The sequence below is a fragment of the Malania oleifera genome, chromosome 4 (genome assembly GCF_029873635.1).
Source record: "Malania oleifera isolate guangnan ecotype guangnan chromosome 4, ASM2987363v1, whole genome shotgun sequence".
Lineage (NCBI taxonomy): Eukaryota > Viridiplantae > Streptophyta > Magnoliopsida > Santalales > Ximeniaceae > Malania > Malania oleifera.
The window spans coordinates 25,230,454-25,295,432 of record NC_080420.1 but is presented as its reverse complement, the minus strand read 5'-3'; the positions used below and the strand labels follow the sequence as shown (position 1 = coordinate 25,295,432).

General features: G+C 36.6%; 2 protein-coding genes across 2 annotated transcripts; one reads left to right on the top strand and one right to left on the bottom strand.

Annotated features, from left to right (window-relative positions):
• Positions 1–21,916: 21,916 nt before the first annotated feature.
• LOC131153326 (ATP-dependent Clp protease adapter protein CLPS1, chloroplastic) lies at positions 21,917–38,805 on the top strand. The gene is made up of 3 exons (XM_058105552.1): positions 21,917–22,041; positions 30,840–30,990; positions 38,399–38,805. The coding sequence occupies exons 1-3, from the start codon at positions 21,933–21,935 to the stop codon at positions 38,658–38,660; spliced, it is 522 nt and encodes a 173-aa protein (XP_057961535.1). The 5' UTR covers positions 21,917–21,932; the 3' UTR covers positions 38,661–38,805.
• A 12,358-nt stretch (positions 38,806–51,163) lies between these two features.
• LOC131153732 (uncharacterized) lies at positions 51,164–55,454 on the bottom strand. Its single transcript, XM_058106177.1, has 2 exons — positions 55,391–55,454; positions 51,164–51,471 (listed from the first exon to the last, which is right to left on the bottom strand). Exons 1-2 carry the CDS (start codon positions 55,452–55,454, stop codon positions 51,164–51,166), a joined length of 372 nt encoding a protein of 123 aa, XP_057962160.1.
• Between the last annotated feature and the right edge of the window lie 9,525 nt (positions 55,455–64,979).

The window sequence follows — 64,979 nt, the reverse complement described above, 5'->3', positions numbered from 1 at the left end:
AACTTTCCCATATTGTAATTTTTTAAAAACTCTCGAATGGTAGTCGCCTGTCTTACAGGGTCAGGCGCTTGTCTCAATTTAATTTTAAAAGTCAATGTACTGGCAGGGTCCTGTCCAAATGAGGTCAATCACCTCAGTTGACATGGCAAGCGCCTGTCTGGCTATGCTGAGGCGCCTGTCACCATTCTATTTGCCAATCTTAAAAACATAAAAAGGTTAGTTGCCTGTGGGTTTTAGGTCAAGTGCCTGAGCATTTTAAAACACTTTTTTTTTTAAGATTTTTATTTTAAAAACTCTTTTCTCTTGGAACCTTTATAATATATAACTTTAGAAATTATATTTCAAGGTCTTTAAAAAAATGGTTTCTAGGTCTTTGATTATCCCTAAAGAGTTTCAATGCATTTATATTAATTTTTACTTGAAGTACTTACAAAAAACTTCCCTAAGACTCTAAATCCTTTAATTCTTGAAGTCTTCATGTATGTCCTTGATTTGAGTCTATCTTGTCTTGAGCTTCAACATTCTTTGAGGTTCCATGATATTTGTCAAACTTTGAGGTTCCATGATATTTGTCAAACTTTGAGCTTTGTCACCCTTTGATTTGAGTGTTGCTTGAATCACTTGTTTGTATGTTTTAATTGTTCTCTTGTGATTACTTGATCTTGAGCTTTCTAATATTTGATTCCTAAAACATTACAACTTTGAAACATTCTAAATTCTCTTAATTTGTTATCATCAAAATAAAAGTCGTAAGCCTTGTTAGGCCAACACTGAGTATTTTTAGCGACGATTTTGTTTCCATTATTATTACTTAACTTTAATTTTTATTTTTATTTTTTCAAATTCATAGTTAAAATGTATTAGTTGCGATTTTTTAAATCGTCACTAAAAATCTTCCCCAAATATCCCCATCCCCTCCCCACAAAATCCCGTGCATCCTAAATCCCCAATTCCCCCTTGCGCTCCTCCTCCTACTTCTACATGTGATTCGCTAGAGAGCTGCCCACCGCCACCACATGGTCGCTACTAGCCAGCCGATTGCCGCCAACAACAGCCCCAGCCGCTTGCCGCTTGCCGCCCGCCGCCCAACTGCTTGCCCCCTGTCATAACCCAACCACTCGACATTTTTAGTTACTGTTGAGTAAAATGTGGAGATAAATTATTTTCATTTTGGTTTGGCATTTAAGTTTATCCTTGACTAAAGGGGTAAGCTCTTACCTGCTACTAAAATGTGCAAGCTAGGTCAGTGTAGTCACTGAGCTTTTAATTGAGATAATTTAACTAATAATATGACCAAATTAATCCACATTGGGTTATGCCATACATATACCTATTGCTGCCAATGGTGGAGAGTGTGGGCTGTTGCTTCCAATCCAACTCAACCAAAAGTATAATGACCTATATTTATTTTTGCTTAATCTTATGACATTTTAATAAAAGTGGAGTCAAATTTTAAATATGAGGAGATTTTGTAAAGCTAGGTTATGACTATTCAATATCACAGGCAGCTTCTATGTTATGGTTTCTCGACATATTGGTACGCAGTACCTGAGCAAGTATGTTATGATGTGGATCTGTTCCAGCATGACCAAACCAAGCATTAAAAGACTTGAGCTCCCCATCACCAGCAGAACAGTAGAAGGAGTAAAAATTTCCTTTTGCAGCTCTTGTATCTGCAATTTAGATAGAAAAATAGTAATTTAAATGCTGCATTAAAATGTCCTAAGGCTGCATAATCACTTCCAAATGTGTTCTAGCCTACAGCCAAAATAGCCAAAATAGAAAGATTTTTACTTTGTTTGACTTATACATAGAGGGCAAGAAAGCATACGTTCTAGTCAATGAGGCTATTTTGAGGAGCTAAAACCAAATAGATTTGGGATGATTTTATTCAAATAATATGTTTGAGACAATTTTTGAAGAATAAGAACAATTACTCTGCTGAGATAAAGCATGATTTCTACAAATAGCTAGTGATTCTTTTGAATGAGCTATATGTTTTAAATCCTGAATGATTCTTCAAATGAATAATGATTGTTTCTATTGTTATTTTATTTTTTTGGAAATTATAATTATGAAGAAATTGAATATTTTGAACAAAGGAAAAAATGTTAGGGACATTGTACCTTGTTTTTAAATAAGGCTTCTATTTGATAAATGAAAGAATGTTCCTGAATGGTTTGAAATGTAAAAATGGATTTTCTTCTTATATTTGGATAGTGTATGTTCTATTTATAATAAGGTTTTCATCAAAGCATTCATTCATTATATGCATGTGTTCATTGAAACTTAGACTCATTCAAGAATCGTTACTATACATTCATGTCTTACTGTAAATGTCAAACAAATCAAATACTAGATTAATAATCAATTGAACATGTTAATTTTTTTTTTTCATTTACAATTAGTGATATTAGTATTTTAACCATTCTTGAATTGTAGGAATGTATATTTACATTGTTGTCATTGTTCATGCTTTATTCATTCTCATTACATATTTGGATATCATCTCTGCTTATGTTCTTTGGATGCATAGTGGGGTGTCATGACAAATTGTTAGTGAAAAACTAACAACATGTTTACTTTCTCCATCTCATAGTGGAGAACTATGGGGAGATGCTGTTAAAATTTAAAATAGGATCCTTACCATTTAGAGAGAAAAAAAAAAAAAAAGGTGGTTGATTTTAGGATTCACGATGCATGCCTCATAAAAAATATGAAATATAGTCAAAATTATTTATTTGAACATGCTATAGGCTAATGAACATGAATAAGAGTTGGATGAAGGCTTGGGGTAGATTTCTGCCAGAATATGTAAAAGGAGTACATGATTTCATAGAGTTTGCGTGTCCTCATGCTAACAAATCCATTAAAATAATGTGCCCCTGTAAGAAAATCAAAAACATAACATTTCAACACATTGATTTGGTTGGAAAACATTTATTAGACTATGGAATGGACAAAAGCTACACAATATATGGGTGTTTCCCGATGAAGATTATAAAATTCTGAGCAATGATAAAGATGAAGATGAGGGGTTCAATATAGGAGGTGGTGATACATGTTCGGATGGATTAATAAAAATGTTAGGTGACTTGCAAAGGGGAATGCAATGGACACTGAGGACGGCAATGTATCGCAGATTGCTCTTGAATCTAGTTTTTCAATAAGTAGCATACCTTGTGATCCTAATCAATTAAATCAACTTGGTAAACCACTTGCTAATCTTGTAAGAGATGCACAGGTGCCACTTTATCCAAATTGTAAAAATTTCTCAAAATTCGAGCGCTTGATAAAGTTGCTTCATTCAATAATAATACATTGCCAAACTCAGAGTGCATTCAACACGAATTTGAGGCTAATTAAGGCGGAATTGTATAATGGTGAAACACTTCCAAAGTACTTGTGAGGAATGGCATAATCTCAGTAGAAGGTGAATTGGATTTTTAAAACTTTTTGCTAAATAATTTTGTTGATTCGCCACAAATATCCCAATGAAAATTTAAGGTGTGTATGTAAATCAATCACAGCAATATATAAACAAGCATACACATGTGGAAATATAAATGAGTGTAGTGAGAGAGAAAGCAAACATGACAATTTTTAACGAGGTTCAACTATCCCCGCCTACATTCTCGCCTCAAGCAACCCATTTGAGGATTTCCTTTAACCACTCCTTAAACAAGGCGGAGCCATCTTATACACACTCCTTTAATAGGCTGGAGCCCCCCTCTCCAAGTGATACCCCATGCTTGGTCCACTCCTTCTAGGGTGAGCCACCTCTCCAAGTGATGTACCCTCACTTGGTACGGTTCACAATCCAAGCTTCAAAGGCAATGATTTGAAAAATAAATTTGCATATAATTAAAGTGTTTCTCAAAAGCTAATTTGTACAATTGAAAAACTATATGCACTCTCAAATGATTTCAAATATGAAGCTCAGTATAATTAGGGTTTTCCTTTCAAAGATATTTTGCAATAAGAATGAGAGTATGGAAAATGATTTTTCTCAAATGACCTTTTAAATATCAGATAGTGAGAATCCTCTCAAGCAAGTATATATAAATGAATATATGCTCAAAGCTCTCTTGAATGACTGAAATATTCTCTCCAAAGATATTTTTCAAGACAAGAATAGGAGAATGCTAGGGTTTTGCTCTCCAAATGATTTTTGCAAAATTGACCTTTAATATACAAGATTAAGAAGCTTTTCAAGTAAGATATATAAGTTGAATATATGCTCAAAGCTTTCTTATATTACTCAAAATATTTTCTCCAAAAAAGGATTTTCAAAATGAAATGAGGAGAAAATGAATTTGATGCTCAAATGAGTATAAAATAGAAACAATAATCAAAGGATGATCAAATATATTTTCAATATTAATTTCTAACTTTCTCCAAGTTAATTGGCAAGGTATTTATAGGCAAAACCAAGTTATAGTCGTTATATGGTTGTTGGGGAATAAAGAAATAATTTATTTTAAAACATCTAATCATTGGGAGCTTAAAATTAGCCTAAACCCGAGAGGTTTGGTCGACTGACCCAAGGTCCGGTCAATTGGCCGAAGGGCGAAATCCCTTTTAGTGTGGTTCGGTCTACCGGGCCAATGATTCGGTCTGCCGTATCATCTTTCATATGAAGTCCGGTCGATTGGGCTTTAGAGTCCACTCGATTGTGCCCTTTATACTTGGCCTAGTCTTTTTTCCGTTCGACCAGGCTGAACCATCCGGTCAACTGACCCCTATATAAATTTGATTTTTGCTTTTTTTTTTTTTGTTTTCAAAAAAACTTCAAACCTTTTGTGATTGATTAACCTTGAGTATAAAAGGTATTTTTGAAATTCTTGGGTTTCGTAAGGTCAATCTATGGTCGGTGATGAGCTTTAGTTAAAATCAAATTAAATGCATGCACAATTGAAACTTAATTACAATTACAACTGAAAAATAAACAAGTCTTCAAACTTCGCTCTTCTGAAGATCATGGAATACGCCAATTGATGTGTTTGATTGAGTACTTCTTGGCTTCCATTTTGCATCAATCACTTGTGCTAACATAAACCTATTCATACACTTAACACACAAGTGAAATAATGTGCTTTGTCATAATTAAAATGGGATAGGACTCAAAAAGTTAACAACCTCCCCCTTTTTCATGATGAGAAATATAGGAGCAAAATTGGGTTGGCCTGAAAAGGCTCCCCCTTACAATATGCATAATTTCAAAATAATATTCAATATTATTCAAGCATATTCATAATGAAGACTTCAGAATTTTTCAAGTTGAAAATTTAAGTTTAGTTTGGTTCAATGTGCATTTTATATTGAAGCTGCCTTTGAAAAAAAAAATATTCAATTAAACATAACATTACATGATACATGAATGATTTCTTTTTTGCAAAAAGTATTATGTCTATCATTTTCCTATTGTGAATAACAAAAGGGTAGGAGGCAGACAACTGCCGCTGTTGTTACCTGCTCCATCCTTATGATTATTTTCTATTTTGCGAAAAGGACAGGAGGATATCAATTGTTTCTATTTTTGCAAAAGGACAAGAGGATATCAATTGTAAAAGAAAGAATTAAGAATTTTACTCATAAATCTTATCCCCCTTTTGTCATCAGCAAAAGGGCTAAAAATAATTTCTCCTTTGTTAAGAAGATCATTTAAACAACATAACCCTTAAGTTTTAGAAATTTCATGACAGAAATTGAGTTTTAGAAAATTACAAATAGTACATGTCATGAGTGCCTTTAAGTATACAACGTGCAGCAAGAGATAAGATATATCTAATATAAGTTCATTTCTTGTTATTGCATTTTGTAAAATAATTTCCCTTTATAATATCATTGGTAAGTACTAGGGACTAAGCTTGCTATATAATAATTTTAACACTAAGGTCAAGCAAGTTTAAACTTTTTTGGAAAGTATTTAAATATTTATCAAGTCAAAATTCATACTTCAACCAGAAATAGCAACCATATAGATCCTAAAGACATCATAAAATTTAATGCAAGATCATATAGCTAAGCCTAGAACAAATGTGCCCAAGCAACATAGTTCCACCTAAGATTTACTGTGGTCAAGAAAATCATTATGCGTAAACATGCATATCATAGTAAGCTTTTAAAAGAAATCTAAGTCAAAGGATGCGTGAGTGAAAAATATAGAATTTTTAATTTCAAAAGCTCCCTCTTTTGATTTGAATACGAGCTTAGATGCAATTAATCACTTATACTGTTACCATTTTTGAGAATTCATTAAGTGATAAACAGTATAAGCAACAATTTAATTTTATTTAACAATTCTACTAGATATTTGTTAAGTCATTTGTATCCAAACAGTAAAATTATTTTTATAGAACACACATGCACCAGAAATTGCTAACATTAAGTCATGTGCATTGTTCATATACCCCAAGAACAATCCATATCCAAATATAGATTCATAAGAACAAGATATGAAGTTCAAAGTATTATGAAGAGTCTTAGGACTCAAAAACAAAAACAATAATGAAATGATGTTCTTGAGACCATAAGATGATTAAATTAAAGCTTTTTCTCTAAGAATAGAGCTCAGCTTCCTTGTATTCGCATTCACACATAAAAGCATGTTTAGACAAGGATGAAGTTCATTTATCAAATCATGCATCATACATTCATCTTCAAAAATTTTAGCATGTAGTATATTATATACATTTAGCATACATTCACTGCATATTGCATTTCAACTAGCATACGATAGCCAATCAAGGATATTCTCAATAATTATGCAATAATTGTGCAGTTGGGGTTCAACATGAAAAAGACACAACTCAAAAGATTCAATGAGTGAGAAATAAAAACTTCCCCGGTGTCATGTATTTGCATAGTTTGTGGACTTTAATCAAGGCATGTGATATTGATTTTAAAACAGGATGATTAACCATTTAGGTCCAAAATGGTGTTTAGAATATAACGCTTAGACCAAATGGTGTCCATGAACTGGATTTTCCTAGGATCAGAGAATATGCTCTTAATTTAGAGTGTTTAGGAAAATTCAAATAATTTTGACCCTACTATGATTATGCGAGTTTTTAATTTAGCATATAGTGTTTAGAATTAAACATGCACCAATCTATTCAATCATGCATTTTCTATCACAACAATATTTAAAGTCCAACAAGAATGAAATAGATTTCAAGACATCATCATTTAGCTTGTAATAACTATGTCGTAATCTGTATATCATTTACTATGCAGCATGCAAATGATCTATTTAACATGCATCAGCTATAAATATTCAACAGTGACCATGTCCAAGCAACAAACTACATCCAGTATGCAGAAGCTATCTTATACCATTAAATCGGCATGCAATAGGCAGTAGCCATTATGCATTTAGCAATCATCATGCAATAGCAATAATCAATAAAGGCACAATCATGCATGAAATTAATGTGAGCATAAAGCCTATATTGGTTCTACATAAGTCCTGTTAAAATATTAGGATTCCAAGTGAGGCTAATGTATTGTTGACTGTGAAATTCTTAGTTTTCACGTAGGATGAAATTCATTTGAGCATTTAGAACTCAGAATAATACATAATAGCACTTGAATTTATCATGCATTATCCTAGTCAACTTAAGCAGCATGCAATTCACAAAGATCTGCATCAGCCATGTAGATGGTGTAGCATATAATCTAGTATAGCTCAATATCAGATCACGCTATAATCAAGAGGTAAACCATCCATCAAATAATATAAGCATTAAGAAAAAATGTATAGTAGGTGTTCAATGCACAGTATTTAAAAGACAAAATCATAAAACAAGGTTAAGAACTGATTGTTTATGATTATAGACCCAAAGATGGTTCAAATTTCCACTGGTTGGTTGACTGGGGATTCTTTCGATCGACTAGAGTGCAAAAAGAAAGATCTGATCGATTGAGGGGACTAGATAGCCTATGAAGGCCAGAAAGTTCTGGTAGACTGGCCTCTAGTTTGGTCAATTGGACTCTGCATAAGACTGTGCCCTAAGAGGATCCGGTTGACTGGCTTTATGGCCTAGTCGAATGGGCTTCCAAATTTTGATATTTTGCCCCCTTTTCACTCCTTTCTTCGTTTAACTCATTAGCCAAGAGTACCATTGATTTACATTAAGGTCGTCGACCGGGCTTCCAAATTTTGATATTTTGCCCCTTTTTCACTTCTTTCTTCATTTAAATCATTAGCCAAGAGTACCATTGATTTACATTTGGCTTTTTATGCTTAGATTAAATTGTCCAAATTGTTCAATTAACATCCCTTCAATGAAATAATCCTACTTTTTCCTTTTTGCATTATGTGAAGGGCACAATTTAGTTCTAAAACCTAAGATCTAAGGTGGGAACAATGGGGCTTGTTTTGGTACCCATTTTTCTTTGAGCCTTTGCGGGTTAGAACCCGACGTTTCTTTGGCTCTCCAGATTTGTTTGATTTTCACACCTTTCCTTTTGAATGGGCAATAGAATTTAATATGGTCCTTCTTTTTTCATAAGAAGCACGTGGTGTGAGCATAAGCACCGGAGGAGGTACTAGCATAGTATTTTGAGGCTTTTACAAAGTAACCCATGTAGAGATCCTCTTTCTTCTTATTTTCAGTACCATTAAATCCTATGCTTTCCTTGTCCAAGGTTATCTTCTGTGAGCCTATGAGCTTATCAAGAATTTTTTTTGCCCCTAGTAAATGTATAGATGATCTTGGATTGTTCCTCTATTTTATTTTCAAGGCTTAGTATTTTTGAATCTTTTATGCCTATACAATTTGCTTGTAATCTTACTAGCTTTTTGGCCATCTTGTGAATTTCCTTATCAAGCTTAGAAATATGAATATCCTTTTCATTTTTAATAGAAAATTGGGATCTTAGATTTTCCAGCTCTTTTATCATCTTTTCATTCTTGCTTTCTAATTTCTTGATTTTTATGTCTTTTTCTTTTTCAACAATAATTTTACATTTTAATTATTTTATAGATGCCTCATTCTTGTTTTTCAACAAAATATATCGTTTGTTTATTTTAACAAGAATCTTATGAGTCCTAATATATTCTTTTTGTAGTTCCTCATAAGTTGGCATGCTATCATCATCAGATTCATTACATGATTCACAACTAGATTTATCACAGTATATATCACAAGAATCATTGCATGAATTATTATATGAAGTACAAGAGGAGTGTACCTCTTCATCGATTAAAGCTATTAGGCAATGATTTTCTCCTTCTTGAACATTTGAGCTTGAAGCATCTGGAGTGGTGGTCTCCTTTTCCTTGGTCACTCCATATCTCTTATCAAGTTCTTTATATATTTCCTTTGCATTTTGACATGCCATAATTTCTTTAAAGATGTTAAGAGCATCTAAAGCACAATATAACATGTTCATGGCACTAGAGTTGATTTGCATTAAATTTAAATCATGCTCATTCATTTCATTTTCTAGTTTGGGAAACTCTACATTTTGAACAATTTTCATTGGGATATAGTTCCCTTGACCAATTACTTTCCAAGCCCTCCAATCAATAGTTTGAATAAAAATAATCATCCTTCGTTTCCAAGCGGTGTAATCTACACCATAAAACATTGGAGGCCTTGTAAAGGAACGACCCTCACAAAACTAAGATACACAAAAATAAGCCATGTGATCTTTAACAAAAATGTTTAAACTTTTTGTAACGAGACTCTAATACCAAATGTGAGGAATGGTGTAATCCCAAGAGGGGGATGATTTGGATTTTTAAAACTTTTGCTGAATAATTTTTCTGATTCACCACAAATATCCCAATCAAAATTTAAGGCGTGTATGTAAATCAATCACAACAATATATAAACAATCATACACGTGCGGAAATATAAATGAGTATAGAGAGAGAGAGAGAGAGAGAGAGAGAGAGAGAGAGAGAGAGAGCGAGCAAACATGACAATTTTTAACGAGGTTCGACTATCCCCGCCTACGTCCTCGCCTCAAGCAACCCGCTTGAGGATTTCCTTTAACCACTCCTTAGACAAGGCGGAGCCACCTTATACACACTCCTTCAATATGGTGAAGCCCCAATTTACACACTCCTTAAATAGGGTGGAGCCCCCCTCTCCAAGCGATACCCCACGCTTGGTCCACTCCTTCTAGGTAAAGTCGCCTCTCCAAGTGATGTACCCTCACTTGGCACGGTTCACAATCCGAACCACAGAGGTAATGATTTGAAAAATAAGTTTGTGGACAATTAAAGTGCTTCTCAAAAGCTAATTTGTAAAATTGAAAAACTATATACACTCTCAAATGATTTCAATTATGAAGCTCAGAAGAGTTAAGGTTTTCCTCTCAAAGATATTTTGCAAGAAGAATGAGAGTATGGAAAATGATCTTTCTCAAATGACCATTTAAATATCAAATAGTGTGAAGCCTTTCAAGCAAGTATATATAAATGAATATATGCTCAAAGCTCTCTAGAATAACCTAAAGATTTTCTCCAAAAATATTTTTCAAGAAAAGAATAGGAGAATGCTAGGGTTTTGCTCTCCAAATGATTTTTGCAAAATTGACCTTTAATATACAAGATTAAGAAGCTTTTCAAGCAAGATATATGAGTTGAATATATGCTCAAAGCTTTCTTGTATTACTCAAAATATTTTCTCCAAAAAAGGATTTTCAAAATGAAAGGAGGAGAAAATGAATTTGATGCTCAAATGAGTATAAAATATAAATAATAATCAAAGGACAATCAAATATATTTTCAATATGAATTTCTAACTTTCTCCAAGTTAATTGGCAAGATATTTATAGGCAAAACCAAGTTATAGTCGTTATATGGCCGTTGGCGAATAAATAAATAATTTATTTCAAAACATTTGATTGTTGGGAGCTCAAAATTAGCCTGAAACTAAGAGGTCTGAACAACAGACCTAAGGTCCAGTCAACCGGCCAAAGGGTGAAATCCCTTTTAGCGCGGTTCAATCTGCCAGGCCAATGATCCGGTCTGCCGGATCATCTCTCGTATGAAGTTCGGTCAACTAGGCTTGAGAGTCCAGTCGACTGTACCCTATATATTTGGCCTTGTCTTTTGTCCAGTCGACCGGGCTGAACCATCCAATCGACTAACCCCTATATAAATTTGATTTTTGCCTTTATTTTGTTTTCAAAAACACTTCAAACCTTTTGTGATTGATTAAATTTGAGTATAAAAGGTTTTTATGAAATTCTTGGGTTTCCTAAGGTCAATCTATGGTCGGTGATGAGCTTCAATTTAAATCAAATGAAGTACATGCAGAATAGAAACTTAATTACAATTACAACTAAAAAACAAACAATTCTTCAAGCTTCGCTCTTCTGAAGATCATGGAATACGTTAATTGATGTGTTCGATTGAGTACTTCTTGGCTTCCATTTTACATCGATCACTTGTGCTAACATAAACTTGTTCATACACTTAGCACACAAGTGCGATGTTGTGCTTTGTCATAATCAAAATGGGATAGGACTCAAAAAGTCAACATTATTTTTGTAAGGCAAAGACATACATGGGTGATTTAGGTCTCGGTTATACTACAATACATGCCTGTAGGTATGATTGTGTACTTTTTTATGGCGAATTTGAAAATACAAACGAGTTTCTAGAATGTGGTGAATTAAGGTATAAAACTAGTCAAAAGAAGGGTAAAAAGATCTCCCAAAAAATTTTACAGTATTTTCCATTGATATGGAGGCTTCAAAGATTATACATGTCCACAAAGATAGTTGCATATATGAGATGACATAAAGAGAAACGTCTTCAAGAGGAAAACTTGGGCCAAGTTTGGCAAAATGCATTTGTGGTTTTCAAGTGAACCTCCCAACATCAGACTTGTTCTTGCTTCAGATGGTTTCAATCCTTTTAGTAACATAAACAACCCGAATAGCGTGTGGCCAGTTATAATGATGTCATACAATTTTCCACCTTGGTGATGTATGAAAGAACCCTTCATTTACATGTCTTTGCTTATTCCTAGACCAAAAGCACCTGGTAATGAGATTGATGTTTACCTGAGGCCGTTAATTGATGAGTTGAAAGAACTATAGGAAAATGGAGTGAAAACATTTGATGTGGAAACTAGGAAAACATTTCAGTTGCATTCTACATTTTTTTGGACAATTAATAATTTCCCTACTTATGGCAATCTATCAGGGGTGGAGCAAAAAATGATACTTTGCATGCCCAATGTGTAATAAAGATGGTGTGTTCTCATCTCGAACTCTTGATTTAATTGACCTTTCAGTTTGTTGACTTCTTCCCTGTTCTTTGAAGCTATTACAAGAGTAAATATATAAAAGATCCATTTTGTAGTCTAGGAAAATATACACAATGATCATGTTTATTTCTAATGTACTTGTGACCAACTATAAACTAATGAAATTGTTTGTACCACTGTCTTGAAGACTCTTTTAAACCATACAATGATTTTACTAGTTTGCATACCCAATTTTATTTTCCAGCAACCTTAAATCCATATGTCTAAGTCATATAGATTTCCTCTTTCAAATCACCATGTAAATATACTGTTTTTGCATCGAGCTGAACTAGTTCAGGATTAAATTGTGCTACCAAAGCCAAAAAAATTCAAATGGAAGAATGTTTAACAACTAGAGAAAAATACTTCACTATAATCAATACCTTCCTTCTATGTGTAGCTGTTAGCTACCAATCTAACTTTGAAGCGAACATTATTTGCATCTATGAATCCTTATTTCTTTGCATAAATCCATTTGCAACCAATTGCTTTCTTACCTTTGGGTAGCTGGGATAGCTCCCAAGTATGATTCTGATAAAGAGATTGCATTTCTTCATTCATCGCTCTTTTCCATTTGTCTAGTTCAGAGTTTCTCACTGCTTCCTTGAAAGTGCAAGGAACATCATCATTTACAACTGGAAGTGCATGGGCCACTATGTCAGCATACCGAGTAGGTTTTCAAACTTCTCTTCTTGGCCTTTAAGAAGCAATCGATTCTTGTTGCTTTGGAGATTCTTGGATTGAAATCTCCTCTTCTTATACACTGTTCTCCACTATAACTATAGAGTTACATCGTTTGGCTTCGTTTCTCACTAGGTCTCCCAAAATTGTCTCAACCTCCACCTGTTGTTAAGTATCACTAGTATTTTCTTCAACTAGTAACTCCTTACGTATTGTTTTCTTTATCATCGCAAGTTCATAAAAAGTCACATCCCTATTTAGAATCATTCTTTTCGTCTCTAGACACCAAAGATGGTATCCTTTGACTCCTGCACTAATCTCCAAGAATATTACTTTCTTGACTCTTATATCCAACTTAGATTCTTTAACATGATAATAAGCAACAGTACCAAATACATGTAAAGAATCATAATCATTAGTAGGTTTTCCAAATCATACCTTATAAGGTGTTTTTCCCCCAATCACAGATGATGGTAGATGGTTGATGAGATGACATGCATATCTAACAGCCTCAGCCCGAACCTTTTGTCCAACCTAACATTAGACAACATATTTCAAACTTTCTCCAACAAATTGTGATTCATGCGCTCTACCACCCCATTCTATTGTGGTGTATTTCTAACTCTAAAGTGTCGAATACCTTCATCTTGGCATACCTTCATAAACAGATCACTCATGTATTCACCATCATTATCTGATCTAAGTTGTTTGATATTTCTGCCAGTTTGAGTTTCAACCAATTTTTTTCACTTAAGGAAAAATATCACATACTTTGCTTTTATTTTTCATAACATACTCTCAAACTCTTCTAGAAAAATCATCAACAAAACTGACAAAATAATGCATACCAACCAATAAAGTAGTTTTGGTAGACCCCCCATACATATATGTGAATGTAGTCTAAAATACCTTCAGTCTGGTGGGATGCAGTGCCAAATTTCACTCTTGTTTGTTTTCCCTTAGTACAATGTTTACAAAATTTAAGCTTACATACCTTTGCACCCTTCAACAAGCCTTGTTAACCAATATTGCAAATATTTTTCATCCTCATGTGGCAATCGCACATGTCATAACCTGGTTGTATTTGAACTTGCATCTTTGTCAAAAACAGCAGCTGCTAAGCCAATAACTATACTACCTTAAAAATAATACAAATTATTTTCCTAATACCTTTCATCACCACAAGAGCACCTAATTTAACCTTTAAGGTTCCATCTTTCAGGGTAATAGTGAACCCTTTAGATTTTAAGGTACCCAATGAAATCAAATTTTTCTTTAGGCTTGGAACATATCTAACATCAATCAAGGTATTGACAGTTCCATCTTCACATTTCAACAGTATTGAACTTATTCCAGTTTTTTTACAAGTATTATCATTTCCCATAAAAACAAGCCCACCATATAATTTTTCAAAATTGGAAAACCATTCCCTATTGGGACATGTGATAGTAACAACCAGAATCCAAAATCCACTCACCACGATAATGTGTCAAAGATGTTTCAATAAGATAAAAATATGACTCATTTATATGCATTAGAAGGTGCTTTGCCCTTATTCTTTTACTACAATTTAGGGCAACATTTCTTCCAATTTCCTTTCTCATGACAAAAGGTGCATTCATCTTTAGCATGTCTCCTTCAAGATTTACTCCTCCCTCCAAGTTTTCTACTTTGAGGACGTCCCCTTATTCTCAGTGTTTTTGCTACTATTTCCTTATGGACCCTCTGATCATTCTTTCTGCATTCAGTATTAATCAATGCAGTACAAACAACATCAAAAGTAACTTTATCCTTCCCATACAAAGTGGTGGTGAGATGTTCATAATCATCAGGGAGAGAATTTAGTCACAACAAGGTATTATCCTCATCTTTGACCTTTACATCCAAATTCAACAAATAAGTCAAAATTTTATTGAAAGCATTTATGTGTTCATTTATAGAAATACCTTATTGATATTGGAAGCGAAACAATTTCTTTTTCAAATAAAGCTGATTTTCCAGATTTTTGGTCATAAATGTACCTTCCAATGTCTTCCACAATTTCTTTACAGATGTCCCCCTCATAACACAACATTTCTGATTTTTAGCGAGATTGAAACAAATGTACCACATGTTTGACGGTTGATCTTTTCCCAATCTTTGTTGCCTATATCCTCTGGTTTATCACCAAGAGCAACATCTAATTCCTGCTGGTACAGGATGTCCATCACCTCACATGGCCACATACCAAAATTATTGGCACCATCAAATTTCTCCACCTCAAACCAAGCATTAGATATCATCTTTGAAGAGACAACGAAGCTTTTGGGGTTGGAGTTCGTGTGGAAAGAGTTTCTTCTATTACTGCAAGCATAATTTTTGTCATCTTTGAAAATTATATATCCAATAGCAAACCAATATAACAGAAGGCCTATAATGAATAATACTACACTAATCCTAACCATGTCTACTCTGTATATCCTATGAAATTTCACTTTGATCAAGCCGACCTCCAAGGAGTGACTGAGCCACAATGGTCTCTGAGCACTCACTTAGAAAGGTCTTTCTAGGCATCAAAAATTGGAATCAAGGATCCTAATAGATAAACACCTTTGTATCGGCACTATTCAACCTGGCTCTAATACCAATTGTTGTGTCGAGCACCCCACTTGTGCCAAACACCAATACTACAACTATTGTTTTTGAATATATAACCAAACTAAAGCAATGCAAAAACTAATAATCAAAAATAGTATTAAAAAACAACACAAGAATTTACAAGGTTCGGTAAAAAAATTACCTACATTTTCAAGCACCGATGATCAATCCACTATTTCTAGAAATTTACAACTTGGGCAAATTTTAAATTACCAATAGTAATTAGAAATTTCCTAGAGTACAAATACTATTTGTAATTCTACAAAATGGGAGGTGTATTTACAAATGGTGTGGGAAGCTCCTTATATACCTTCAAACTAAATGCTTAAAAAAACTTTCCCACTGATGTGGGACTAAAAAACCAACAGATATTAAAATGAGAGATTACTCAAAAATAAAAAGAGTAAAATGAAACTTATCATTTTTGTTAAATTTGAGATAATTTAAGATTAATTAGATTACATTTGTAAAACAAGTGTACTGGGGATGCTAATACCTTCGAGCAACCATACTTTCTAACTCAGCTCTAATTGTACAATTGAAATATAGCCACCTCTTTCATAGATCTAGGCTTAGCTTGGTTTTCATTTTTGAAATGTTAGTGATTAGTTAATCTAACCACACTTAGGGAAAACAAAAAGTTAGTGGTAACACTATTGAACCTTAAAAACCAAAAGACTCGCATCATTCCTAGTGTAAATACCCTCCCCCCCCCCCCCCTCCCCGACCCTTTTTAGTGAAGTCATTTTTCTTTATTCTTGTTCATCAGAGCTTTTCTCTCCTTTGATGGGAGTTGTATCGTTTGAGTGGGGCATTAATTGTGATGTTTAATTAAGTTTGTTAGCTTAATAATAACTACCCAAGAGGGGTGTAAATTGGCTTGAAGATAAATTTTAGTTTAGATATTAATTTCAATAAACCCACACCTATTCAAATAGGAACACATTTAATACAAACAAATTTGGAAATTAAAGAGGAAGGGTAAGAGAAATGCAATTGTTTTATACTTGCACATCTAAGGGGTTCAAGGTAAAGGATTGTATCTACTCCTCAAGGAACCCCTTGAGTTTTCCACTGAACTTTATTTTATTCACAAGAAAGATCAAGTCACTTGCAATTCCTTGTTCATGAATCATAGAGGAGTCACTTCCTCATACAAGACTCCTAATCTTGAACTGCTTGAGAACTACCTATCCTCACATGTTTCTTTTACTAAAGAACAAATCCACCCATCCACATAGAAATTCCTTTTGACACACAAAGTCCAAGTTACATATGACTTAAAACATCAAAAGGTCAATATGCAAGATTAAATAAAATGAGCTTACTTAGAATAGTAGGCAAGAAAGGCTTGGCGAGCACCACTGATCCTTGCTCTTCAACGTAATTTAAAGGATTTACAAGAAACTCGTTGTTCGAGCTCCAATGTTCAATTCTAAGGCAAAAGACAAATTTCATAATTTTAGGCATCTTGCAAATATTTGATAATTTCGTAGTTCTAGTGTAACTAACTTACTATCCTTACTAGAAGGTACACTAAATATATGTCATTATGTTATATTTGTGTGTGGCTCTTATACTTAGTGGGATCACAAACAAAGGAAAACATGTGAGAGGAGTCTTCATGTGCTGGCAGCAGAAGACTCGTCGACGAGTGTCCTGTGCTCGTCGACGAGTAGATACCGAGAGACAGAAAGTCTCAGAGTTAAAAACTTGTCAGCGAGAGGATAGATTCATTGATGAGTGAGCTTCTTTGTCTCATCGACAAATCCCCTGTACTCGTCGACGAGTGTGCCTGGGCTGCAACAAGTTATTTGAATTTTGAATTTAAACAATGTGACGGTTGGGGATTCGGAGGGAAACCTCTGAGGGCTTGTTATATATGTTCTTCTGGGCATATTTTAACATGTAAGAGAGTAAGAGAGGGGTGAGAGAAGGACAGAAGATCATTGAGTGTATATCTTTGATTTTCATAGTGAAATCTCTTGACGATTGCTCCTATGGATGTAAGCTTTGCCGAACCACATAATTCCCGATGTCGTTACTCTTATCTTTACTCTCTTTACATTGCTATGGTTTTGGAATAATTTTGTATTCACCATTTACTTTGTTGCAAATATGTATGTGTGATTCTTTATACAATGTTTATTCTGCTGTGCATTGTTGGAAGAGGCTCTTATTTTCACAACAATTGGTATCAGAGAGTGTTGTATGGTCTCTAAATTGAAGGATCTCTTAGTGCAACAAGGTTTAGTGAAAGGTTTATGTATAATTTCAACTGAATAGCATGGATGCAATGACTTAGAATGAATTGGGAGCAATCATTCGTCTTTATTTGGCTAATGATGTGTTGTATCATGTCATGGATGAGAATTCTACGGCATTAGTTTGGTGAAAACTGAAATTCTGATATATGTCTAAGGGTTCGTCAAAATCTGCAAGTGTAGTGGAAGAAGACTCGGAATGTAGTGATAGAGATATGCTACATGTTTCATCGGGTTCAGAGTGCCTCACGGGTAATTCTTGGATCTTAGATACCAGATGCTTTTATCCTAGAAAATGGTTTGACATCTACAGGTCAGTTTATACTAGTTACATTTTGATGGAAGAATGATATTTCATGCAAAATGTTTGTTATTGGAAATGTCAAAATCAAAATGTATAATGGTGTTGTAAGAATCATATGTGATGTAAAGCATGAATCAGGTCTAAGGAAGAATGGTATTTCATTGGGAACTTTAGACTGTAATGGATATTGTTATGAGTCTGAATGTGGAGAAATGAAAGTGTGTGAAGGTAACTTGATAGTGATGAAAAAGGAAAAAGTAGCGAGAAATATCTATGCACTGTAGGGTGTTGCGGTTGTTGGTGGAGTTGCAACTCTTAAATTTGAGTCAGGTATCTTGTGGCATATATGGTTAAAGCATATGGGTGACTACATGTATTCAGATATTTGGGATCAAATGATGATAGCTTCAGGGGATAGACATATGTATTTCATGTGTTTATCACAAAGGGTCTTGGTGTACTTCATGTAGTGGCTGAGGTGGAGAACCAGATCGAGAGAGAGATTCTCAAGTCAAACATTCGATATGAGTACGCTAGTTTCGGTCAAGAAGTTTGTGAGCAGGGCAAGTTATATGCAGGGCTTACAGGGTACTTCTTAGTGAAGTCAATGAGTATGGCGCGTTTCTCGTGTGACCGATCGTCAAAAGTATCACTAGATGGGAAAGTTACAAGTGAATTGAGGACAGGTTTTGTGGTAGACTACTCGGTTATAAGTGGATGTCTACTGGTGCACTATTCTAATGATGGAGGATCTAAGTTTGGTGTTATGTCTAGACAATACATCTTTCTGAGTTATAAGAAAGGTGGGTGCAAGTTAGGTGATCCTATGGCAAACAAAAGGGTGATTGAGGACATGACTTTTGGTACTAAAGTCATAGGGTAGCGTGCTTAGGTAAAGGAAGAGAAACAAATGCTAGAAAACTGCAGTAGTAGCAATCATGTTATTCAAGTGAAGTTAGGGACTCAGGGTAGAAATGTAGGGAGTTCTATCTCGGGTCAACAATATCACGATATAAATGGGTATGTGATGTAGGTAAAGCAACAGACTCGGGGCAAAGTTGACATTGGTCATATTGCAAGGAGTTTCATCTTGGGAGACCAGCAAAATCACGGCAAGCCCATGTGTACTATCATACCACTACTCAGGTGAGTTGGTGAGGCTTCCATTTTAGGAGAGGGTGATAGGATGTTGTGGAGTAATGTATCTGTTGTATGTGAATAACATGTTCTTAGCTAGAAATGCTTTAACTGAGGCTAATCAGTTGGTAACTTTGTTGAAAGTTTTTGACATATATGTGTTGGGTACAGCTAAGATGGGTCTTGGTTTGCTGATTCCCATAGACAGAGATGTAAGGAGATTGATGTTATCTCAGGATGACTTTGTGGACGAAACCGCATGGAGGCTTTGTTTGCCGTCTCAGGGAGGTTCTTTGGAGAATCATTGTGAAATGTCTATCATTTGGTACCTAAGGATGAGGTGTGATGTCTGGGATATGTCAAAGGTCCTCCATGACTGTGTAATGGAGTGTTTCAGTAGGCAACAGAGTGGACTGTCACTTATTAGTTTTGTTGAGGACTATGTAGGGAGCTTTGGTGATATAAGGCTTACAGCAACTTTTTTGTTTCCTGTTGTGGGAAGGTCTTATTGGAAGCCTAGGATGAAGTCTTTAGGTATTGCATCTACAACTATATTGGGGTTGATGGTAGAAACTGAAGTTGCCATCGGCAAGTTCAAGCGGCATTGCTTGGACTTGGTGCATGTCTCTAAGTGCTAGAAGGGAGACAATCCATATCAAGTGTTTCAAGTTCAAGGTGGAGAAATTAGTCATGTTTTCGGGTTCTCCTAAGGGGCGTATAATCACCAAGGTGGAGATTGTTATATTTTTTTGTGGCTCTTATACTTAGTGGGATCACAAGCAAAGGAAGGAAAACAGGTGAGAGAAGTCTTCTTGTGCTGGCAGCAGAAGACTCGTCGATGAGTAGATATCGAGAGCCTAAAAATCTCAAAGTTAAAGACTCGTCGACAAGAGGGTAGATTCGTCGATGAGTGGGCTTCTTTGTCTCATCGACGAATCCCCTATACTCGTCGACGAGTGCACCTGAGCTGCGAGAAATTATTTGAATTTTGAATTTGAATGGTGTGACAGTTGGGGATTCAGAGGGAAACCTCTGAGAGCTTGTTATATATGTTCTTCTGGGCATATTTTAACATGTAAGAGAGTAAGAGAGGGGGTAAGAGAAGGAGATAAGATCATTGAGTGTATATCTTTGATTTTCATAGTGAAATCTCTTGTCGATTGCTCTTGTGGATGTAGGTTTTACCGAATCACGTAATTCCTAGTGTCGTTACTCTTATCTTGACTCTCTTTACATTGCTATGGTTGTGGAATAATTTTGTATTCACCATTTACTTTGTTCTAAGTATGTATGTGTAATTCTTTATAATTAAGGTACTTCACTATTGATATAGGAATGCTACAAATTCTCCTATGCTAAAAGCACCCTTGTTACAACTTAATCCACGTAGTTCATCCTATGATGCAAAGCTTAATACTTAGAGAGTGGATCTTGCTTTTCTTGCAAACATTGTGGATCCATATCCGCTAAATCACAAGAATGATATGTGCATTGGACGTATTTCTCTACCTGCACCACCTTACTTATCCCATACTTCCCGTTAGTATTGGCTTTGTTAGCATGCGTAAAGATCGGAGCCCTAGGAGTTAAATAAGCATGTAATACCTCCCAATGCTTAAACAACTTAGCAAAAACCATGACTCAACTATTACGATGTTTATTAAATGGATTCACTTATATATAGTTACCTATTAGTGGAACATATTTCAAGTGCTTCACTATTCAGTCGGTTGAAATGCTACATTATTGGTTCAAGGATGCTCCAACACAGCCCTACAAAGACCTACATGCATTCCTTTAAATGAGTCTATTCTAATTACAATATTACATCTGAGAAAATATTATAACAATTCAAATTTATTTGTATAAACATATCCTTATAAACATATACTAAGTACCTTTTGTTTATACAATCCAAAAAACTATTAATTCATGCCAATGAATTTAATGAATTTTTTCGTCAATAATAGCCTTCTAGTCATTACTAGGCTATATTTATATAAGATTATTATATAATGACTCAAATTTGACTTCAATTGATTTATTTCATCTCATGTCAATAAAAGACTCCTGACTTATTAAATGAGTATTGAAAAATTGCTAATTTATTTTCAAAAATATGTTGACTGTATTATATAATTATATATAACTTTATAAAGAAGATAATTAATTTTATGGCAAGATTCTTGTATTATTTAATATTTCTATAAAATATCCTCAAATATTGGTATTTTATAATCATATACATGATAACATATTCTTATTGCTTTTAAAAATATGTGAACTATACTAAAAATGATCTAATATAATTTTTATTTCGTACTATTTGAGAATTGTTTTGAAACAACTTATACAAAAGTATTTTTTTGAAAAAATATTTTAAAATTTGTTTAATTAAAAAATAGCTTCAATTTACTCACTATAAGTAATTTTATTTTTTATTTCCATAAAAATATTTTTCAAAAACAATATTGTTTCCATAAATAAAATTACTTAAAATGTGAATTTTTTTTAAATAAGTGGGTTTATTTATTCATATAATGAAAAATTAAATAATATTACAAAATTTAATTAATTATTTAATAATTTAAAATTTAAAAATTTTATTTCGCACTATTTAAGATACTTATTTATATGAACAAGAAGAGCCTGCTCTGTGCAGCAATTAGCCACAGAAACATGGAGACTGCGATATGCGGGAGATTTGCTCTCTCACCAAATCATGTCTTCAACCCTAAATCAGGTCCTTCTATCTCTATAATTTATAGCTCTTTTTTCGTATAAGTTTGCTCAATTACTCGCACTGATTGTTGCCTTTCTACGTAATAACTTCTCGAGAAGTTTTCTGAGTTGCCAATTTTTGCATCCAAATTTTGTCCGTTTCAAAGCTCAATTATTCATCCGCAACTTATTTGTGAGGGTTTTCTGTGTGCTCCGTTGAACTTGATTTGCCTTGATATTTCACTTTATCTTTTTTTGCTAGATTAAGGTGGTTTTGCTGCAAATTATTCGCTGGGAAACTTTCTTTTAGAAGGAGAAATTGTATTTCAGCACGATGTATTGTTTCCCTCAAGCTGAGGAATAATAATAGACTTTCCAAATTCATGGAAAAATGTCCATTAGATAAACGAAGTTTCTTAGAAAAATTTTATTGAAATAATATGTAGACATTGTTTTTCCGCAACAAACATTATCAAATTGATAATCATCACAAAACAAAAACTGTGCAACTCGCCTTTTTGCATGTTGGTAGCTCTCTAAGAGAGAGAGAGAGGGAGAGGGCAGTGCTGTATTGAAGAAGAAAGAAGTCCGAGAGAGTCACAGAACAAGTGTGTTTGGAAGAAAATAAGTAATTAGGAAAATAAGTGGCCTCCAATTTGAGTATTGATAACTCAGAACTGTGACAATTTTGGAAGATTCCTATGTCTCTTTAAGGCGGTCATCTGAAAAATTGGGAAAGCAGATCATTTAGAAACTAGAGTGTTTCACATGTTTGAATTTATACATGTAAATATACTTATTGTAACACTAATTTTGTTGTAGCCTGGTTTTTATGTTGTATTCTGGCTTTGATCTTAGATATCTACAGCCTAAAACTAGATTTTCTATTATCATTTTGGTAAATAGTTGGTTGTTGGCTTTAACTTGATCTGCCACCTTGCACTAGGGAAGTTGAGATTGATATGTAACTATCCAAGCATATTCAACTGTTCAAGTGGGCAATAAGGTCCTTAATAATGATGTGAGGTTTTCATATATACACCAAAAAAAAAAAAGGACTCCTAATGATTCTTGCAAGCACAAATATATAGTCACATTCTTGAATTTCTAGGGAAATTCTACGGTGCGCTTTAGAAAAGAAGGAAGTATGTAGTAGGTATATTGATGTCATTGAGGATATGTATGATAGAGTAATTACTAGTGCTAGGATTACAAAGAGCCTGGTGAATTTCCAATGATAAGTATAAATCTTGGGTTTACTTTGAGCCCTTATCTTCTTGCATTAGTTGAGAACCAAATATGAGGCTCCATGGTGTATGTTGTTGGCAAGTGATATTTCTTGTTTGATGAAACTAGAACAGGAGTAAAATCTATGTCAAAATTTTGAAGAGAAGTTTTAGATAGAATGCATAAAATGTAGTTTTACTCATGGTAGGGGGAATATTGAAAGAAATTGATAGCACCAGTAGATTTTAGTACCTTGGATCTATGATGCATGTTGAGGAGAAGTTGAAGAAGCAAGCTGCGTAAAATGGAGAAATGCTCCAAGTGTGTTGTGTGATCATAGGATATCCTTAAAATTAAGAAGAAAGTTCTAAAGAATGACTATAAAATCAACTTTTCTATATAGGTTAGAATGATGGGGAACTAAGATGCAACATATTTGAAAAGAAAGGTTGTTGAAAGGAGAATGATAAGATGCATAAGTGGTATAAATACAAAACATAAATTAAGAAATGAACATGTAGGTGAAGGGGGAAAGGAAAACTTATGGTTAACTCCTGTTCATTCCAAATTATCAACATGATTAATATTCATGCAACATGCTAATATATAGGATTTGAAATTAAGAAAAATACAAACACACCCCTAGAACACTCATATTTACAAGTAAATTTCTACATAATATAATGCAAATTAATTTACTGAACCACATACTTGTGTTTAGGACCCATCCTTGGCCCTAAGCCACAGTGCAAATTAATCCATGAAATGGCCAGCCTCTGCCTCCCATCCTACGTGAATTCCCCATGCTAGAAAGAACTTGACTCTTTTGAGTTGGCCACCTTCGAGTTGGGACAAGTGTCAAGGAGACAATCACCACAAGAGAAAACATCGCACTTCATAAGAAAGGAGTCAGTGTTCAACTTATAAGTGGAAGATATTGAGATGATCAGCTTGTTCTAAGTTTGTTAATACAGTTGATACATGATAGGCTTATTGGGTCAATAATGTGTTTGTTGTTTTGGATGTGAAGGTGAGAGGCTACTGGTGGTTTACATCAGTTTGTGGATCTAATTGTACAAGGTTTGGGAGTTAATTCTAGTTGAACTAGTTGATGTTTATGGTCTTTGATCCCTTTATTGGTGTCTAGGGGGATTTGAATGTGATTAGAACCTCCCGCAAGAAATTGAGAGGGCAGAATCTATAATTGTTTCTAGCATGGGAGGGTTTGGTCGTTTTATTAAAGAGTGTGATTTGTGTGATATCCTTTTTTAATGCACAATTTACTTAGTTCATCACTAGACTTTATATTTGTTGCCACACGGATTAATGGGTTCCTATTTACCACACGAAGATACTTTTCCTCATTTATCCCAAGACGTTTCCCACATTTATGTTGGATTATTGTCCTTCAAACATTGATTCTAATCCACTTAGATTGGTCCTACACCTTTTAGGTACGAAAGTGGTTGACTCATTCTTCTTTCTGGCTTTAGTTACAAACATGTAGGATGAGTGTGAGGTGCCATTTGTGTTGGGAGGGGTGCCATTTTTTGAGAAAATTGAAAATTGTTTGAAGTATGGAAAGCTAAGGTGTTTGGTGATATCATGTCGTATGAGTTAGGGAAAAGGGATATTTTACAGCAAGTAGATACCCTAGATAATATGGTGGAGGAGTCTCTATCTAAAGACGTAGCTAGGATGTTGTTGAATAAGTTTGGAGAGGTTCTTTGAGCAGCTAGTTGTTTTTAAAGGTCTGTCTTTGTTTGATCTTCAGCACGATTGGATTGCAGTTTTGTTTTAATGTTTTCTCTCTTTCTTCTTTTGGTTCTCATCTCATGAGGAGGATTTCTTATGTTCCTTTCTGTATATTCGCTCTTCCGCACTAAAATTTCTTCCTTTTTCTATTAAAAAAATGGATTGAGGGGAGACCGTAACACTTGGCTTTTTGATTTGGTGGCTAGTGGTAGGAAATGCAAGAATTTAATCAAAAGGCTGTAGAGTGGTGGGGCTGGAAGGGGTTGTGATTATATAGGTGGTGAGGGAGTTCTGATTATTATTGAGTCGAGCTTGAGTTCATAATTTTAAGGTTAAATCAAATTGGAATCGAATTTTCTAATTAAGTTCAAGTATCCACAATGTTGGTCCAACTTGACTCAAATACAACCCTAGTAAGAGTTATGAAATTTTAGAATTATTAGTTTGGTGACGTTTGTTGAAATTCTAACGAAGGTTCTCAAAACACCCCTTATAAGGTGGCCCAACAGTCGAGGTGAGACCTCAACTCAAACATCCGGAGTTTTATTCCTTGCAAGGTCAAACTTATATTTAAGTGGACACTTGCGATGGTAGTTGGCTATGATTGGTGTCCCAGAGGCAGTAGGTCAATTTACTGTCATAATTCTTTGCTAATATATATAAAGACTTTGTGAAAGATGCAAGAAGAAGAGGTAGGACAGGTTTTTTTGTTGAAATTAGATTTTGAGAAGGCAATTGTGTGGGTTTGAGTTTTTTTTTGGGATGAGGTTGTTATTGGTAAGTGGTTACTATGTATTATGTTGCTTATTATATACTGTGTTAGCGAGTGTATTATTGTTACTCTGATGTACATAAGATATTTTGGAGACTAAGTCTATAAGTGCAAAGAAATTTGGCCACAGTGCAAGGTAGTTGGATGTAGAGGATTTGTCCATCTTGCATTTACAGTTTGCAGATGCCACCATGTTTTTCAATTGATGGCATAGGTAGTTTCCTTAGTGTCAATTGTTCTAAAAAAACAAAAAAAAAAAAAAAGGTTGATGTGTCAACTATTTTGCAGATTTGTAGAAGGTTTTGGGGCTTAAGATTGATGCAAATTAAGGTAGATTCTATAGCTCTTTCTTCTTATGCTAGGGGTGGCTGATTGTGGTATTTTGAGTTGGCCTGTTAGTAACTTAGGTGTTAGGGGTTAACTGTAAAACACTTTTTCGGATCCAGTGAGAACGTGTCTAAAAGGTCGAATGGTGGTAGAGTTCTGGTGGGAGGGGCTCTCTTTATCTTAGTGGGTTAGATTACTTTCATTGAAGCTCGTCTCTCTTCTATTCCTTTGTTATATTTATCTTTGTGTAGAATACCCATGCAATTGACTCATAAGCTTGAAATGTTAACAAAGGATTTCTTATGGTCTGTGGTAGGGCATAGGAGTGCACAACATCTTGTTAGTTGGGATATGTTTTGTAAGTCTATGAGAGAGGGAGGTTTGATCATGGGTAAGCTTGATTCCCTTTAGCATACGTATTCTTTAATAAGTGTGAGCTATGGAAAAATGGGTTGGATACTTTAGTTAGAGGAAGTGCCATCCATGCAAGCCCTTGGAAATTTGTTTCTTATCTCTTATTTCTTTTTTTCCTTGCATTATAGAATTGGGAATGGGGAGAGAATTGGTTTCTGGCTTTCCCTCGTCCACTTTTCTTAATGCTTCAATTTCCAAATTTCTTTCTTATAAAGGGAGTGTGGAGCTACGAAACTTCCACTGCGGTAGGAATTTGAATGAGAGGGAGATCATTCTCTTTATCAATGTTTTAAAAGGTTCAATGGAGGCTCAACCGACTCAGTCTAAGATACCAAATCACAAAAAGGCCAATAAATCACATACAGAGGCTTATGCATTTCTACAAAAAGGCACACCTTTTGTGTCCTTTGGGTTCAGGTTTACACATTTTTGGGGTGTGAATCTCTTGTTAGATTTGGCTGGAAAATTTTAATTATGTGTTTATATAAAAGGAATGCCATAATATGAGATGATTTTTAGAACTCTTGGATCTCAACCTTTCCAAAATAATTGAGAGTTGCATCTTAGATTTTGAAAATAATTTGAACTTTGTAATGTTATAGCTATCTCTTGGCATGATTTACTTAATAAATTCAATTTAGCAAATTTTTGAATGGCCAACAAGTAATTTACAATTTTTTTAACATTTTAGTTGTAATTTTATTAATTTTTTTATTTATTTTTTAAAAAATACATAATTTAATTACGTATTTTTATCTAAAAATAAAATTCTCAAAGGCTTACATATCAACACAGTAAGGCTTGTGCCTCGCCTCTTAAAGGTTAAAATCCCTTGGTTTACACCTTCACCTTTAAAAACTGCACTCTTTTTTGAGTGTGCTAGGCTCTTCCCGATGTTCTTTAGGAGGGATGGAAGGACTTGGGCATTGGATTTGCTGCAAGTATTTATTTATTTATTTATTTGGCTTATGCTCTTCATACCGGCCCTTTTCTTTTACATTCTTTTATTTGGAAAACTGAGGGTCTCTCCAAGAGGCCTCTCACATTGACTGAGGTTCTCTATAGTATTGATACTATTGACTTGCTTTGGAGAAGGAGAACCAATAAAGCACTTTCACAGTTTTACCTAATATGAGTGCTCTATCTTATCGGAGTAGGGAGACGTGTTCTGGATGCAGCTTTGCTGGCTAATGAAGTAATGGATGATGTGAGGATAGGTAAAAATGTAATTGTATTAATTGTAGGTTTCTTGATAGTGCTTTGGATAGTAAGGGTTTTCAGTGCATGTGAAGGAAGTGGATTAGGGGTTGCCTGTGTTCCACTGTGTTTTCCATCATAGTTCATGAGGAAATAAGTCCTGATTTTCTCAATCAGGTATGTGACAGGAGATCCTTTGTCACCTTTTATTTGACTCTGGCAGTGGATGTTTTGAGTAAAATGATGAGTAGGGGGTGGAGAGGCATGTTGTTCATGGAATGAGGGTAGGCTCTGATTTGCTCCTATTTAATTTGCATTTTGCAGATTATGCCCCCTCCCCCTATATATATATATCTGAAGGTCTTAAAAGCTTTTCTGATGTTGTAACAAATTTGCAGATTTTTTAGGTCTTTGGTCTGAGGATTAATTTTTTTAAGAGTTGTGGATATTAATGTTGACTGTATTATTCTTTCTCAGTTTGCGTCTGTGGTGGCAGTGGTATTTTGATTGGTCTCTTACTTCGTTAGGAGTTCCTTGGGCAATAATCCTCCTTCCATTTCTTTTTGAGATGCAGTGGCTGGAGGGGTTCTTATTTTACTCTTTGGAGTCAAGTTACTCTGATTCGAATTTGTCTTTCATTGACTCCTCTGAATTATTTATCCTGTTTACGACTGCAGCGCATCCTGCCTATTAGTTAGAAAAGATGACGAGGGATTGTTATGTTTAGGTGTGGGTTTTAGTGAGAGGGATTGATGGCAAATATGGGCTTCAATTGAACAGCTAATGTTAAGAGACAGAGTCAACAGCAGCTATGGTAATCCTTGGAAATTATTTCATAGTTTTCACATTTGTTCTATCCTCAATGCAGGACACTGTTGGTTCTGGAGAGAGGGTCAAGTTTTGGAAGATTGTTGTGTTGGGAATGCTCCTTTTGTTTATTTTTATTTATTTATTTATTTTTATTTTATTTTTTGAGTTTTTACTGTCTTGATCAGCCTTCTAGTCTTTATGATGCTCCCTATTGTTGGTTTTTTTCCCTTTCATCAAAGGAATGTGCTTTCTTGAAACTTCTATATATATTTTTCTTTCGTAGTTTTTAAATGAGACATAGACAAGTGATATTGGTCTTTTGCAAGAAGAATGTGACTCTTTGCTGTTATCAGCAGTGATTGATCAAAGATCTTCAGTTTTGATCTTTTATGGGAATTTTTCTTGCTAATCGTTCTTTACTCCTCTCACACATGTTTCTTGTATTGTTCCTTTTCAGGTAGATTCCTATATTTGAAAATCTAAGATTCCTTTGCTTTATTATCCGAGTGGTGAGACAATCTCTCATTTGTTCTTGCATTGCTACCAATTGTGGGAGATCGGAATAGGCTTTTTTGGTGTGTTTGTTCAGCAGTGGGTTCATCTTCTGACTTTGGAGAGCCTGCTGCTTTCTGTCTTTGAGGGCTTCATTAATGGTGAGGAGAGGAAGGCTTTGTAGAGAAGTGTTATTTTTGTGTGTTGCATTTGGAGGGTGGTACTTTAAATAAAAATAGAAGTTAGAAATTACAAAATAAATATATATCATTGCGGGGGACTGGTGGGGCCATGCTCCCCTAGGCCAACACGTAGCTTTGTTCCTATTCCAAATGTTCTTTTTTATTATTATTTTTTAATTATATAGAAGGGGAGCCTAGGTGCAATGGTAAAGTTGTCGCCATATGACTGGAGGTCACGGGTTTGAGGCGTGCAAACAGCCTCTTGCAAAAATGGAAGGTAAGATTACATGTTTTAAACCCATCATAGTCCTCCCTTTCCCCAGACCCGGCATATGCAGGAGCTTTGTGCTCTGGGCTGCCTTTTATTTTTTAATTATATAAAAGGAAAGATTGTGGATTGTTTAAATTTTAAGGAAGAAGATTTGCAATCGAGCAAGGACCTGCACTGTTGGCACATGTGAATGCCGCTGTTCGCAGTGACAGTAACTAATGAGCTGTTGAACAATTGTCATATTTCTGTTTCTGTTTCTTCTTTGCAGAATTGTCTCGAGTGTGGGGGAGGGGAGGGAGGAGACAAGGAGTTCGTGAGAGAGATGGGGGGAGAAAATATTTTAACTGGATCAGTGGCTCTAATGCCCAATGATGTAGAATGAAGAAGAGAATGAGCGAGAGGAGAAGAAGGATGCAGGGAGGTCATGAGAGATGGGGGAGAAAATACATGGTTAACTCCCTTCAATTTAAAATGACCAACCTGATAAACAACCATACAGCATGCTAATATATGAGATTGCTAAAACAAATGAAAATTACAGATTCCAACAAACATTGTTAAAAAAAACCCCGCTCAGAATGCAACTCTAACTGATTAATTAAACAAACACATTTAAGCTTAGGATTCAACTCATCTTCGAACCTATTCTTTTGGAACTATTTTCTGAAGAAGGTTATCAATCCACCCCAATGGCTGGCTTCCTGTTCTACATCGTTGCCTTGTTCAAGATTTTAACTCTTTAACCATATCTTTTTTCCATTTTGACACTAGTCCATGATTAGGATAACCTGGTTTCCCGATACTCCCAACAACTGTTTTGAAACAATGCTGATCCTTAATCTAGGCAGAATTGTACTATGGATTGGAGAGAGACATTTTCTCCTGTGCAAAGGATCTATGACCATCCTTTTTCCCTCTTGCCTCTTTTTTCCTTGGGATTATGCTGGATTACGCCCTGACACACTCAATACAATTTCTTGCATTCCAATTACTCATTTTAGAAAACTCATGGACTCATGAGAATGAAAAAATTTGTTTAAAGATCTTAAGCAACAAACTGTACATGAATCTTGTAGTTTTTTCTTGGAATTGTATTTATTATCCCTTTGTGGAGGATTTTTTATCCTCGTTCCATTGTAATTGTTTCTTCTCAATATTCTCATTAATAGATTTGTTTTGTTATCAAAAGTGCAAAGCATATCAACACAATGGCAATGGCCTCCATCTCAAGTTTATTCTATATTTCTGTTGCCTACTATCATTTTTCTCTTTGTGTGGGTGGAGCACTAGTCAAATTGTTTTTTGCATAACCATAAATGGAAATTCTAAAGTGATTCTCGTTGATGATGATAGATTAATAATATGTACAACAGGGGATAAAAACTCTCTTTGTAAAGGACAATGCACAAATCGTGGCATCCTTATGGCTATATCAGCTACAGGGCCGGGTAAAGGAGGAGGGTTGTTGGAAAAGCCAATCATAGAGAAAACTGCACCTGGCCGTGAATCTGAGTTTGATCTAAGGTATAGAATTTTGGGTTGTTATATATAATAAAAATATTGAAGTTAACATTTTTATATGTTGGACGAGTGCATTTTTGTCATACCTTACTGATACTGCTTTATACTTTCAAGGCCTATCCAAAAACACCCATTTCACAGGAATCTAGCTTGGTAAAATTCTTATTCAATTTTTAATTGAATTGGATGTATATATCAAGAGACCTTATTCCCATCCACAGAACCAAGGGCAGACAAGGATTTTTCTTATTTTTATTTTATTTGGGAGGTGGAGCAGTGGAGGGTAAAGTTTGGGGAGGGTTGCAACCAACATTTCATGAATAGCGAGTGATGTGCTAATTTAATGGTTTTAAAGTCTCAAATTGTAATTTTATCGATGAAATTAGCTCAGTTAGCCTGAAGGTTTGATGTCCTAGTTATTCAATCTTGGAGGCTTTCAAACTTTTAAAGTTTCCAAAGCATGGAAAAAATCACTTTTCTGCTATCTGCATCATTTAAAAAATATTTGATTAGTCACTCTAATTTTTTTTACCTATTATCACAGATATTGCAAGAATTTGTTAATAACTTTTGAAGCTAGATATTTTAATGTTTACCAAGTCACATACTGCCAATATTGTTGTAACAAAAGAATTGGAACCTGTTATTTGATGTTTTCATTCCATTTGTCAAGGGTAGAAGAAGGTAATAATCAAGGATGTCATGGAAATGCATGATAGAAGATGTTCTGGCCCTTTGATTTGATTTGTGTACTTTTATGAATATTTCATTGAGTGAAAACAAATTACTGGGGAATGACAGATATGAAAGCAAAAAATTGTGTTTTGATTTATATAGCCTAATATAACTGCTTGTATTTTTCATCTCCAGCATTTGGTTAAACCAGTTCAACCATGTTTGGGTGTACCAAGTTTAACTGTGAGTTTGTAGTTTTTGTTTTGGTTTTGGTTTGGTTTATGGTTATACTGAGTCTTGGCTAAACCCCCAGTATGATGGATCCTGTCACTGAGTGAGAAACTAGTAACTGCATGCAATTGGACTGCTTTTCATTAAGAAGCTTTGAAAAGTCGCAGTTGAGAAGATTAGATTGTTAGATGAAGAAGCTGTTGGCTGAATCAATCACTCAGCTGTGTATATGCATGTGCGATAAACTTAATCTACTCTTTATAAAATGTGTGTACGCAAGTGTTATATACATAAGAATAATTATATAGTGATAAGATGCATACAATGTTCTTTTCAAATGCTACTCTAAAGACAACCAACCTCCAACTTGGGTTCCTCTCCCAATTCACCAAAGATCATTTTAACATTCACAGACAATGACAACATGTCCTCACTGGGCTCCTTACTGATCTACAAACATCAAATGTTCAGTCAAATTACAACTGTAAGAACTCTCACAAGGACACAAGCCCTTTTACAGAGAACAAACCTCTCACAAGGCTAGGTATACAAATGAAGATCAAACAATAAAAATGAGATGCAGATGAAGGTTGCTACTTGAAGTTTATGTGTTAAGTTCTCTCTCTTCTTCACCTACGGCTTGGGTTGTATCTGTGTTTCCTTCTTCATGCACAACTCATGAAAGAATTCAAACTCAAAAACCATCCATTTTGAGATTCAAGTGTTCATATTCTAAGTAAGTTGTAGTCCTTTTAAATATTCATGCTTTGACTTCAAATCTCTGAGATTAATTTTAATTTTTAGCAAAGGTAAGTAGTCAAGAATCTTCAAAATATTTACTTATAGCTGCCAATCTCTTCAAAATTCAAATATTCAAATTTGTTTATTTTGCAAGATAATTTCTTCAGGTGAAGGAAAACAAGTCCTCTCGGTAAAACAGAGAGCTAACAAAGAAACGCAATTATATTAAAGCTGCCTTCCAATCTCTTTGGACGTTAGACAGTGAGAAACCCTCAAAAATCCCCCAAAAAAAAATGTGCCCTAAAAAAAGAGGTGTACAAAATGGCTTTTCTCCCAAAGTAAACAAGAGGTCTTCTTTTCTGTGAAAATTCTGGCATTCCTCTCAATCCACATCGCCCACAGCACTGAAAAACTGCACATACCCAAAAATCCCTCCCTGCTTTATTCGTCCCAAAGCCCCAAAACTTTACCTTTAAAAGTCAAAAGATAAATTCTGGTGCCACTTACTCTTCTCCAAAAAACAAAAACTGATTGTTCCACATGTCTCTCACCACCTTACAAATTTTCAATGACCTCAAATTTAAATTCTTAGTGCATTTTTTACTTCAATAAGTCGCAGAGAGAGGAGATTTCTTAGCTCGATTGTTGTTTTTTTCTTGGACTGTAGATAATTATCTGAAAGGATTTATTAAGGCTCATGCAGGTAGTTCAAGTGTTCACTCTGAGGTGCCTAGAAATCTTTTTTGGTAGCTGGTGCTTGCTTGTGCTGTTGTGGGAATTTATGGATCAGGATTTGAGAATGTTGGTGAAGAGTTGTGCGCACAAGATGTTAAGGGATTGATTACAGATGCGGAGCAGAGAACAGGGACTGTTAGTGAGAAATAATGGTGGATATATTTCCCTAGATTGTCGAAAGGAATATGACAAGGCCAACTATACTAAGATTCATGCTGACTGGGCAAACATTGCAGACAGGGTTTGAAATGAGAAACTCTCTTTGGGATAATAGATAACTCTGATGCATGAGTAAATTTTTAAAAAGAAATACCGGTGGTAGTTTTTATATTGAGGAAATTCTGGGTTTGCTTGTCGTGGCAGTTTGTTACTGAGTGATGTTTGTGAACAATATGGATATGTTTCAGACCCTCTTATTAGTTTTGAGGAGATCGAATGAGTAAAGAGCAGCAGGTGAAATATCGGGTTTGGGATTTTGCAAGACCCCTGCTTCTCCTGCTGTGGAGGACCTGGAAGGTAATGGTAAGGAATTAGAAGTTCATGGGCTTGTGGCTGTTAGATCCTGATGGACAATAAGTTTGTTTGGATGATGGTAACGGTGAGTTACAAAAGGCCAGCATGAGTTAGAAAAATTGCAGTGTTCAATTAATTGCCATGAAAAGGGATTCTTTGTTTAGCTTTTGTTAGGTTTTCTTTAGCCTAAAATGCATAAAACCCCCTTATACTAAAAGCTAGTTGCACAATACCCCTCTTAAACTAAAACAATCACTATATAACCACCTTCAAATATTTATAATACTCAATATCTCCTTTCATCTAATTAATGGTTAGAATTTTTAATCAAGTAAGCCTTCAATTCCAAAAATACCCTATGCTTATATAGACAAACAAAGTTCTTAATGGGAAGATCATTAAAAAAATGACAAGTACTGAGGGGACAAAAAGGTTTCCCAATTACATGATCCGGCAGAGTTGATGACACTGACAAGCAGATCCTTTTCCGTAGTTGCCTACCTGCATAATGGTCTGGTCACAATTGGGGCTGTCATGACTGCATCTTCAATGCCGCTGACCACAGTTGTTATGCCATTGGCGACAACGAGGGGTCTCTTATTTTCTTTGTTTTCAACAACCTCGTCTACACCTCTCCCACCACTCTCCAAAATCACCTTCATCAACGACCTATATTTCTACAACTTTATCCTAGTCAACGGCTACAAACTATCCATTTCCATGAAGTTGTGTGAGGGTACCAAAAAATATAGCTACGTAGGGTGCAATACAACTTGAACTTGACTGATCTAGCATCTCTGGGATCTCAAGTCCCAATCCCATACTTCAAGATGAGTGCATGGTTCTGGAGAATAGGACTTTAATTAATTTTTATTAATTAATTTAATTAATGTTGTTTTGATTGGTCCTCCTTCAAACTTCGGAGGTTGTAATAGTCTTTTAGCGACTGTTATTAGCGGTGTAACCCCTTTGAATAGTTGAAGGTGTTTATGGTGATTGTTTTAGTTTAGGGAAGTATTGTGCTATTGGCTTTTGCATTTTAGTTTTTCCTTTATTTTCTTTTTGTCAGTTTTCTCTTTTGACGATATCTCTCTTAGTTTGTAATTTCTTTATCTTCTCCTAAATTCTTAACACATTTCTTTTTTTATCAAAAAATAACTAAATAAATGTTAAAATTTCAATATGTATACTAGATTCAATAGAGAAAGAAATCATATGAACTTGCAAACTCATAAATAAATAGAAGCTATCAGTGCTATATGTGCAAGCCCTTGGAAGTCTGTGCTACACGTGCAAGTGCTTGGAAGTTCTTTTCTTTAACTCTCTTTTTCTCTTTCTCTTTCTCTTTCTTTTTCTTTTTCTGTCTTCTTTTTCTTCTTCTTCTTTTGTGCCTTGCTTCTTAAAAATTAGGGGTGGTTTCCCCATTTATTTTTGGGAGGATACTTGGATTGAGATTACTCCCATTTTCTGTTTTTTTCTCTCTCAACATTGTAGAGTATCGTAACTTCATAATGTTCCTATATCTTTATCCCATTCTTTGGACGGGGGTTCTCTTTTTTATGATTTTTGGTTTTTTAGAAATCTTGATGATAGGGAACTAGAGGTGTTTGCTCATCTAGTTCAGATCTATTTCTTGAAGCATTTGTTGAAAGCCCTCTCCTCTCTGTCCTCTCTAGATTGAATTGTTTGACAAGAGAAAGTTCCTTCAAAAGCAAAGCTTTTCGCCCAGAGATTGATTCTGAACAGAATGAAAACTAATGATCTGCTCTGCAGGTTGGAAGGGCTTGCAAGGCTTTTGGCCCCAGATATGTGTATGATGTTAAGTCTTCATAGGCGGATAAAGCCCGCATCTTTCTTCATTGTGTGGTTACTAGGCTGTTGGACCATAACTTCTTTGTTTTTATTGGTGAGGTTTAGGCATTGCTAATGTAAAAGCTCTTATATGTTTTTGTGGGTTTGGGAGAAGTGGAGGTGTGCATGGTTCGCCCAAGAACCATTCTTGGGCACTTGGGCTTCAAGAAATGAGAGGATTTTCTTGGATCAGTTCACTCTTAATTTTGGATAGGGTTGTGTTACCGTCACTTTGAGCCATTCTCTATGTTTTTGGTATTCCTCATTTCCTTGGGTGATTTGCAGCATGTCTCAAGGACTTCTTTGATGTAATTATGGTTTTATATTTTGGAGGGTGGTTATTCTCCCTTCTGTTTTTTTTTTTTTTCCTCTTCTTTTAATATCATTTTTTCTATAAAAAATTTATTTTGATGTGTCCACGTGATCCTCAACTTTCTATTATTCAATTTTTACATCTAAAAAAAAGATATTATATTTAAAAAATTGATTGAATCACTTTTTTATTTTAATTAAGTCACCCTTAAAACACCTTCATAATTGATTAAGATTTTTATTTCTTTACATAAGGATATTTGGATTTATTTATTTATTTATTTATTTTCATTGGCCTTCCAGTATACAATATGATTAATCACCATTTGGCAGATTAAGATGGTGATAAATCATGTGTTGCTCTAGCATGTCCACTTATGTGTGTGTGTGTGTGTGTGTGTGTGTGTGTGTACATATGTGCTTGGTTTCGCCAGGTTAAACCTTTGACCCTCTACCCTCTTTCTTCTCTGCCTTCAGTGACTATGACCTCTTGTGATCCTTAACAGGAAAAGTGATTGCATCTATCATGTTTAAGGGAGCCTTATACAAGCATGGTCTAGTTGTAAGAAATCAGTATGTTCCATAAAAATAATTACCTAATCTTAGTCAAATTCTCTGAATAGATGTAAATCACTTGGAGAATCTTCTGTGAAGAATATACAGATCCAATTTATTAAATTAATTAAATTGATTGTGAATAAGGATATTCAATCAAATTAACAAGATCAATTTCAAAGATTTATCAATCCCCATGTTTAGTGTTAATATGATGAGGATGTAAGCCAAATTGATCATAAATTCATAATTCCAGGAGCAGGATTGAATGGAGAAGATTATGCCTCCAACAAAAAAAAGTTTTCAAATTTCTTCTTCTTTTTCTTCTTTCTTGTTGGAACAGAAAGAGCCCCTGTCCAAAAAAATAATTGACTAGTTAATTTCTTGCTATGAACAATATCCATTCTTTTAGAATAATTTAGTTGAAGAATCTAATCTTATATTTAAGAAATTAGGGAAAACCCGTATCTAGTAACCAGTACAAATTCTAAATTTTTAGATGGATAATCACTTGCATATGTGCATAGAATATTGTATTTTGAAAGTTAAATTTGGATGACAAGCAATAAAAAGCAAGAGCATAAATGTAAGGGTTAATCTAGAGATGAAGTAAATCAGTATTCATTCATCTGTTCTGCAACTTTCTATAGCATGCTCACATCAAATATAACATCGAACATAATTTTTATTCTCAGGGAGATGACTATGTAACTTAAATGTTTATATTATGCAGAATTTTATATTCATTTTTTTATCATTTATATTTAGCTTAATATCTGTCTTACGCATCATGCAGAATATCGTTCATGACTTTATTATACACAGTTGATGTTTAACATGCATCCTGCAATCGTGCATGTTATTTGAATCATTTCAGTAATGAAAGTCATTTAGATGCTAATAATACTTCATCATCCCAGTGTTCGAAATTTGTAGTGAAAATTGACAAAAATTAAATGCATTTGGGCAAGTTAAATATTACCTTATGTGGAATTAATATCTATTTGATAGAGGAGGTAGTTAAAATTGAAATATAGTTACAGATCTATAATTTGAGGGGGAGATTGAAAACAACCCTGTTATTTCATTGAGTCAATGTGGCAGAAGCGGAAGAGTGCTTTCAGGCTGTTCTTTTTAATTTACAAATGCCTATCAGTTCAGTATGAAGTTTTCTGTAACTGCCGTGAATATCAAATAAATTAGTGACATGCTCATTAAATAGGTCGTCAAAATGAAAATGTTAGAATGTTTTATGAGTTGAAAGTAGAAAAACATGAAAATAATGCTAGGCTCGAGAGAATGAAATTAGAAAGACCATCAGTTGAGGACAAGATGAGTGGAAATGCTGTTTGGATGATTTAGTCATACAAAATTCAAGACAACTGGTGGCATAATGGGTTCCTGAGGAAGGTGAAGATACTATGAGGATAATTGGAAGCCGAAAAAATGTTGGTTGCGGTTGAAGGAAGAGTCATGGTAACCAATGACTTAATTGTAGGTATAGCTCTAGATGTAGCACGGTTCAGACTGTTGACTTATGTAGTTTAAAATATCGAGATATTTGTTGTACATTTGATGCATGCCTTCTGCCATGTCAAGATAATTCAAAATAAGTCATTCAAGCATCCATTCTCCCTTGATTTTCATGATGCTGAATACCTCTCAAATAATCGTACATCTTCTTCTTAGAATGCTTGCATTTGTATATTTTTTAATAGTATCGAAGACACATTTTTAGCAAAAGAATAGACAAAACGAAATGCAGCTGTTAAATTATTGGCCTGGTTGAATTTTTCAGGAAATCAAGAAAAACCAGTCCCCCTTATCGTGTAATTCTGCACAATGACAACTACAATAAGCGGGAGTATGTTGTCCAAGTACTGATGAAGGTTATTCCTGGAATGACTCTTGACAACGCAGTCAATATTATGCAAGAGGCGCACCACAATGGCTTGGCAGTGGTGATTATTTGCGCTCAAGCTGATGCTGAAGAACACTGCATGCAGCTGAGGGGCAATGGGCTACTTAGTTCGATTGAGCCTGCTAGCAGTGCGTGCTGAAGCTGGGTCATAAATGTCACCAGTTGAAATACTAGATGTGTATATAAATTGGTAACACCCATGTTTGTATGAATATTTGTCATCCTACGGTCAAATTAAGTAGGGGGATCGTAGTTAATTTCTAATAAAAGTCGGTTAATTTAAATTGTGTATTAGCCTGCTTGCAGTGGCTTAATTTACAGTTGTTTATGGTTCAACCATGGTCGTTTCATGAAATTGTCAAAGTTTTTGTTGAAATTTTCAGTTTCCTTCATCCTCGAAATTGAAATGGCAGCCAATTTTCACTTGCATAATTTCCATTGAAATCTCAACAAATCGTTCAAAATTTATCAAAATTTCAATTTTAGCGAAACTTATCAAAATTTTAATTATGCAAGGAAATTTTCTCGAATTTCAACTAAGATTTAGGAGTGAAGTAAGAAATTTCTCTCTATTTATTTTATTTATTTTTATCAAAACAAAATTATTACAAGTGCTTTTGGAATAATATGAAAAAATAAAATTGCAACAACTTTTTATTTTCACCCTATACACAATACACATGTATTTAACTTGTAATATATTAATCCTAAAACTTACGTTATTATGTCTATTAATCATTTTTAAAGTTTTACAAAGAATTTCATGTTTTACTAATTGATTTTCATTATTTTTTTCAAATCAAAATTAAAATTGACATTGAAATTGAAATTTTTGTTGAAATTTCTGTGCTTTTAGAATTTCGAAATTTAAATCGAAATCGAAATTTACGGCCTTGGGTTCAACTACTATTGAACCATATGCATGCTATTATTTTGCAAATGGCTTGCAAGAATGAAGGAGAAAGTAATATGCCTTTTATTATTATTATTATTATTATTATTATTATTATTATTATTTACATATTTCCTATCCTTTACCAAGTGCCTTTAAGGCTTTTCCACTCAAAGCCTATAACCATGTCAAGAGAGAGGCACAGGTATATATTGCCCTTTTATTAGTGTTCTATGTTGGAAATAACTTTAATCCATAAAATCAAATAACCCAAAATCATCATGTTATTTAATTAAAAAAACTAAACACGAAATAAATACCTAAATTCATATTAAACGTGGAATAAATAGCTGGATCCATAGATGTGTCTGATTTGATTATCTAATAGCCTTTAGCGGAGAGTTTTGATCTTCCACAGTCAAATCCTTAAACGTTTCAGTTGTGTTCTTATCTTTAGATGGGGAAAGTAAGAACGTGAAAACTATTTCTGATTTGACTTAAGGACCATAACCTTATTATCTTTTCTTTATATACTAGGTTAATTTTAGAAGTCCATCAATCCTAAATTAACTTAGTATTGGGCTTCTACACATTACAAAGTTCATACCCAATAGATATTAAAATAGTCCAATAACATAATTGTTTTTAAATAAGTGAGCCCACAATAGGAAATTAAAATTTCTTTGCAATCTCCCACTTAGGCAACACATAAATATTGAAAACAATTATATTACCCAAACCTTAAGTGTGCACAATATGGCTATTATCCTTATAACATCTTCTTAATTCAATTTTGTTCGTCTTATATGCTAACATGGGATCAAAGCAATGGCATAGATTAAGTATGGATGTGTATCGTGGTAATTTGCATGCTCCTTAACCTTAACATGCATATCCCAACTGGTCCTACCTTATTCCTTATTAGATCAATCTTAGTTCCTTAGTCCTTAACTCTTCCAAAAGGAAGATAACATTCAGAGTCAAAAATACGTAAAAAAAAAAAATGCATTCCTTTATTACTTTATTTCTACAGAAAATAATCCGAAACAAGTGTCTACAAGAAGGAACATAAAAATAAATACAAACTCCCACTAAACCGCAACATCGTCAAACAAGACGACACCCATACGAGCAGTGTGCTCATGAAACACCTTGGGCGGTAAACCCTTGGTGAGTGGATTTGCAGCCATGGAGTTTATCCCAATATGTTCTATCGACACTTGATCACTCTGAACCCTTTCCTGAACCACTAGAAACTTGACGTCAATATGCTTTGACTTGGTAGAGCTTCTGCTGTTGTTTGAATACAACATTGTAGACTTATTGTCACAATAGATCTTGAGTGTTTTTTAAACCCCGTCCAAGATATGCAGCCCCGTGACAAAATTTAGCAACCAAATTCCTTGATTAAATGCCTCGTAGTATGCTATAAATTTTTCTACCATAGTCGAAAGAGCTATGAGAGTTTGCTTAACACTCTTCCAGAAAATAGCACCACCAGCCAGCAGATAGATATAGCCTAAAGTGGATCTCTTGCTATTTTGGCATCTAGTAAAATCAGAATCAGAATACCCAATGATCTCAAGTTGATCTGATTTCCTGTTGGTGTGCATATAGTCTTTTGTTCTCTAAAGATACCTCATAACCCTCTTGGATGCCTTTCAATAATCCAATCCTGAGTTACTCAAATATCTGCCTAAAATTCCAACTATGTATGCCAAATCCGGATGTGTACGTACCTGAGCATACATAAGACTCCCTACAGCTGACACATAAGGAATCTTCAACATTTCCTTCTTTTCAACCTCAGTCTTGGGGCCTTGACTGAGACTGAACCTTTCTCCCTTAGCGGTGGGTGTATCTCCTGGGTGACAGTATTTCATGCCAAATCTAGCAAGTACCCTTTCGATATAACTCTTTTGTGATAACCTAAGTATACCTCAAGAGCGATCTCGATGTATCTGAATTCCTACTACAAAAGCGGCGTCCCCAAGATCTTTCATCTCAAAATTTTTTGTTAGAAATCTCTTCGTTTCGTGCAATAAGCCTATATCACTACTTGCTAGTAATATATCATCGACATACAAAACCAAGAATATAACCTTACTCCCACTGACCTTATGGTATACACAATCATAAACCGAATTTACCTTAAAATCATACAAGATGATTACTTGATGAAACTTGTGATACCATTGACGGGAAGCCCGCTTGAGCTCATAGATGGATTTCTTTAATTTGCAAACTATATTTTCTGGATTTCCAAAAATAAAATTTTCAGGTTGCACCATATAAATCGTTTCATCAATGTCACCATTGAGAAACGTTGTCTTTACATCCATTTGATGAAGCTCTAAGTCCAAATGAGCCACTAATGCCATTATAATCTTGAAAGAGTCTTTCGATAAAACCGAAGACTTAGTCTTATTATTATCAATGCCTTCCTTTTGAGTGCATCCCTTAGCAACTAGATGTGCCTTATATCTCTCAATATTACCCCTCGAATCCCTCTTGGTCTTAAATATCCATTTACAACCAATGGGCTTCACACCTTCAGGTAATTTGACGAGATCCCAAACGTCATTTGCTTTCATGGGATTCATCTCATAATTCATGGCATCAATCCACTTATGAGAATTATAACTTTGTTTGATTTGATGGAAGTTGATTGGATCATCTTCCACCACACCTATGTCAAACTCATGTTCTTGGAGAAAGACAATATAATCATCTGAAATTGCACTTCTCCTTTCTCTAGTAGATCTCCTTAATGGCATCACTTATTAAGGTTGTTGAGTTTGCTCTTTTAGAGCAATATCCTCATTTTGTGTAGGGAGTACAATGATATTGTCTTGTATTGTTTCTTGAACAAGTTCAATAGCAATACTTGGAAGAGAAATAAATTCCTCCTTAAAGACAATATCCCTAACCTTATCTCCCCCCCCCCCCCCAACAAACTCAACTTCCTCAAGAAACCTGGCGTTTCCCGTCTCAAAGAAGGTCCTTGTCGAGGAATCATAAAATTTATAACCCCTTGACCTTTCAGCATACCCAAAAAAGTAGCAAATAATTGTCTTTAGGTCTAGTTTCTTTTCATTAGGCCTATAAGGCCTAGCCTCAGCCGGACAACCCCAAATGTGTAAAGGCCTAATACTTGGCTTTTTTCTAGTCCAAATTTCATAAGGAGTTTTAGCTACTACCTTGCTTTGCACCCTATTTAGTATATATGCTGCAATCTTTATTGCTTCTCCCTAGAGAGATTCTGGTAAAGAAGAATGACTATTCATACTTCTTACCATGTCCTTAAGCGTCCGGTTTCGTCTCTCAACAACACCATTCATACTAGGTTTCCCTGGCATGGTGTACTATGGGACGATACCGCATTCCTCTAGGAATTTAGCAAAGGGTCGTGGACGTTGTTCTCCTGATCCGTCATATCTACCATAGTATTCATCACCAAGATTAGATTTGACGGCCTTAATTTTCTTGCCTAGTTGGTTCTCAACTTCGGCTTTGAAAGCCTTGAACACATCCAGAGATTGTGACTTCTCGTGTATCAAATAAAGGTACCCATAGCGCAAGTAATCGTCTAAGAATGTGATAAAATACTGTTGTACATTCCAAGAAGTTGTAGGGAATGGACCACATATATCAGTATGAATCAGTTCTAAGGCACCTGAGGCTCTATTGGCACCTAAATTTATTTTGTTTGACAGTTTACTCTTAATACATTCCACACAAACTTTAAAGCCCGTCAAGTTAAGGGATCCCAAGATTCCGTCTGACACAAGCCTATCCATTCTCTGTTTAGAGATATGTCCTAACCGCTTGTGCCATAAGGTGGCGGAATCCTCCTCAGTTAATTTGCGTTTAGTACCTCGTGAACTAACATGCAAGGACTCGTTATTAAAGGAAATAGTATCCAACATATATAAATTGTCAACCAAAGATCCGGCTGCAACCATATTTGAATTTTGAAAAAGACTAAATTTATTATTTTCGAAAGAACAAGAATAACCAAATTTGTCCAATATAGAAATTGAAACCAAATTCCATCTAAAATACGGTACCACATATGTCTCTTCCAAATCCAAAAAACAACCGGATTTAAATAACAATCTAAATGTCCCAATTGCCTCAACCTTAACTTTATTGTCGTCGCCTACGTAGATGAATTTTTTAGCATCAATCGATTTTCAACTTCTTAGGCAGCCCTGCATTGACACACTTATGTGAGTAGTAGCACTTGAATCTACCCACAAAGTATGTAAAGGTACTATAGCCAAATTAACTTCAGAACAAACTAAAGTTAGAAGTGTACCTTTCTTTTCCCGCCAAGCGGCGTAATTGGGACAGCCCCTCTTGAGGTGTCCTCCCTTGTTGCAGAAGAAGCAACCAAATTCTTGGTCTGATTTCTTTTGCAGTTTTCCTTGGGATGTCCCAACTACAGCATCCTTATCCTTCTTCCTTTTGTTATTCTTAAAGGAAGTTGCTACGTGAGCACTTTTTGTCTTCTCTCGCTTAATCATTTCCTCTTCTTGCACACAATAAGCAATAAACTCATTCAAAGTCCACTTATCCTTCTGAATGTTATGACTCACAGTGAACTGACTGTATTGTGTAGGAAGGGAAATCAAAACTAAGTGCATAAGCAAGTCATCAGACAGCTCTAACTTAAGTGCCTTTAGCTTTAAAGTGATGTTAGACATTTCCATAATATATTTTGTGATATGACATGTCACGCCCCGAACCCGCAGATGGGTCTCAAGTGTGATTATAGTAACCTAACATGTCTCTGTATCCAACAAAACATCTGAAGATACAGTACAAGGATGAGGGTCCGACCCATGGGCTTCCCAGGCACCCTATACACATCCAAACAAAATAGAATATACGCAGCGAAAAAAGGTTATTATATACACACATGCTACCATACCATAGTCTATACAAGAGCAGAAACAAGGCTCTATCATACAACGTACAACTAGGTGCCCAACATATCTCAAAATGGCAACCCACAAAATACAAGTCTTAACACTTACCCAAGCACTAACCGTAGTACACCGGCCACTACGCTCCCGACACAAGGATGCTAGTTATCATGATGCAACATACACGCAATTAAATGCAATTCCAGTACTAATTTCACAACAGTGCATACACGCACACACATATGATCAGCAATCCCGGTGTCGTCACACCCTTCAGCCTGAACCGGCCCGCGACATACAGCGTTGGCCCGTACCCAACCCGTGAACATGGCGTTGGCTGGTAGCCAACCCGTGAACATGGCGCCACCGGCACATGGCTAGTCCCAGACTCCCATGACATCGTACCAGCACTAAACTGGTGGATCCACACCCTTCAGCGATTAGCCAGAATAGGCTCACGCCCTCGAATATAGAGTCGGACACTCTGCCAACCTATGACCAGCGATTTCATACGCCCTCAGATATAAAGCCGAACACTCTCAATACCTGGAACAAATTCGGAACCATGTTTCTACTAGCATTTCAACTAATCACACACACATGCATGCTCATATAACCAAACAAACCAAACCCATTGGGTAATTTAAAATCATGGTTTTCCAAACACATATAGTTTAAACAAGTCAAAGCACGGTCATCCCTATAACACAGTATAAATCAACATATACACTCGGTTTTCAACAAAACCAGGGATATAGCTCGTCGCCCCCTTTTTCCCAAAACTATAATCATAAAAAACTCATAGTTTTTCCCGTTAGATCCCCCCCCCCCCCAAATGAGTAGTCAAGACACACACAGGACCGTGAACCACAGTTCCACTAAGTCTGATTTCAAAAATAACTGATACAAGCACAATTCCCTTTAACTTTTCCCCAAATGACAAATCCCGAACTCCAAAGCCCCTAAATAGTGAACCGAGTTCCAAAACCTACAAATCCCAGTACAGAAGATACACACAAAATTGTTCCCTACAAAACTACCAGATCAGAAAAGAAAACTGAGCCTTACCTTAATTTTACACCAAAACTCGAAAATGGCTGAACTAAAAATCCGATCTGTAAAACTTGTAGAGAATCCTTCCACGATCCTCGTGGTAACTTCGAATTAACGATTCTCGCAACAAACGACAAAGAAATCTAGAGAGATGGAGAGTAGGAAGAGTTTCTAGAGAGATAGAGAAAGAAAGTGAGATTTCTTAGCTAAGAAGTAATGCAAAAGATATTTATAACTCCTTCAACCCGGCCGCCCTTGTCGACGAATGGCATCCTCGTCAACGAGGCCATATAGTCAGCTTGTCAAGAGACGATGGATTCATCGATGAATTCTGATATTACCAGTTTCCCGAAATCTCTCAACTTCTCCTCATCGATGAGCCTCTGAATTTCGTCGACGACATACATGGACTTCGTCGACGAACTCTGGCTTTGTCGATGAAGCCTGCTAAATTCTCAATTTGCCCCTCTCTTATTTTAATTAAACCCACCTATCACGGTTCGGGTTCTTACAGTCTCCCCTTCTTACAAAAATTTCGCCCTTGAAATTCGTCATCTTTCATTCATGAACTCATACATACAACTGAACACATACATATGTACATACATACATACCCTCACTTATGGCGGAGGAATATCGTGGTTACAAACACAACCATCTCAGGAGTTCACAATATACACACTCCCAACGACTAACCACCTATACCAACCCAAAGTAGGGTGGCATACACATACTCAAAACAACTGCAGATACTTCCGGCGTATTTTCATTTCTAGTTCCCAAGAAGCTTCCTCAACCTCGTGGTTTCGCCACAATACCTTCACTAATGGTATATCTTTAGTACGAAACTTCTGAACTTTACAGTTCAGAACCTGAACAGGTATCTCCTCATACGCTAAAGTATCCTCAATTTCCAACTCATCATAACTGATAATATTTGATGGATCCATCACGTATCTCCTCAACATGGACACGTAAAACACATCGTTGACCCTCGAGAGTGCTGGGGTAGTGCAATCTTGTAGGCTATCGGACCCACTCTCTCAAGAACCTTGAATGGTCCGATATACCTCGGGCTCAGCTTGCCCTTCTTCCCAAATCTCATCACCCCTTTCATCGGAGCAATTCTCAGAAATACCTTACCCCCTACCTCAAACTCTAACTCACAACGGCGAATATCTACGTAACTCTTCTGCCAATTCTAAGCTAATTTAATCCTCTCCTGGATCAAACCCACCTTCTCATACGCCTACTGCACAAGTTTAGGTCCTAACACCTGACGTTCACCAACCTTATCCCAACACAAAAGAGATCGACACCTCTGACCAGAATCTGTAATACTAGCCTTAAATGACTCTCATGTTCTTCCGAACTCCTCGTGTATACCATAATATCGTCAATGAATACCACTACGAATCGATCCAGGTACTCATCTAATACCCTGTTCATCATATCCATGATCATTGCCGGAGCATTCGTCAACCCAAAAGGCATGACTAAGAATTCGTAGTGGTCGTATCTGGTTCAGAAAGCAGTCTTTGCTACATCCTCAGATCTAACCCTCACCTGATGATACCCTGACCATAGGTCGATCTTCGAAAAGACCCACGTCCCCTAAAACTGGTCTAAGAGATCATCGATACAAGGTAAAGGATAGCGATTCTTCACAGTCAGCTTATTAATCTCACGGTAATCAATACACATCTGCATCGACCCATCCTTCATTTTCACAAACAATATTGGAGCTCCCTAGGGTGAAATACTAGGTTGAAAGAATCCCCTGTCCAGTAATTCCTACAACTGCTCCTTCAACTCTCAAAGTTCTTTTGGAGCAATCTGGTACGGAGTTTTAGAGATCGGAGCCTTACCAAGCAACAACTCTATCACGAACTCCACCTCACGATCCGGAGGTAAACCAGGTAACTCATCTGGAAACACATCCGGGAACTCGCTGACTACCTGAATATCCTCAAGTCTCAACCCATCCCGCAGCGGTTCCTTCACACAAGCTAGGTACCCCTGACATCCGTCCAAGAGTAGCCTCCTCACCTGCAATGCTGATAGAACCTATGGCGTCGAACGCACGCACGATCCCACGAACTCATAGTCCTACTCCCCACGAGGTCCGAACACTACTACCTTCCTGCGACAGTCGATCACCGCATAACTAGAGACCAACCAGTCCATCCCCAATATAACATCGAACCCCAACATGTCATATACCACAAGATTCGCTAGTAGCAGCTTCCCTTGGATTACCACTAGGCAGTCTTCCAACATTCTCCTACAGAATGATACTCTCCCAGATGGTGTAGTAACAGATAACACCTCGTTCATGACTCAGGTCTCAGCCCCACACCGTCCAACAAAATTCATAGATATAAAAGAATGGGTTGCACTCGAATAAAAAAAAACAGAAGCCTTATTTGAAAGCAATAATAAGGTACCTGTCACTACATTCCCAGCATGCTCAGCGTCCGCTGGAGTAAGAGAAAATACTCTGGCCAGAGCTGTATTCGCCTGAATGGTTCCCGAGATATCTGATTGCTCCCCTGATTTACACTGGATGCAGGCACATCTCGTTTCGGTGCACGACAATCACAAAATATGTGACCTAACTCACCATAGTTGTAGCAATTACCCCCAAATGACCGGCACTCGCCCTCGTGCCATCTGTGGCATCTCGTACAACGCCCACTAGTCTGCCTCCCTTGAGAACCCTGGCGCTCGGTATTCTAACTTTAACTCAAGCCCTTGTTCCTCTTCTTCCATGATCCCTGAGGAGATCCTAACTGAGAACCAGAAGGTGCTAGTCTTTTCTTCAGCTCCTGATCCACCTCGTCCTCTCGGATACCAGTCTCAATCACCGTGGCTTTATCCACCAACACCGAGAGCTCACGGATCTGAAGCATACCCACTAGTCTATGGATGTCCTTCCTTAGGCCTTTCTCAAATCTCTGAGTCTTCTCATACTTGGTCAAGATCAAACATGGCGCAAAACGGGATAGCTCTATGTACCGAGTCACATACCACTACACTGACATACTCCCCTAAGTCAGAGCACAAAACTCATCTACCTTCGCATCACGTACAGAACCAGGAAGTATCTGTCAAAGAAGACCTTGAAACGGCTCTATGACATCTCCTCAAGACCACACCTCTGCTTCTCCAACAGATTCACCGCAGTCCACCATTGACCCGCCTCTCCAGATAACTGGAAGGTAGCATAGAGGACTCACTACCTATCCGTGCAGTGCAGGGCCTCCAAGATCCTCTCAGTCTTCCCCACCCAGTACTCCGCTATTGTTGGGTCAGATCTTCTAGAGAACGTCGGAGGATGCATGCGTGTGAATCTCTCAATGGTGCACCCCGTAGCCCTAGCAGAGCGTTTGCGTCTCCTCACACTCCACCAGATCTCCCGCAAGACCTACCTCGTCAATCCTCGAGGCACAGAAGGAGACTCATCACTCGCAGTCTCCTCAGAGCCACTTCCCAGGTCATTATCCTTGGGCTCCATTTTGAAACATAATAGGAGTCTATCAGTATCCCTACAACACGTACATACGTACAGTTAACACAATTATCTATCCCCAATCATGGTAACTACTCCCTACCAGGTCGAGGTCTGTTCTATCACACCGACACAAAAGTCATCAATGGTCTACCCTGCTTTTACTAGAATCGTCATCCTAGGAAAAACACGAAATACCATCGACAAGTCCCGATCTAGCAACGGAACAACCCTCAACCAACTCTGCCCACATCCAACATCCTATACTTTGGTATGTAATCACAGCTAAGCCTAACCAAGTCTACAAGACCTAACAACCTGGTTAGCTCTAATACCAAGTTGTCATGCCCCGAACCCGCAGATGGGTCCCAGGTGTGATTATAGTAACCTAACATGTCTCTGTATCCAATAAAAAAATTCGAAGATACAGTACAAGGATAAGGGTCTAACCCCGTGGGGTTCCCAGGCACCCTATACACATCCAAACACAACAGAATATACACAGCGAAAAAAGGTTATTCTATACAAACATGGTACCATACCAGAGTCTATACAATAGCAAAAACAAGGCTTTATCATACAACATACAATTGGGTGCCCAACATATCTTAAAATGGCAACCCACAAAACACAAGTCCTAGCACTTACCCAAGCGCTAACTGCAGTACATCGACCACTACGCTCCCGACACAAGGACGCTAGTTCCGGTTACTCGAAGAACCTAAAAAATATGTACATATAGTAGAGGTGAGACACCTCTCAGTAAGTAAGAATACAGGTTATATCGGTGTGTGGCATTTGAGCGTTATCATGATGCAACATACAAGCAATTAAATGAAGTTTCAGTGCTAATTTCACAACAGTGCATACATGCACATATACATGATCAGCAATCCTGGTGTCGTCACGCCCTTCGGCTCGAAGCCGACCAGTGACATACGGTATTGGCCTGTAGCCAACCCATGAACACCGCACCATTGGCACATGGCTAGTCCCAGACTCCCATGGCATCGTACCGGCACTAAACTAGTGGATCCACACCCTTCGGTGATCAGCCAGAGTAGGCTCACCCCCTCGGATATAGAGTCGGACACTCTGCCAACCTATGGCCAGAAATTTCATACACCCTCAAATATAAAGTCGGACACTCTCAGTACTTGGAACAAATTCTGAACCACGTTCCTACTAGCATTTCAACCAATCACACACACATGCATGCTCATATAACCAACCAAACCACACCCATTGGGTAATATAAAATCATGGTTTTCCAAAAACATATAGTTTAAACAAGTCAAAGCACGACCATCCCTATAACACAGTATAAATCAACATATACATTTGGTTTCCACAAAACCAGGGATACAGCTCGTTGCCCCCTTTTTCCCAAAACTGTAATCACGAAAACCCCATAGTTTTTCCCATTAGATCCCCCCAAATGAGTAGCCAAGATACACACAGGACCATGAACCACAGTTCCACCAAGTCTGATTTCAAAAATAACTGATATAAACACAATTCCCCTTACCTTTTCCCCAAATGACAAATCCTGAACTCCAAGGCCCCTAAACAGCGAACCAAGTTCCAAAACCTAAAAATCCCAGTATAGAAGATACTCACAAGACTATTCCCTACAAAACTACTAGATAAAAAAATAAAATTGAGTCTTACCTCAATTTTAACCCAAAACCTGAAAATGGTCGAACCGAAAATATGATCCGTAGAACTTGTAGAGAATCCTTCCATGATCCTCGTGGTAACTTCGGATTAACGATTCTCATAATGAACGGCAAAGAAATCTAGAGAGATGGAGAGTACAAAAAGTTTCTAGAGAGATAGAGAGAGAAAGTGAGATTTCTTAGCTGAGAAGTAATGAAAAAGATATTTATAACTCCTTCAACCCAGCCGCCCTCATCGACGAATGGCATCCTCATCGACGAGGCCATATAGTCAGTTCGTCGACAAGATGATGGATTCGTCAAAGAATCCTGATATTACTGATTTCCTAAAATCTCGCAGCTTCTCCTCATCGACGAGCCTCTGAATTTCATCGACGAGCCGTACATGGACTTCGTCGACGAACTCTGGCTTCATCGACGAAGCCTGCTAAATTCCCAATTTGCCCCTCTCTTATTTTAATTAAACCCACCTATCATGGTTCGGGTTCTTACATGACATTTTCCTTTATACCTCATTGAAACAAGACTATCCAAAAGGTTGCTTGTTTCAGCCTTTTCATTTTTTGCAAAACATTTCTATAGTTCCTCAAGGAATACCTTAGCATTATCCTCATCGAACATTGCGCCCCTGAATGCTTCTGGAACAAAGTGTTTCATGATCATTAGGCTCGTACGATTAGAATGCTCCCACCTCTCTAAGTCCCTCTTCATTTCAGAGGTACTTGTATCTGTAAGGGCGGGAGACCATTCTGTCCGTAGCGCAAGATCCAGATCCATATAGCCTAGAACATTCATGACGTTCTCCTTCCAATTCTTAAAGTTGGAGTCGTTAAGCACCAGAATGGAATTTATGTTGGCAGAAATTGTAGTAGCATATGTAGTAACTGAATACAGAACAAAAAATCAAACAACATGCTCAGTCATAATATACAAGTCATATTAAATTTCTAAATCAATTCCATATATACATGATAAGTATATTAACAAATAAAAATTGGCCCCATTTGAAGATGCCTAGTACAACATTAATAATCTATCTTTGGACAGAAATATTAACTTGTTAGTGGTATACTTCATGCAGTGATTAAATATTTACAAGAAGTCCTGTCAAATAACAAGCATTTCTTTGGACCGACTTGTTATTCACATGGATAACATAACAATTGTAATGTATTTATTACCACAAGTATGCAAGTTATTTGACGTAGCAATGACCTTCCTTTGGGCCGATCATTACTCATACAAATAACACACATACATCCCTAATGTTTCAATATAAATGCAACTACATAATAGAGGTTACTTTGGCAACTTATTACTTCCATACACTTATACTAAAATAGTAGTGTAGAAACCCAAACGCAAAAAATAAAATAAAATAAATATAAAGAGAGAAATAAAGGAAAATAAAATAAGAAAAAAAGGAAATTCGTTTGGCAGGACCTAAACTGTTGACGGTTTTATAGAGCTTGGGAAAATCATCACTGGTTTCAGTCAACAAGAGCGGGTCAACAACCAAATTGTCAACAGTTTTGTGAGGGCAGGGAAAACCGTCAATGGTTTTCCTGCGAGTTTGTTTACTTAAGGGCTAAGCAACACATTTTCAAACATAACTCAAAAATTTCCTCTCTCTCTCTCTCTCTCTCTCTCTCTCTCTCTCTCTCTTAGGGTTTTTGGAATCTCTCTCTACTCCCACTCTCTCGTGACCCTCTCTCTCCCGTAGGCTCACCCAGAGCTCATGCTCGATCTCTAATCATCTTTCCCTTTTCTCTTGGCTTGCCGGTTCACTTTCGGCAGTAGCATCGAAAAGCTAGGATTTTCCATTTTCGAATGGAATCAATTTCTTTTTCAGGAACAAGTAAGGGGATAAAGTTAAGTCAAGTTTTTAACGAATTTGAACTGATTAAAAGGTGTTATATGTATGTTTACCTATAGTTTCAAAGTTATTTTGATAATCGACCATTCAAAAAGGGGGTTTATAAACTACGATCATATCTTATGGTATTTTGAATAAAATGAATGGTGGAAAGCTTGGTTTTATCATACAAACTAAATATATTATTTTTATTTTTATTTTTTTGCTTGTTTATTGGACTATATTCAAATATTGATATTGTGTGATAGGTGAATAATCAGTATTGGTTGTTGTATAACAAAATTTGGGTATGGTTTTGAAAATACTGAATTGTTTGTGAAATACTGGAACTACCGTTGCAAAATACTGGGATTTTATTTGACGGCCGGGGGCCAGGTTTTATTTAAAGGCTGTGAGCCGGGTTTTATTAAATGGCGGGTTCTATATGAAATGAGATTTATACTATAGTTTTTATTACCGAAATTGCATGATATGGTTTAAGAACCCTAAGGACTAGTTGTATTGTGAGCACGGTACCATTACTAAGGAATTATTATTTGACCATGCGCACCCACACTGTACTGAGAGGTATAGGGTGGTCTCGACCGATTAGCCTACATAAGGATGAAGTACCTTTCCTTGGAGACTGGACCAGGAAGTGATAAGGCAATCGAACCTGCAACTGGGTTATGGATGCCTACAGACGCACTTGCAAATGGTTACTTTGACTGTGTCTGTTTTGATCCCCTAGGGTATAAGTCCAACTTTCGGACTGCACAACCCATACCATGAGGGAAGTAAATGGTTTGTTAGTCCCAGGGAGTGTCTTTTATGCATATATGTTAATTTATGTAAATAGTATTATTATTTATTGAACTGGTTTAAACTGAGGAAGCAAATGCATATTTTTTTAATTGTAAAGGTGTGAGTACTTGTATGTGAATTAAAATGCATGAATTTTTATGGTGAAGTAAACTCTCTACCCGAGGGCTTGCTGAGAAAGGCTAGTACCCTGATAAGTATCAGTTGTAGTCGTACCTGGTTGCATAACATATTAGAGCAGAGGGGAGCTACATGTATGGGCATGTAATCTCCCCTATCCTTGGGAACTTTCACTTATAAATAATTGTGTGTGTGTCTGTGTGTGTGTGTGTGTGTGTGCGTGCGTGTGTGTGAGCATGGTCTGAGAATGATTTTATAACTGTGGTTAATTAACAACTAATTATATTTTGCATACACTAAAACTTATGTTGGTCATACACTGATATTAACTTAATCTTCCTTACTGAAAAGTGTCTCATCCCAATATACAAATCATTTTTCAAAACCATCTCAAGATCGAGCTTAGCAAGCTTCGAGGCGGGGTGATAGCTAGTTTCAATTTTTGTGAGTGTCTATAAGAACTCTAATGTATTTAAGTTATGTTTGAAGCCCCTGGATGTGTATTATGGTTGTATGGACTAGGTTGGTTTTTATATTGTATTATGGTCTGTAATATGGATATTTGGAGACCTTTGTGTATAAAAGTAGTTTAGAACTCTGGTAATATATTTTGGAGAATGTATCAGTTATTTTAGCTGCATTTATATAATGAATATGGTATTAGGAACTCAGACGTCACTAAAGTAGCACCCCAGACCCCACGTGGCTAGTCGAGGAATTACAGGTGGTATCAGAGCTAGGTTTTCTAGGTTCTAAAGACTTCGATGGTTAATAATTACTAGAGTATGGGTTGAGATAAGTTAACGATAGGAATGGGTTGATTAGGCGAGTCTTGGTATGGAAGCTTAGAGATGGTGATCCTGAATCTGACTCAGAGATACTTGACCGTACAGCAGTACGAGGCCAAGTTTTGAAGCTATCCAGCTTCACTCCATACATGATCTCGGACGAGCTGAAGAAGGCCCGGAGGTTTGAGAAGGGTTTAAGGCAGGAAATACATGCATAGGTGGTGGCGTTGTTGACTCTGAATTTTTATGAGTTGGTAGACAAGGCCATGGCAATTGAGGCCAGTATCTAGGAAGGTGAGAGAACAGTGAACCAAAAGAATAGGCCCTTGCCTTAGGGATTTTAGATTAGCACCAGCCAAGGTTCATGGAATAGGCCTCGTAATTTCACGAGCCAGCGGCAAAAGATGGGATATCGAGCCCATCAAAGGAATCCACCGTGTCCTTTATATCCTATATGTCATCAAAGGCATTGGGACGAGTGCAAGCGTGGACCAGTTCGCTGCTACCGGTGTGGTGGAGCTGGACATTCGGAGCAGGACTGCGGCACAATGTTGACTCACACTCCTCCACAACATCAGTATCAGGGAGGTAATCAGGCACCCCAAGGTGGTCACCAGAGGGGCACCGCTCAGGTGCGGGTGTACTCACTTACGCCAGGAGATGCAGAGAATGTCGGCGATATGGTGACAAGTACTATTCTCATTTTGTCAAATAGTACTGTTGTATTATTTGATTCAGGTACGATGCACTCTTTTGTATCTTAGGGATTGGTTAAATTGTCTGAGGTAGAGACTTAGTTGTTAGATGCCAAGTTAGGTGTGGTCACACTACCAAGGTCAGTTGTGGTGTGTAGTAAGGTGATCAAAGACTACCCAGTGGAAATTTAGGGGAGAATGCTGCCTACTAGCTTAATTGTTTTTGACATGCATGGGTTTGATGTCATTTTTGGGATGTCGTAGCTAGCATCCAGCTATGCGAGTATCAATTGCCATAGGAAGAAGGTAGTGTTCAGAGCTCCTAGGGAGGAAGAGTTTAAATTCATCGAGTCGTGTGTGCGCTCTACACTACAGATCCTTTCAGCAATTCAGGAAAAGAGGTTACTTCTAGAGGGTAGCCAGGGGTACTTTGCATTTTTAAAAGAAGCACCAAAGGAGGGACTAAAGCTGGAGGATATCCCAGTGATAAGGGAGTTCTCAGATGTTTTTCCTAGGGACTTACCGGGATTGTCTCCTGATTGCGAGGTCGGGTTCTCCAATGAATTAAATCCAGGGACAACACCCATTTCTAAGGCTCCATATAGAATGGTTCCAGCTGAATTAAAGGAGCTAAAGGAGCAGTTTCAAGAACTACTTGACAAGAGGTTTATCAGACCGGGTGTATCACCCTGGGGAGCACCGGTGTTGTTTGTAAAGAAGAAGGATTGGTCGATGAGGATGTGCATTGACTACCCAGAAATTAATAAGATGACAGTGAAGAACAAGTACCTATTACCCTGTATTGATGATCTATTTGACCAGCTAAAGGGCACACAGGTTTTCTCCAAGAACGATCTGCGATCCGAGTATCATTGGGTGAAGGTTAAATCAGAGGATGTACCAAATACGGCTTTCCATCTAGGTATGGCCATTACAAATTTTTGGTTATGTCATTCGGTTTTACTAATGCTCCTGTGGCATTCATGGACCTAATAAACAGGGTGTTCCACGAGTACTTATATCAGCTCGTGGTGGTATTCATCGACGACATCCTAGTTTATTCGAGGAACCCTACAAAGCATGAAGCTCATTTGAGACTAGTACTTCAAGTACTTAGGGAAAAGAAGTTATTTTATAAATTTAAGAAATGCGAGTTTTGGCTGGAACAAGTTGCATTTTTGGGACATGTAGTGTCCTGGGAGGGAATTTTAGTAGACCCAAGCAAAGTAAAGGCAGTAGTTGATTGGGCGAGATCAAAGAACGTGCACGAGGTTAGAAGTTTCTTTGGTCTTGTAGGATACTATCGCCGGTTTGTTGAAGGATTTTCGAGGCTATCAGGTCCTCTAATGCAGCTTACGAGAAAAAACATGAAGTTTGAGCGGATTGGTGAGTGCAAACAGAGTTTTTAGGAATTGAAGCAATGACTAGTCACTGTCCCAGTACCGACCATTCCGTTAGGGGAGGGTGGATTCGTGATCTATAGTGACGCATCTTAGAAAGGACTCGGGTGGGTCTTAATGCAGAAAGGAAAAGTAATTGCGTACGCTTCTCTCCAACTCAAGGAGTACGAGAAGAACTATCCGACGCATGACATGGAATTGGCAGCAGTAGTTTATGCATTAAAGATCTGGAGGCACTACCTATACGGTGAAAAGTGCGAGATCTTTACTGATCATAAGAGCCTAAATACATTTTCACCCAGAAGGAATTGAACATGAGGCTACGGAGATAGCTTGAGTTGATTAAGGACTACGACTGTACCATTAGTTACCACCTAGGAAAGGCTAATGTGGTAGCTGATGCTTTGAGTCAGAAGTTGGTGGGTGTGTCAGTTTTAGCGGTTGTTGTACAGCATCATATCAGGATGAACTTGGAAAGGTTGGGTGCATATTTGGTGGAAGGGAACTCACAAGCGTTCATTGCTAGTTTGATCATTCAACCAACCTTACAGGAGAAAATTAAAGCCGCTCATATGAGAGATGCAGAGCTGATGGAATTGGAGAAAGTATAAAGTGAGAGCAGCAACTGGACTTCAATGTTTTTTAGGATGGATTTCTCATATTTCACCCCAGATTATGGGTGCCTATCGACGCATGGATTAAAAATACAATTCTGGAGGAGACTCATCGCTCTCTCTATACTGTTCATCCAGGAAGTACGAAGATGTATAGAGATCTGCGAGAATCCTTCTGGTGGAGTAACATGAAAAGGGAGATTGTCAGATTCGTGGGACAGTGTCTGACATGTCAGCGGGTAAAAGCAGAGCACCGGAGGCCAGCGGGACCACTTCAACCACTTGATATCCCTAAGTAGAAGTGGGAGTATATCTCAATGGACTTCGTATCATGGTTGCCTTCAATGGTAAATGGACAGAATTCCATCTGGGTAATAGTGGATAGGCTGAGGAAGACTACGCACTTCGTTCCAATCAGAGTCACTTATTCTATGAATAGGCTAGTAGAGCTTTATATGCAAGAGATTGTACGAGTTCATGGCGCACTGGTTCCCATTGTTTCAAATTGAAATCCACGGTTCACCTCTCGGTTTTGGAAGAGTTTGCAGGACGCCTTGGGATCTCAACTCACTTTCAGTACCACGTTTCACTCACAGATGGATGGATAATCTGAGAGGACCATTCAGATTCTAGAGGATATGTTGTGGGCGTGTGTGCTGGATTGTGGGGATAGTTGGATTCGCTATCTACCGCTCGTTCAGTCTGTGTATAATAACAATTATCAAGCCAGTATCGAGATGGCACCATATGAGGCTTTGTGTGGTCACCAGTGCCGTTCTTCGTTGTGCTGGGATGAGGTAAGGAAGCAGCAGATTTTGGGGCCGAAACTAGTTCAGTAGACCTCTGCAAAGGTCGAGCTTATCAGGGATAGGATTAAAATAGCACAAATTTGGCAGAAGAGTTATGCAGATACTCGCCGACGTGAGTTAGAGTTTGAGATTGGTGATATGATATTTTTTAGGATTGACACGACGAAAGGAGTAATGAGGTTTGGGAAGAAAGGCAAGTTGAGTCCTAGGTATATTGGGTCATTTGAGATCTTGGAAAGGATTGGTCCAATTGTCTATTGCCAGCATTGTCTAGAGTTTATGAAGTTTTCCATGTATCAGTGCTAAGGAAGTAATAAGCCTTTAGAGATCGGGGATGCTTTGGCATACGAGGAGGTACCAGTTCAAATTCTGGATCGAAAAATACAAGAACTGCATACTAAGGAAATACCATCAGTGAAGGTGTTGTGGCATAATCATGCAATTGAGGAGGCTTCTTGGGAGTTAGAGACAGAAATATGTCAGAAGCACCCACAGCTTTTTAGAAAGGTTTGGCACTAGACAGGTAGGTGTCTAGTTTTGTATCCAGGTTGTGTAAGGTAGGTTTGTTTAGTATTATTAGTTGTTTACGGTTTTAGTAAATGAATGGTCTTTAGGAGAGTTTTTCATCATATTATAATCTCTCAAGACATTGTTTCTAATTACGATATTCCTCCACCATAAGTGAGGGTAGTTAATAAACTTGGGACGGGGCCGCTATGTGGGTGGTTACCGACTCTTCTGTAAAAATGGATCAATATTTAATAAAAAACTTCAGGGGATGTGATCGGTAATAGTTAGCAAATTTTGAGGACGAAATTTTTTTAAGGAGGGGAGATTGTAAAAACCTGAGCCTAGAAAATAAAAGGAAAAAATATAAAAGAGGGAAATAAAGGAAAACAAAACAAAAGGAAGGAATTTGGTTTGGCAGGACCCATACCATCGACGGTTTTATAGAGCTTGGGAAAACCGTCGCTAGTTTCAGTCAACAAGGGCGGGTCAATTGCCAAACCGTCAATAGTTTTGTGAAAGCAAGGAAAATCATCGACGGTTTTCCTGCGAGTTTGCTTACTTAAGGGCTAAGCAACACATTTTCAAACATAACTCAAAAATTTCCTCTCTCACTCTCTTAGGGTTTTTGGACTCTCTCTCTCTACTCTCACTCTCTCGTGACCCTCTCTCTCTCGTAGGCTCTCCCAGAGCCCATGCTCGATCTCCGATCATCTTTCCCTTCTCTCTTGGCTTGCTGGTTCGCTTTCAGCGGCAGGATCGAAAAGCTAGGACTTTTTGTTTTTCAAACGAAATCGATTTCTTTTTCAGGAACAAGTAAGGGGATTAAGTTAAATCAAGTTTTTATCGAATTTGAACAGATTAAAAGGTGTTATATGTATGTTTACCTATAGTTTCAAAGTTATTTCGAAAACCAACCATTCCAAAAGGATGTTTATAAACTACGATTATATCTTATGGTATTTTGAATAAAATGAATGGTGGAAAGCTTGGTTTTATCATACAAACTAAATATATTATGTTTTTCCTAGTTGTTTATTGGACTATATTCAAATACTGAAATCGTGTGGTAGGCGAATAATCAGTTTGGGTTATTGTATAACGGAATTTGGGTATGGTTTTGAAAATACTAAATTGTTTGTGAAATAATGGAACTGGCTTTGCAAAATATTGGAATTTGATTTGACGGTCGGGGGCTGCGTTTTATTTAATGCCTATGAGCCAGGTTTTATTAACTAGCAAGTTCTATATGAAATGAGATTTATACTACAATTTTTATTACCGAAATTGCATGATATGGTTTAAGAACCCTAAGGACAAGTTGTATTGTAAGCATAGTACCGTTGCTAAGGAATTATTATTTGACCATGTGCGCCCACACTGTATTGAGAGGTGTGACGACCTGCTTAATGTCCTCATTTTTTTTAATATAATACAATCAATATCACAAAACTCAGCAGATCATAATCCACCTGGACCCGTGGGTACCAGGGATACATCAAAAACACATCACGGAAGCCTATGCAACAGGAAACATAAATCATAAACACCTCATTATACCATACATTACAATACCAGAGTTTCTACAATCACTGTGTGTGTGTGTGTGTATATATATATATATATATATATATATATATATATATATATATTCAATACACAACCCAAAAGATGTCTTAGGGCCATTTCCATAAAATACATCCGACCCTATCAAAACACTTACCCTTCTGGAAGGGCAGACCAATTGTACTAAATCAGCAGGGCTTTACCCGCTCTCCTATCAGGGGCTCCTGAAATGTTTATAAAATTCGGGATGAGACACCTCTCAGTAAAGGAAATAAACTAATACTAGTGTGTGGCAACATGAGTATTTTGTGTTATACATAAATCATATAGAAACATATCTAGTAAACTGTCATGTCATATATGGGAAAACATATGTATTATCATAGCATGGCAGAATATACTGCATTTTCATAATCATGTTTCATCTCATAAAATATAATACAAAAACATCTTTAGTAGGTTAGCTGGATATTGTCATGTATTACCCCCACATAACTGGGTTGTGTGGCCCGAAGGCGGGACCTGACAATGGTTGGCCGACCACTTCCAAGTCTGTAAGTTTGATGGGTCTGCCAGACCTGGTCCATACACCAGGGGCGCTCACACACTTTTTAAAAACCACATCGACCATCCAATCTCACACCACTCTATACAGCGACGTTAACACAAATATCATGATCATGATGACCATGGACACATAGCAACGATACCGTGCAAGTGCTAGCCTAGATCAAGTCAATCAAGTTCTGATATCATATAACATATATTGAAACTGTAATACATGGATATTTCATATCAATAATTATCAAATCAATCATCTCATTTTGCATATATACATATATCATGAAAATCATCGGCCCATACGCCGGTATTTCACATTTTACCATAGCTCGGCCCGTACGCCGAAAAATCATATCCATAGCATAGCCCGTATGCTGGCAAATCATTTCCATAGCTCGGCTCGTACGCCGAAAAATCATACACATAGCACAGCCCGTACGTTGGCAAACATATATAAAAATCTCAGCCCGTACGCTAATTTTTCATTATAAAAAATCCGTATCTTAGTCACATTCCCAGAAAACAGTACCTCATAACAATTTCTACTCATGCCAAACTAAATGGGTTTTTCATATATTTAACATACCATCATTTTCAGCAATATTTTCTAAATATAAATCATATATAAATATATTTATTTCCCTAAAATCAAATGCTATAATATTATATATACTTTCCAAAAAAATACTAGCTTAGTTTATCCCCTTACCTATGTCCTAAAAAGCCCCTAAAATCAAACGCTTCTGCACCCGCAGGGTTTCCTACTCAACACCCTGAAAGCAACATTCTCCAAAACTAAAGTTCAGTATTTCTACGCGTACTATGCTTTCTACAACTGTCAAAAAGCCAAATATTGAGTAAAAAGTCTTACCCTAGATTTGGGATGGTTTCCAACTCAGCCCCACGAACAATTCGCTCCAGCAGACGTGCAGAGAACTTTCCTAGGAGCGTCATGGTAGCTTCAGATTGTCAAATCGGCACAAAATCGGCCCGAGATCTTAGAGAGAAGGGTAGAGAACCGTATGAGGAGAGAGAGAGAGAGAGAGAGAGAGAGAGAGAGAGAAAGATAGAGAGGTTCTGCGCAGGAAAATGAAGTGAAAAATCACGTTTAACGCTATTTATACTGCGGGATTCGTCGACGAGCCTCGTCACCTCGTCGACGAGTCCTATAGAAAATTCGTCAACGAACTTCAACCCTCGTCGATGAATTTCAAGCTTCCAAAAATCCTCTCTCAGTCGTCGACGATATCCTGAAGAACCCTCGTCGACGAAACCCCTGTGTTCGTCGACGAGGCCTGGAAAATTTCTCAGGATAATCCCATCCAAAATGCAACGTCGTCGACAAACGCTTCACGAAGTCAACTGCCTCCTTCTGTTCTTGTTTTCATTTTCCTTTCTTTTTATTATTTAAATACCATTATTCTTCAAGTCGTTACAAAAGGTGGAGGGTGGACTCAACTAATTAGCTTGCGTAAGGATGAAGTACCTTTTCTAGGGACCGGACCAGGAAGTGGTAAGACGATTGGACCTGCAACTGGGTTGTGGATGCCTGCAAACACACTTGTAAATGGTTACTTTGACTATGTCTAGGTTGAACCCCCAGGGCATAAGTCCAGCCTTTGGACCACACAACCCATACCATGGGGGAAGTAAATGGTTTGTTAGTCCCAGTGAGTGTCTTTTATGCATATATGTTAATTTATGTAAATGGTGTTATTATTTATTGAATTGGTTTAAACTGAGGAAGCAAATGCATATTTTTAAACCGTAAAGGTGTGAGTACTTGTATGTGAATTAAAATGCATGAATGTTTATGGCGAAGTAAACTCTCCGCCCGAGGGCTTGCTGAGAAAGCGAGTACCCTAATAAGTATTAGTTGTAGTCATTTCAAAAAACCTAAGCCAAGTTTTACCAGCTATCCATCCAAGCATAGTTCGGACCGCAGCGAACTCAAAACCGTGATTGGGAGATGATATTGGAGAGCAATCAACAAATCAAGGTTTGATTTAGGGTTTTTCCACTGACATCTGAGAATTGGCTCGTAGAGAGAACCCTTCCGCCTCCAAAGTGTGAAGGAGAGAAGTTGAAAACTGCGGAGATGCATTTTTTTTTTTTTTTGGCACAGGTTCTCACCAACCAAATGTAACAAAAACCTAAAAGAAATCAATACAAAATCCGCAAGCCATGATTCAAAAAAAAATTATCCTTTAATAGTCTCCAAATCTGGATCCATAAGCATCGCGGGCAACAATACAACATTTAATCAAAAATATTAACCACACATATCACCAAAATTGATTTTATGAACAATAAATCCACAATATTTTCAATATATATTTTTTTAAAACTTTATCATGCAAAACCTAAATCTAGGGTTTTAATACAATCAATATCATTCCTAATTCAAATCATGCACAGTTTCTTAATCAACAACATGATTAGGCTTTGATACCACTTGTTAGAAACAACTTTAATCCATAAAATCTAATAACCCAAGATCATCATGTTATTTAATTAAGAAAACTAAACGTGGAATAAATACATGAATCCATACTAAACGTGGAATAAATACCTAGATCCATAGATATGTCTGATTTGATTACTAATAGCCTTTAACGGAGATTTTTGATCTTCCACAGTCAAATCTCTAAACACCTCACTTGTGTTCTTCTCTTTAGATGGGGAAAGTAAGAACGTGAAAAATGATTGTGATTTGACTTGGGGACCATAACCCTATTATCTTTTCTTTATATACTAGGTCAATTTTAAAAGCCCATCAATCCTAAATTAACTTAGTATTGGGCTTCTACACATTATAAAGCACATACCCAATAGATGTTAAAGTAGCCCAGTAAAATAATTGTTCTTAAATATTGAGCCCACAATAGGAAATTAAAATTTCCTAACATTCTAGCCTTTAACCATGTCAAGAGAGCACATGACAGGTTTCCCCAGCTTTGCTTATGAGTCATGACAGGGCAATAGATAAAAAGACTACCAAAATGTTCCTAAATTCTCTCTTCCCTCTGTTTTAGGAAACAATGTTAGCAGCAAAAACTTTTTAGCCAGCGAAGAAAGTTTCAAGGGGATGCCATTCAAGAACAAACAAACAAGGAAACCTTGGTGGGTGTCAAAATTAGGATTACAAAAGTCAGATAATTATATATATATATATATATATATATATATATATATATATATGTATGTATATATATATGTATGTATGTATGTCTATATCACTATGCCATCTAGTAATTATGGCAACGCAACAGTCTTTAATGATATGTATGGGCGTGGCTAATCCTTTAAAAGCTCTTTTATTTCTTGTGCTAAGGTGAGATTGATTATACCAAATATCATGCAAAAGAAAATATGACCACCATTCCCTACTGGAAGCTGATAAACGAGGGGGGAAATATCAATCTTTCCTAATGAATTTTCAAACTTTGACACTATATGTTCTTTTCCAAGCTTTCGTGGTCCAATCATTATGTTGAAGACCATATTTTGAAGCAAATAAATATTATCTTTATCCTTTATAAATCTTTTAAAACAGTTTTCAAGGAGTGCTTTGTTCTAAATATAGAGAGATTTAATCCCTAAGCCTCCACATCTAATAGATTGTTTGATAGCCCCCAATTTAGAAGATAATACTTTAATTCTTCCCCTAAACTCCTCCAAAGAAACCTATTTTGAATTCCCTTTGACCTTGTGGCAATTGAGAATGAAAATAAAGGGACATATAATAGATTCGAAGATTTGAAAGGTGCTTTTTCTAAGGCGAAGTCTCTCAACTTTAGACAAATAATTCATTTTCCAATTAACTAGCTTCCTCTCAAATATTTTAACAACGAGTTCTCAAACTCGTTCGTCTTTGAATTTAGCACCAAGGGGACTAAGGTTGATAATTGAAAATATATATAGTTTATAGCTCAAAGGCTTGCAAAAAGAGGCCTTGGAGTTGTCACAAATTGGAAAAAGTTTACTTTTTTCCAAACTTCACCTCCAACATGTTGGCTACTTCAAACCCAAGAAGAATGCGCCTAAGATTGAGGATTTCTTTTAGGGTTGTCTTCACCAAAAAAAAAAAAATGATGGTATCATCCACAAAAAGAAGATGAGAGACTCCCATTTCTCTCCTGTTGGTTCTAATAGTAAGACCTACTAGGAGGCCTTCTTTGATAGCCTTTTTCTTAACAAGAGACTCAATAATTCCATTACCGAGATATACAAAAGGGGGGGAGAGGACCACCTTGCCTCGATCCTCTAAAGAGGGAAAAAATTCGAAAAGGTGGCCATTGAAAAGCATTGAAATTAATGGGATTTGTAATGTATCATTGAATCCACTTGCACCACAATTCACCAAAAGCCATTCTTCTAAGAAGTGAAGGATAAAATTCCAATTCTCATTGTTTGGAACACAATAAAGGAACTAAGCAGTGATTTTTGAAATATTTTCTAAAATAATTGATTTTCCAGAATGTCTAGATTAGGGCACTACCAGATGACCTTGGAAGTGCAACCAGGTCTACTGAAACGAAGAAAGAATTGAATATATTCTAGACTGTGTCAACGAGGGCTCGACCAAGGATCAACCAGGGCTCGACCAGGGTGCAACTAGGTCTTGACCCAAAAGCCTGCTTTGTGAATGGCAG

Coding starts and splice junctions, on each gene's coding strand:
- LOC131153732 (XM_058106177.1), bottom strand. CDS start 55,454: ATGGGTGTTGTCCCTGGATTTAATTCATTGGAGAACCCGACCTCGCAA. Junction 51,472..55,390: donor GCAATCAGGAGACAATCCCG/GTAAGTCCCTAG, acceptor TTCTGTATTCAG/TTACTACATATGCTACTACA.
- LOC131153326 (XM_058105552.1), top strand. CDS start 21,933: ATGAACAAGAAGAGCCTGCTCTGTGCAGCAATTAGCCACAGAAACATG. Junction 22,042..30,839: donor TGTCTTCAACCCTAAATCAG/GTCCTTCTATCT, acceptor TATGTACAACAG/GGGATAAAAACTCTCTTTGT. Junction 30,991..38,398: donor GAATCTGAGTTTGATCTAAG/GTATAGAATTTT, acceptor TGAATTTTTCAG/GAAATCAAGAAAAACCAGTC.